The sequence below is a fragment of the Topomyia yanbarensis genome, chromosome 3 (assembly GCF_030247195.1).
Source record: "Topomyia yanbarensis strain Yona2022 chromosome 3, ASM3024719v1, whole genome shotgun sequence".
Classification (NCBI taxonomy): domain Eukaryota; kingdom Metazoa; phylum Arthropoda; class Insecta; order Diptera; family Culicidae; genus Topomyia; species Topomyia yanbarensis.
This window is the reverse complement of record NC_080672.1, coordinates 148,501,015-148,573,103: the sequence shown is the minus strand read 5'-3', so window position 1 is coordinate 148,573,103 and position 72,089 is coordinate 148,501,015. Positions and strand designations below refer to the sequence as shown.

Genomic DNA, 72,089 nt, shown 5'->3' with positions numbered 1-72,089 from the left:
CCATAACGACACGGTAAGCATTGCCCCAGGGGTTAGCATCTATTCTGCAGCTCCTTGTAGTAGGTGCACTTGCTTAGTACTATCTCGCGTTTAAAAGCGGTCCTGGCCGCCCGGAATGTTATCTTACACTCTTTTCTGACTGCCTCAGATCTTGCTCTTTGGACGCGTCTTCTAGCTTTTAGGCAGGAAGCCCGGAAGATGCTGAGCCTTTCCTTCCACCAGTACGCCGGACGCAGGTAGTTCCTCGGTACCATTTCCTCAGTATTGTTACATCGCATGCCCTCACTACTATTGCCGATAGCTCATTTGCGCTCGGAATTGGAATGACGCTGTCAGCATGAAGTGCTTCCACAAAAAGGTCCTTCTCGAAGTCCTTAATTTTCCACTTCCACTCGCCAGTCCTCATTCTCCGCGTTACAGTACAATTCCGCCGACCAATGGTGTAGTGGATCGTCTGGTAGACGCTATGTGTATACTGCTCACTAACTTGCCAATTCATGTTATCCATCAGCGACGCGCTGCAGAATGTTATGTCGATTATGGATTCCCGGCCGTCTTTACGAAACCTTCGTTGCACAGCCTTACATCCAGCTTTGCCAGTGCTTCCAATAGGTTGTAACCTCTTGCGTTAGTCAGCCAGCTACCCCATTTTATGGCCAAAGCGCAGAAATCTCCTCCTATAACAATCGGCGTTCGTCCGACTAACGAGTCGATTAGTGCGTCCAGCGTCTGGTTGTACTGCTCTGGTGTCCATCTTGGGGGAGCGTAGCATCTACAGCCGAATGCGCCGTTGATTCTGGCGATCACGAAGCCTTCGTGTGTGTTATCCAACATCTCTTGGACAGGAATACCGCCCATTACTTGGATTGCAGCCATCCCTGCACTATCCACCACCCAGTTCCCGTTATCGTGAGGAACACGATACGGCTCTGCAATAATTGCAACGTCGCACTTCGTTTATGTTGTTGACTTCCAGAACAGTTGCTGTGTAATATCGCAATGATTCAGATTAAGCTGGGTTATTTCCATCATTTTTGGCTTGCGTTCGCCTTTTTGTACGTAGGGCATTTGAAGCCGCCCGTCGTGTGGTCGTTTCCGTCCTCCGGTTTGCATTTTCTACACAGTGCCGACCTGTCCGGGCCTTTGCAGTTTCTCGATTTATGTCCGAGGTCCAAGCACCTGAAGCATCGCTCCATCTGTTTGGTTACTCGCAGAGTGACTCTCAACGAGCACACAGACCACCCGACTTTTATCTTGCCGGTCTCCGCCAGTTTGTTGGTAACGACCACCGGTAGTCGAATCGACGCCGTTTGAGTTCCTCCGTACGATTTCCAAATTCTGACAGTCGCCGGTACGTTCAGTTTGCACTGCTCTATCAGTGCACCCTTCAGTTCTTTTACGGTCGTTATCTCGTCTAGACCCTTACATTCGACTACTGCTTCCTGCGACAGAGCTCTCACGTTCGCTTCGCTACCCAAAGATTTAGCAACGAGCTCGCGGTACGTCGAGCTCTTGATGGAAGGATCCTTCTTCAGCTCGAAGATCATCTCGCCTTTCTGAGTGCGTCTCGTTTGAACGACGTTCTCTCCCAACTCCTTCAACTCAGGGTTCTCTCGCTTTCTTGAGAAGAGCGGCGTAAGACGTAGTAACGTTCGCTTCGATGATCAGTGAATCGCCCTTGTACCTCTACCGAGAAGGCTTCCTTCTTCCTTTCTTTCTTTTGTTTCCGTTCTCTCCGCTTCGCCTGCTGGCTTCCTGAGATGCGCTAACCACGGTCTTTCCCAACATTCCTCTGGTCGCTAAAGCCCTCCAGCTCGCTCTTCTGCTTTTTCGAGTCCTCTTGCTCGGCGTGTCCCTCACTCTTTTCACCGAGCGAATATTGTGGTGTTTCTTCGCTGTCACCTCAGTTACTGCCGTCACGTGTTCTGCGGCTTCCATCAGAGCGTTTTCGTTTGATTCAGCTCTCATCAAAAGCGCCTTCTGCTCGCGTTCAGCAGCTGTTACGGCCGATTTGATGCTCGTCACTAGCTGCTTCACCTTGTTGTGCACATTGTGCACATCGTTCATGAAATCGTAGAGCTCATCGACCTTTTTCCTCACCTCCGTCAAGTACGGCTTCCCGAGATGTGGGTCATTTTAGTGGGGTTTTTCATTGAAAACCACGGGGCGGTGGAGTGCACTTGTGTTGCATTTTCTAGCAGAAGAGTAGGCCACTAGACGTGTTTCATTCCCACTTCTGCTAGAAAGTGCAAAACCAGTGCAATCCGCTGCCCCGGTGTTTTTCAATGAAAAACCACATAAGTGATGCCGCTACCTGATCTCGAGATAAGCACTTGGTTCGGTAATCCCATCTCACGTTGATTTGTCGTGGCTCACTCTATACCAAGCCGCTGCTGGTACTCGCTGTGGCTACCAGTCAGTGGCGTAACCTTGATCTCTGCAGTTTACCGCTCCTTGCGAACGCAATCGCGTCCTCCTCATTTGTTTTATTTAATATCTGTTGATATTTGTTGGGTCCCAATTCCGGGCCGCTATCTCCACTCGTTGCACATAGTCGCCCCTCGTGATCCCATGATTATCTATACATACTAAAAACTTAGCAGCAGGGAGGTCATGCTAGGGTGGGCACTATCCTTCATGGGGAGTAGTGTTCAGAGCGGGATAGTCGTAAAATCGGGAATGCTTTAACTGAAACCTAGTACCACCACTCGTCATCTAAATGATGACGAGTGTCGAAGGTATCCGAAAACCTGCCAGGGTTTTGTTGGGACGGAGACAGCCGTGCTGTTAGCCCACTCACCATTTCAAGTCGGTGTCATCCTTCCTTACTTAGGGAGTAGAACAGCACGCCTGTCAGCCCAAAGTCGTCGTCCAATTCGCTAATGACTCAATGACGTATGTAGCACGCTACAAGAAGGTCAGAAAAGATCCGGAGCTGAGGAATCTGGGTGAAAACGTGGTTCTGTGCTTCAATAGGCGAGATTCTCTTCGAGTTGTAGGAGGATCCCACGACACGACAGTGGATGAATAGTGAGATGCACTGAAGGCGCAGTACAACCTGGGCGAGGTGCACATGACGATCCGGTTAAAAAGAGGTACGGAGGAACACAAACAGCGATGATCGTCTACCGGTAAACGCTATTGACAAGGTGCTGAAGGTAGGAAAAGTTACGGTTGGATGGTCAATACCCGCCTACCCAGAGCCACTTGGAAATGCGTGGAGACAGGTTATCTTGCGCGAGACTGCACGCTGAGGCCCTAGTGCATACATTGCACTCGAAAGGAGGAAACGCCCATCAAAAGAGTGGCTTCAAATGCCCTGCCTACAAGAGAATGACTACAGGCCAACGATAATGGAGACAACCCAGATAAATCTGAATCATTGACACCGCAGAGCAACTGTTGTGGCAGTCTACGACAAAAACTATGGGTGACATCGCATTGATTGCAGAGTCGTATCAAGTCCCCATCAAGTTTGATTGCAGAGTCGTATCAAGTCCCCACGGTTGCGTCGTAGAACGCTCGTATAAACGGTTCGTGATCGCCAAAATTTCCCGCACCTTCGTGTGCAGCTGTTACGCACCTCCAAGGTGGACAGTGGGGCAGTTCAGCCTAATACTGTAGCAGTTCACCGAGCAGTTGATCGGCCTAGTGCCGGTAGTCATTGCTGGTGGCTTAAATGCCTAGGCTGTGGAGTGGGGAAGTAGAGTAATCAACACAAGAAGATATATCCTGCAGGAAGCGCTAGCGAAGTTAGACAGACGATTGTGAAATGAAGGTTCCTATAGCATATTTCGAAGAGACGGGAGAGAGCCTAGCATCGGCGTCACATTCTGCAGTACTTGACTGACAACGAACATGGACTGGAGAGTATGCGGAAGCCTGTTGTAGACGGCGGCGGGAACGAGAACGTTGATGCGACTGATCTAACAAGGATTGTTATGGCTTATGACGCCACAATGCCGCATAAATTGGAGCCACACAATCGACTCCGCCCAACTCACTGGTGGAATGGGATGCGTAGTGCACTACGCGCTGCTTGTCTGAGAGCCAGAAGGCGGGCTTAGAGAGCAGGATCGGGGTTAGATAGGAGAGGAGCGCAAGGCAGCATTTCGGGAATCTAGCACCGCTTTAAAGGAATATCAAGGCAGATTGTCACAATGTACTGTGTTGAGAAGTGGATGCTAATCCTTGGGGTGACGCTCACCTAGTCGTGTTTGCGAAAATGGAGGGCCCGCCGACGCCGGCTGAAATGTCCCCGAGCAAGCTGAAGATAATCGTTGAGGGTCTCTTCCCGAAGCATGATCCAACTACCTGGCCACCGGTATCGTACGAGGAAGAAAGAGTAAACACGGAGATCGGTAAGCGACTAACGACGCTTGAAGAAATGTCGATACGACTGAAAGCAAAGAAAGTCGCCGGTCCTGGAATACCTAACTTAGCGATGAAATCTGTGATCTTGGCATATCAGGATATGTTCAGGATGGTGCTACAGAAGTGTCTACATAAAATCAATTTCCATGAAATGTAGAAAGTATGGAAACTGGTGTTGCTGTCAAAGCCATTTGGCGATATCGCCTCGTATAGGCCTATATGTTTGCTGGATATGTTCGGACATCTCCTAGAAATAATCATCCTTAACAGACTGACGAAATGCATGAAGGGTGAGCGCGAATTGTCCAAGATGCAGTTTGGATTTCCCAAATGAGTATCGACAATGGATGCAATTCGAATAGTGCTTGAGAGTGCAGAGAAACGAAGAAGAGATCGATGCTGCTCTATGGTCAGGTGTGAAGAATGTGTTCATCAGCGCCACTTGGGATGCCATCCCCCCAACGCTGCACAGAATGATGATCCACGACTATCTATGCCAGATGCTGAAGGGCTACTTCCAGAGCAGAGTGCTGCTGTACGAGACGAACCAAGGGCAGAGATCAACGCGAGTCACAGCGGGCGTTCCTCAGGGCTCCACACTCGGCCCAAACCAATAATCGAAATGGCGACTAAGCGGGTTAAAATACATGCCAGCGAGCGGTAGGCTATTGAAACATTGCTCTAGGCAACCCGCCGCAACTCGCTAATAACCCGCCCTAATAGTGTGGGAACTCTTTGGAACGGGATGTACGATGGTTTCTTGATATTACGGTTGCCCAGGAAAGTAAAAGACAATGATACCAGCAGAGAGATTCGTAGACGCATCGTTGCAGGAAATCGTGCTTACTTTGGCCTCCGCAAGACACTTCGGTCGAACAGAGTTCGTCGTCGTACGAAGTTGACCATCTACAAGACGCTGATTAGACCAGTAGTTTTCTACGGGCACGAGACCTGGACCATGCTCGTGGAGGACCAACGCGCACTTGGTGTCTTCGAACGGAAAGTGCTGCGTACCATCTACGGTGGAGTGCAGATGGAAGACGGCACATGGAGACGGCGAATGAACCATGAGTTGCATCAGCTGTTGGGGGAGCCGCCCATCTGTCATACCGCGAAAATCGGACGACTACGGTGGGCCGGGCACGTAGCCAGAATGTCGGACAATAGCCCGGTGAAAACGGTTCTCAATTGCAATCCGACCGGTACAAGAAGACGTGGCGCGCAGCGAGCACGATGGATCGACCAGGTGAAAGACGATTTGCGGACCCTTCACAGACTGCGTGGCTGGCGACGCGCGGCCATGGACCGAGTGGAATGGAGGAATCTTTTGTATACGGCACAGGCCACTTCGGCCTTAATCTGTTAATAAATAAAAAAGGAAAGTAAAAGCTCTGGGTGATGGGTGAGACACTTCAAGATGTTGAGGTATCGGTAACGGAGACAATAGATGCGATCAAGAACTGGATGAACGGGGTCAAGCTGCAGATAGCTCACCACAAGACGGAAAAGTTTTTGATCAGCAATTGCAAAGCGGCTCAGAGGATGCATTCTGATGTCGGAGTCTGAGAAGCAGCACGAGACACCTGCTAACTAGTGCTTCATCATCGATATTGCTTAGGGTGCTACGCTGGAAACCAAGCGGAATCAAATAAAGCTGAACAGAACTTTCCCGCTGATGGCTGTATGAGTCGCGAGCGCGTACAGCACAATGTCGTCGGAGGCAGCATGTGTTATCGCCATGACGATCCCATTAAAAATGTCTTACTCCACTATCTGGGGCTAGGTGTCATTCTAAAATCTAAACTATCTCCCATGTAACGAAACTATGTATGCTTATAACTCCGATATTACTAGATGGATTTTAATCATTCATACACCAACCGATTCAGTAACATCTAACTTAAGTATTGGTAATAATTCAATATCTCCGCAATAAAAGTAGACCTTTGGAAATTGGTAAAATTGAAAAATTCACGAAAAACGGAGAATTACCATTCGTGAGGCAGATTTCTCAGACAGAGCCGTCAAAAGGAGGCACATTAGTGGCTCAATCAAACAAACAAACACATCAAAGTTGGCATTTGCACACACTCGCACCTAAGTGACTAAACCATATACGGTTAGTTTATAAATAGAGGTGACGCGTACACGTTTGAATCAGTTTTTGTTCTTATGTCGAACGGGTAAGATCATGGCTGCAGCGTCTGGACACTCCAATAAGCGGTAGACGCTATGCATTTTCGGCAGCGGTGGCCGCGTGCGGATTTTTCGGGTACCAGCACGGTGTCACAGAATGATTTGCAAAGTAGGTGGGTGAGGTGGTTTGGATTTAATTCAATACGGCAGGATGCGACATATGTGTGCAGCTTGAGAGTGTTGCGTTTGAAAAAAAATACAGTCGGGTCTCCTACTACGCGGATTCCTACTACGCGGCTTCCTACAACGCGGCTTCCTACTGCGCGGATTCCTACTGCGCGGATTCCTACTGCGCGGTACCCGCGTTTTAGGATACCCATAGCTTATGGGATTTCGACTAATTGGGGATGCGGCCGATTATTTCGTCCGTGTCAACATGTAGCGCCATACATTCTTTGGCAAAGTAGTTGTACTCACTTGGGCCTACAACTTAGTGTAATTGGGTATCCAATTAGTTGAGAACTATGCCGCCAGGGGTGCTATGAAGAAAGAGTAAATAAATCGAAATTCTCGTCGTAAATTCGATTATCATCAAATGGATTCAATGTCAAATATATCAAGACCCTGATTATTTTGAAAGGTGGTGTCTTCGGGAAATTTATAAAACAAGTCCAGAGCTTCTGGATGGTAGAAAGTATAACTCGCAATTACCCCACCAGGCGGCGCTAGTGCTAATGCAAATATTCAACACATGTTAAAATAATTCTATATCTCAACATCGTGATTAGATAGAGTAGTACTGTATTCAGCAAAGTTGCTCGAGAGGTCGAGGACTACCCAACGGTAACAGATTAGTTTGGAATACTCTCACTATACGGCGCTAGATACTTTCAACATATGATAGATTGAATGTAGAGATGAGGTTCGTGTTAGGGAGAGTCTTGCGCAAATTTGTAACAATTGTATATGTTTTCCCTATTTATTGCAAATTTGCGGATTTTTCATTAGTGTGCTAATAAAATACACAGACAAATTTGATAACAATTTTTTTACTGGCAATTTTTTGAATCGATTGGTGAATCATGAAATCCATCAATAATTAACAAAACGTAAGTAAAACTTTGTCTGTTTTCTTACATTTTCCCAATGTTTTTACAATAATACGGATTTTTCAATAGTGTACAGTTGAAATATCAATTTATAGTTGCAACCAATTTTTAAGTTGGACTTCTTTGAATCTATTAGTATTTAAATGACGCAGATCCATCAACAATTAACAGCGTTACAGTTGTTTAAAATTATGCCACATTTCCGTGACGCATTTCGAAATCAGATTTTAGTTTTACACCTAGCCCCAGCCACAGTAGAGTAAAGCATTTTCAATGATAAAATCTGTGGTCACGTCTTCCTTCGAAAGGGAAGTGTAGCCATTGGTCCCCGGTCCATGAGTTGATGGATCGATATCTAGTCCAGATAGTGGAGTCATCTCTCTGGCGTCGGTAAAGAAGAAGTAGAATCCAAATTTTATACTTACTAACAAATATCCTCCTCCCGTGATACTTGTGGAGTGCGCAGTAGTATGTACGGCCTCTAGCAAAAGCAAGTATCGGACTAACAATTCCCTCCCTTTCCTTCCGCGATCTACGTTCGGGCCTGGCCGACGCCGGTATTGATCACGCTTTAGGATTACCAAGAGTTGCACATTGAAAGATGCTTCGCTACTCCCAAGCATAATTATCCACTAATTCACTGAGCACCTTCGGCTAGTCCAGATCGATAACGGAGTAGCAGCTAGGGGTGTCGCACAAGCTCAAGCTGAAAAATGAATTTTTAACATGTCATTGAAGCAAGTGATGTCGAGGATTTCTGTTCAATTCAATTCATTAGAATTGTTAGTACCTTAGAACTTCAAATGGCGGTATCTCAAGAACTACAGGGCCGATTGAAGGAATTTTGAGTTCTTTGGTAAGAGAAGAATAAATATGCTAAACTATAGATGTGAGTTTTTTGTAAAGAAATTTGTTTAGAAATTTAGAAAATTAGAAATCAGAAAATTAGTTTAGTTTCAAGATATATAGGCCTCATCTTGCGCATTTTTGCGCCAAAGCTATTATATCTATTAGACCTGCAACAATTTCGACAATTATCAAATATGAGCTTTTTCCGAAAACTCTAGTTCACTCACAAGAGTGGGTGGCTCTTGAAAAAATGGTTTTCTATTAATATCTATTAATAATTTCTCGCTAATACTTTGTTTTAGAGGTTTTTTGAACTTTTGTAAATACACATTTTTGCAGAAGCAATGAAGTTTCTATCTCTTTTGTTTGCATAGTTACAGGCAATTTTCAAAACAAAAATAGCTGTACTGCGAGAAAACTTATTGAACATGCAAAGTCTTCAAAATGTAATGGTTTTCAGATAAAGCGCGTTGGAGGCACCCAAAAATCATTTTTACATTATAACTTTTTTCTGAGATTTTTGCAATTCTTCAAATGTTCTATGAATCTGTTAAAATTAAGAAATTACAGATATTTGTCGAAGATGTCAATATTTTTTATTTCAAAACTTAAAAGACAGTCAAAATTATTTGCGCATTTTTTAGTTGATCACTTTTGTTGTTGTGTTAGTTATGTTAATTATTAACAGCGCTACAGTTGTTTAAAATTATGCCACGTTTTCGTGACGCAGTTCGAAATCAGATTTTTGTTTTACACCTAGCGTCAGCCCCATATAGTAGAGTAAAGCATTTTCAAAGCTAAAAATATTTTAGAGGAATTGGAAACATTTTTTGGGACAGTTTATTGTGCACCTTTCGAATCTCTATTCCAATTTCTCACATATTCAGATATTTTCAATAGAATTGATTGCTATGATCGCGAGACGTGCTGTGCATGATGTACGTGACTATACCGTAAGTCGCATTGAACTAATTCTTCTCAATTATTTTCGTAGAGCGTGAAAAACCAACAATAATAAAAGGAGACGAACCGGGCCTGACTGGTAAAGTACAGGGCCGGAGCGATCTTTACGGAGCAAGCGCTATTTCATTTACTAGCGTCGAACGTCAGGATGGCGCCTACGTACCAACCGTTGGTCGCTGGGGCAACGAATGGCCAAGTTGACTCGCCGTCTCATGCAACGAAATACCCCTGGTCCAGCAAGTGGGCCACAACCTCGGCCAGTCCACCCGACGATTGACCAGCCCGGAAAGTCACAAACGCAATGTGACGGACACAAAACCGGGCATTGTCCCTGGTGGTAGTACTGACCTCGGATGGACAGTCGACGAGGACAGCTACAACTTGGCCAAGTTTGGTCAGATCAATGGAGCGTGGCCGATTGATTTGCCACTACCGCTACCAAAGTGGTCTGCTAAGCCGGTTGAACCGTATATTGTCGATAAGGTGTGGCAGTATGAAGATTTGATAGGTGTGATTGAAACAAAACTACAGCGGATGTTGGAGGAGACTCATTACAATACAGTGAACAATTTTGTGGATTTTCACAAGGCTTACCGCAGCACTCACAGTGCCAGCCCGGATCTTAGAACACATTTCCAGAACTATATGATACCGATTAATCGCCGCCATCACATGTGCGTCAGTCTAGGAATGGAAATTGTTTCGAGGTATGCATTCAAATCTATTGACTGAAAATATCAATTTCTAAAATTTTGTTATACTTTCCAACAGATTGGCGGAGTATTACCCCCAAATTGCTAAACACTTCTACTTGGTCTCATGTGAGGAGGCAGTAGAGGAGTACGAATCGTACGTTAACCACTGCGAAGAAAAGAACATCGAGCATGCGGGACCAACTTTGGAGAAGGAGCATGCAATGGTGGCCATGAAAGTCGTAGTCGGAGGAAGAGAAGGTGTGTTAATACTCGATCCAGGCTATCATGTGGCACGCGCTGTTACTGTAATGAAAGATCAAAATTACCCGCATACCGGCTGGTTTACGCAATCTGATGAACCACACTGCAAACGAGAGTACTGCTATGAAATAAGCAACCACTGTGTGAACTACATCACCTGGACTGAACGTGTGACACGCGCCGGCAAGCAGCAGTACGAAATGTCAGTAATTTATATGGAACGTCCATACCGAACGGCCATTGATGTTACGGTACGTAGGAATTTGGTATACAATTTCCGTTCGCTACTGTCGCGTGATGCTAAAGGCCGTGTCTGTTCCGGGTTGTACTTCCCGGTCGTACTGAATTCAGCTGATGCGCAAGTGACGCTTTTTTACGACAGTGCCAATGACACACAAGTGAAGCAGAAACTTAAATTCTCATTTTTTAGAGATCCCCAAAAAGTAAGTGTTGTGTACGATAATCTTTGACTTATATATTAATACGTTCTGCTTTTTTTAGATCCCAGAGAACATAATGACTCATCTAAACAATCTGGCACTACAACTGAGAATGGAATTGAGTGAGCTTGTTAGCCTAATGGGTGACCTTGCAGGAGCTGTGCAGGATGTGGAATTTGTGAAGCAAGTGTTAGATATCAATAACAGTATCAACGAAATGTCTGCTGACAACTGAAAAAGTCTAAAACTTTTGCTTTCATGCTATACACCACAAAATTTAGACACAAACACATACAAAACCCTACATGAACACTTTGACATGCACAATACTACCGCAATTCAATAGTTACTTACAGGCTCATAGCAAACGTATTCATTATTTTCCATAGATTACTGAATCGGTTAATGGTGCAACCATTTCCGCACCATGTATCTAACCACATTATATATGAATAGAAAACTATTACAGTTTATTGATATGTCTATAAAACACTAGAAAATGCTAGGCACCTTGCATAAAAAAGAACAGCTAGATTTTCAACACCACACGAGCAACACAGTATCAATTCAAAAAAATAGTATGTATGTAATCAGTTAGAATATCTCGGGATAAAGGGGTATTTCATAAAATTTCTCGCTTGAACTTGTATAGGTTCAAAACACACACCATATTAAAAATTTCATTCTTAAATGGGAAAACATTGAACTAAATTTTAATCATTAAGTTTAACCGATTTGACCCAACAGAAAAAAATATGTCACCTGTATCTTTTTCAATAAACGTATCTATTGACGAAATGTAATGAGTTTGATTGTTTAAAAGATAATCTAAAAATGGTTCTATCACATTCGCCCGTATGTAATTCGCCAGAAAGTCATTTACCCGAATGACGTTCGGCCGAAACCATTCACCAGAATGAACCATTTACTCGAATGCCGTAAACCCGAATAGTTCACTTGCCCGAATGCCATTAACCCGAATACCACAGTCACTCAAACATATATAACTGGCGGGGTCATTACTCCCAGCTCTTATGAGACCTCCCTCTACACTTCTCAGGGAATGCTTGCGATCGTGATCTATTACCAATAACACACTTGTTCGACCTTAAAGTAATAAACCCACTATATTTCCGAATATTGATGTCACCTTTATTCGGTTGTATTCGTTATGCACTTTTCCACCCACTTCCTCATGCTACTCCTACCTAGAGTGCCGATGGTGGCACTACACCTGCTGTTGTTTCGGGGTCTCTTCTACTACTGCTGCTTCGTCCTCGCGCTCAGTGGTGTTCACGGTTTTCGTCGTAGCTCGCGGGCGGCCACGGAATCTAGGTTGGTTGTTAACGACGTCTCGTTGCCCGCAGAAGGACATCAGTAACCCACCCTGCTGCGCTGCTCTGGATGTAGTAACGAATCCAGGCTGTTTGAAGAAGCCGATTGGTAAGGGACCATTCATAAATTACGTAACACAAAAATTGCCCAAAATTGACTCCCCCCTCCCCCCATGTAACAAATTGTCACAAATTTCTCCATCCCCCTCTCCCCTATTACGTAACAAATTCCCAGAAAAAATTTTTTTTCGTCGGTGAAAACATGTTACGTAACGATCTAGCTAACTCCCCCTCCCGCCTATGTCACAACTTGTTGTACCCCCTCCCCCCCTAAAAGCGTTACGTAATTTATGAATGGTCCCTAATGGCGTTGGCTTTGCCTGCGATGGTGGTCAACTATATCGCGCTTTATATGATGGTTGTCGGGTCGCGAAACTCCGGCGGTCTAGCACGTTTCTGGAGGTTTTCTCGGGTAAAACCGAAGAGGCCTGTAGGAACATTTGGGATTGGATTTTAATAATTGTCGTGTATGTGGTCGTTAGGTTCAGGAAATTCTATCTGGGTGCCGTCGGTTAGGTTCGGGAGATTGTATACTATTCCCTCGAAAATCATTCCCCAGAAAGCCATTTCGTGGAATTCCACTCCCAAGATTATAATCCCCCAGAATATACTATTCCCCAGAATGTAGAATTCCCCAGAATGCATCATTTCCTAGAAAGTCATGCCCCAGAAGTTTTAATTTTTTATTGATTTGATTTTTTTCAAACGTACCTACTACTCATTCCCACTTCCATCGAAAGACATTCTTCTCTTTCGATTCGGTCACGTTTGAAATGATTCGCATTGTGTTGAAACTGGAAGTTATTTATTTCGAATTAAAATAAAGAAATTGCTCAAGAAGAACTCTTCTCCAGAAAACCATTAGCTCGAAAGCAACAATTCCTTCAAAACAATATTCCAGAACACCCCCTTTCCCGGAAAAGCCTTATCTAGAATAAACCAATGCACAGAAGTTCACTCCCCAGATATAACCATTTCCTAGACTATGTGAGATGGGGAAAACACCCATATTGCTTTGAATTGAAAAGAATCTTTCAGAATGTTGACCATTTTACTCCACTCGAAGAGTGCACTGCTAGCAACATTAGACAATAGCGGTATTTTTACATTTCTTTTTATAATATAAACATAGGGGAACGAGGGTAGTTTGGACCAGTACCATATTTTGGACCACCTGACGATGATTTGTACATTTTTCTGTTTTTCGCAAATTACAAACGTACATGAATAGAAACGAAAAAAAAGGTAGCGTAATTTTCCATGATACGACATTTTCATAATGTATATTCAAAGTAAAGGTGTTTTATATAAGCATGCACAACCCATCTCACTTTCAGATAGAATATATCGACTCTCGATGAGTACTTGCGCATATAAATTCAATCAACTGTTCCAAACCGCTTACGGACTTGCACCGATAGACTAAATGCATAGAATGCTGAGCTACTGTACGGTGTCAGCCTACCGAAACGCAGCAGGAAGTGAAAATAAAGAAAACGATAATTTCCAATGCACAGCGAAACGGGAATATATCATTGAGTGTTATGTATGGGGTGAGTACCGAGTGGACAAATTAAACCGAAAGCCTAGCGAAAACCGAACTGTGTAAAACACGTTACGTAACGATTTAGCTAGCTCCCCATCCCCCCTATGTCACAACATGTCACAATTTGTCGTACCCCCTCCTCCCCCTAAAAGCGTTACGTAATTTATGAATGGTCCCTTTCGGCGAAGAATATGAATTTCTAGCGGGGTTGGCATGACAATAAATTGCTAGCCTCCTAATCCCTGGTGGGACAAAGAGTGCTCTGATGCATATGAAACCAAACAAGTTGCTTACAAAGAAATTATGAAACGGAAAAGGTGTACACGTGAGAACTTTGAAAATTTTACGATTTTGCAAAACAAATATGACAGCTTACGTCGTGTCAATCTAGTAATTGGAGACGCTTCGTTGATGGCTTATCAAGAGAAACATCAATGAGTACTCTTTGGAAAGCCAGAAGAATGAGGGATTGAAACGTGACTAATGAAAGCGAAGATTTTTTCGAATCGCTGGATATTTAATTTTGCCAAGGCAGTTTGTCCAGATTCTGCTCCTTCGCAGAAAATCATTCACAATCTTACACAAGTAACAATTCCATAGATTCGCCTTTGACAATGATGGAATTTTCAATAGCGGTCCTTTTATGTAACAATAATGCTCCGGGTCCAGACAGAATTAAATTCGACTTGGTGAAGAATCTGCCTGACATTGCCAAAAGACGCTTGTTGCATTTATTCAACAAGTTTCTTGAGCAGAATACCAGCCTCCAACCATAACTTGTTTCGACCGATGACCGATTGCAATGCTATCCTGCATCAGGAAATAGTTGGAAAAAATTATCCTACGACGTCTCGACAACTGGGTTGAGGCGAACGGCATGCTATCAGAAACCCAGTTTGGTTTTCGGAGAGGAAAGGGGACGAATGATTGTCTGGCACTACTTCGTAAGAAATCCAACTCGCTTGCACAAAAAAGAACAAATTGCGTCTGTGTTCTTAGACATAAAAGAAGCATTCGACTCTGCTTCCATTGTTGTTCTCTCGGAGAAACTACATCAACGTGGTCTTTTACTAATATTAAATAATTATTGTCAGAGAAGCACATGCATTTTTCATATGGCGATTTGGAAACATTCAGAATAAGCTACATGGGCCTTCCACAAGGTTCTTCTTTAAGCACCCTTCTCTACAATTTGTATGTGATTAACATTGATACTTGCATTGTCAGCCCATGTACCCTAATGTCGTTTTCGATTGAGAACCTAGAAACTAACCCAGGTTAGTTGCTTCAAACGAACGTTTTTAATGAAACTGAGTTGGGTTCTCGCCAAACAGCGGTGGTGTGAGCGAACCCGAAATATATTTCAGGTTGGAACCCAACCCGGTTTTCAGTTCAGTGGCGCATAACCTAGGTTGGAAACTGGCTTCAAACAAACGGTTTGACAGCAGTTAGGTCCGAAACTGAGTTAGTTTCTGCTTCAAGCGAAAACGACATAAGGGGTCATGCATAAATGACGTAGCATTTTAGGGGGCAGGGGGGTACACCAAATTTGTGACGAAGTGTGACGAGGGGGAGGGTAGGGTCAGAAGTTGTGCGACGTAGCATTAAGTTTAATGTTTTTGGCGGGTATCAAAACCCATTAATTAGAGAAAACAATTTAATGTTCCTCCATTCCTAAGTTGATTTTCACGCGGTTTTTCATTTTGTAAATTTTACTGTTCGCGGAATGGCAGGCTCGCAAAGAAAAGGATAGATTTTTCATGCGGATTTAAATTTCCACATTAGTTAGCTAATATTTCTAACTAGTAGACTTATTTTGGTAGCTGAATTAAATTTTCTTTCGGATTCAATCAAAGAAAATTTAGTAATTTAGTTGAGCTTATGCTTCCTAAAACCGTTGGCAGCTGCAGCTTTGTGAACTTTTCTTCATGCTTTATGACATGTAAAATTCTAAACAAAACTATCCACACTATATTTGTCATGAAATGGGCTTCTTTTGTAGGCAATTTGCTGTTATAATGAAAATGTTGATAAAAGTCGTCAAACATTTAGTAAGGACATATATTTAAAAGAATTGAAAAACATATGTAATTTTTTCATCTCCCGGTCACGTTGCGGGGGGGGGGGGGGTTAGAGATATGCTACGTCATTTACAAGGGGGAGGTTAGAATTTTTGTGACCAAATGCTACGAGGGGGGAGGGAGGGGTCGAAAATCGCCAGAAAAAAGCTACGTCATTTGTGTACGGCCCCTAAGGCAACTTGAAAATGATGGCGTGGTTTCTGTTACAGGACCAAAAGCCATAGATTGCAACAACCATATGCAATTTCATATAAATTTTAGTAGTTTTAAAATAGTTTATATAAGGAAAAACGAACTTAATCCACCTAGTAGTGAGATAAGACATTTCTTACACATATCACTGTTGGATCATATCAAGATTGGCATCACTGTTTGCTACACCCCGGTCGTCAACAAAGCTAGTAGTTTTCTTTTTAATTTATACTTGTTGAACAATCATGATCGTTTTTATTTTTGTACTATTTATTTTTCGTGTTAATCGGTTGTGCAAGAACTTTGAAGTTTCGTGAACTTAACCAGCATCATATCTGATAGCTGCAAGTGCTATTTTTAGTGAAAGTGATAGTTTCGTTTGTTTTTTTTTACCTGACGTTATCACTTTGCACAACGTTACGCTCAATTTGTTGGCAAAAGCGACATCTTCTGGTGGATAGCTGATAGTTGCATGCAAGTTCGCTTCATTTTTGCTGAGTTGATTGCATACACGGTAGGCGTTATTTTCTTCGCTCGAAAGCATGGCTTGTACCAACTGCTCGAAAGTCATAAATGATTCTGAGCGAATCACCTGTCGTGGGTATTGCGGAAATTCGTTTCACATGATATGTGCCAAGTTGGATTATGACGTTCGTGATGTCCTGGGAATCCAGTCACGGAATTTATTCTGGATGTGTAACGGATGTGCTGATTTGTTTTGTAACGATAATTTCCGCAGAATGGCTTCGCGTTGTTGCGACAATGCAATGCCCGACGACAATTCTCTGAAATCATTAAAGGATGACATAGCTGATTTAAAAGATGTCGTTAAAGCTCTCTCGGTTAAAGTCGATACAAAACTGCTATCTCCAACGGTAAATACACCTTGGACAAGGATTGCTGCATATAATCCCGTTCCAAACACTCCTAAGCGCAAGCGTGAAGATGATCAGCTCAAAGCAAAAATCACTAATATTCGTGGAGCAAAAGCTGCGTTTGAAACGATAAAAACAGTATCACCACCTGAGGAGCTGTTATGGGTCTACTTGTCTGCATTTGATCCCAGCACGACAGACGATAAAGTTTCTACACTTGTGAAAGATTATCTGGAAAAGGATATGCAACCAAAAATAGTTCGCCTAGTTCCTAAGGACAAGGATCTCTCATCTCTGAGCTTCATCACCTTCAAAGTTGGCGTTAGCAAATCATGCAGGGATAAGGCTCTGTCCAAAGACTCTTGGCCGGAGAACATCTACTTTCGTGAATTTGTGACCAACTCAAAAATTCAACGGCCTATCATCAGGATTGCTGCGGAGAAGAATCCATCTGGTGGTGGACAGCAGCGCCAAGCTATCCCGGACAAATTCGTCTGTCTAACTTCATGTTCCTCGGTGGGCGACATCGGACTACCGGACGAATCGGCAACTTCTTCTGTGTCAGGTAAAGCCAAGAAGGGTATATGTACTTCCGAAGCACTTCAAGATGCTGCACACCCTCAATGTAAATTTCACTTACAGTCTGCTGTTGAACACAACTCAATCGACTCTACCGCTCCAGCGAACCTTCAATGTCAAAATGATAATTTCGATCGCATCGCATCTGTCCGCTCAGGTAAACATTTGAATAATATATGTCCTTCCGAAGCTACACGTGATACTGCGCACCTTCAAGTATGCCTCCCATTGCAGTCAGCCGCTGGACACAACAGTTATGACGCAGTCATTCCCTCCGTATCGCAGCTTGTTCCCCTTCCTGACAACAGTACATCCTGCTCTCCCCGCGCTATTTGCGGTGATAGCGATCATCGAGCCCGCAATCCTGAAACTTGGAATGCAGCACGACACCTCTCACATGACACTGATGGTTTGCGGATTTACTATCAGAACGCGAGAGGGCTTGAGACGAAAATTGATGACGTGTATTTGGCTGCTGTGGACGGTGATTACGATGTTTGCGTCTTCACCGAAACATGGCTCGATGCGCGTATAACATCAGTGCAGTTTTTCGGCGATGCTTACACCGTATACCGGGCGGACCGAAATAGTGGCAACAGTATTCGCGGACGTGGAGGAGGAGTTTTGATTGCTGTTTCCACCGCATTTGCCTCATGTGAGATTGATGTAGGTAGTTTAACCAGTGTTGAGGCTTTTTGGGTTAGAATTACAACTCCATCGAGGAACTTTTATATTGGTGCTGTCTATATTCCTCCTCAAAAGCGACTCGACTGCAATATCATGCAACTTCACATGGATGATGCTCATTTGGGTGCCGTCATGACACGGATACGCTTACCCAGACCCGATTGCTTCGACAACCAACATCGCCAGTCGTTTGCTACTGGACGGATTTGCTTTCAACGGATTAAGTCAAGTAAGCATGATTCCCAATCACCAGTCACGCTTTCTGGATCTCGTCTTTGTTAGTGAGACTATTATACCTGTATGTTCCGTCAATGAAGTATCCAGCGTGATTGTTCCACTTGACAACTTTCATCCCGCGCTTGAAATCTCAATTGGCACTATTCGATCAGTTCAGTATGTAGAAACTCTTTCTGTCGACCGTCTCAACTTTCGCAAAACTGATTTGGTAAAGCTGCGCAGTTCTCTGTCGCAAATTGATTGGAGTGTACTGCATGCCCAAGTGAGTGTTAATGCTGCAGTTGCCATCTACAAGCGAGTACTACTGAACTGTGTTGAGACCTCAGTGCCTAAATGTCAGTCTCCTAGCAAGCCGCCCTGGTCAAACAGCACTCTTCGAAAGCTAAAACGTACTCGAGCAAAAACCCTACGTGCGTACACAAATCGACGGTGTCCTCTTTCTAAGCGCATGTTCACTTTAGCCAGTAATGAGTATCGTTGTTACAACAAGCTTCTGTACAAACGCTATGTAAACCGCATCCAGAATAATCTACGCCGAAACCCGAAGGGATTTTGGTCATTTGTCAACACAAAGCGAAAAGAAACTGGACTTCCATCAAGGATGCTTTACGACGGCGAAGAAGCTACGACAACTGTGGTGAAATGTACGCTGTTTGCCAGATTCTTCTCGAGTGTTTTTTCAACTGACTCGCCAACTGCAATCGAACTCGAAAATGCCTCTCGCGACGTTCCTGCTTGTGCTGTTGATTTGGATGTGTTTACTGTCTCTGAACAAATGGTTATATCTGCAATTCGGAAAACCAAGTCATCTTATGCACCCGGCCTCAGTGTTATACCTTCAACTGTATTGAAAAAATGTTCGGACTTACTTGTAACACCACTTGCATATATTTTTAACCTATCGCTTCAGCAGCATTGGAAATGCTCAGTAATGTTCCCGGTATTCAAGAAAGGTGACAAACGCAACATAGCGAACTATCGCGGAATCACTTCGCTAGGAGTCGAATCTAAAGTGTTTGAATCAATTATCAACGAGGCGTTATTTTCTGCTTGTCGACACTACATTAGTACATCTCAGCACGGATTTTTCCCAGGACGTTCAGTCGAGACGAATCTCGTCTGCTTTACGTCATTTTGCACAGAACAAATGTCTAAGAAATTGCAGGTGGATACTATTTACACTGATCTAAAGGCAGCTTTTGATAGAGTTAATCATGAGATACTGATAACAAAGCTTGATAAGCTAGGGTGTTCTACTAGATTCTGCCATTGGCTTCGATCCGACCTTGTGCACCGTGAAATCGTTGTTCAAATTGGCGATATTGTTTCAGAATCCTTTTTCAACACTTCCGGAGTTCCTCAAGGTAGTACGCTAGGTCCACTACTTTTTTCATTGTTCGTGAACGATGCGGTTTTCGTTCTAAGCCATGGAGGAAAGCTGTTTTTGCCGACGACTTAAAATTTTTTCTTGTTATACGGAATGAAGCCGATTGCCGTGAGCTACAGCATCTTATTGACACCTTTTATAGCTGGTGTGTAAGAAACATGATGGTCCTTAGCGTTGCAAAATGTTTTGTCATCAGCTATTATCGAACGGGAAATATGCTTACCTTCAACTATAACATCGCAGGAACTCTACTACAACGCGTTGACCACGTGGAGGATCTAGGAGTCATTCTTGATGATAAGCTAACGTATACTCATCACGTCTCAGCGACCATCGACAGAGCCAATCGTTTGCTGGGATTTATTTTCAAAATATCCAACGAATTTAGTGATCCTCTATACTTCAAGGCTCATTATTGCTCATTGGTGCGCCCGCAGTTGGAATTTGCAAACGTCGTTTGGTGTCCGTATCAAGCTACGTGGAGCCTTAGGATCGAAGCAGTCCAGCGTAAATTCATACGATATGCGTTACGTGAATTGCCGTGGAACGATCCATTAAACCTGCCACCGTACGAGGACCGTTGTCGTCTTTTAGGACTTAATACTTTAACACGCCGGAGACATGCAGCGCAAGCTACCTTCGTGTCAAAGATTCTGCTGGCTGAATATGATGATCCGGAACTACTAGCGCAAATCAACCTCTACGCGCCTACCCGTTCTCTTCGCCCTCGAGCCCTGCTGCATTCTGAAATGCGCAGAACTAACTACGCTGCCAATAGTCCAATTTTAGCAATGAGTCGTCGCTTCAACGAGTTTGCTGAAATTTTTGACTTCGTCATGAGCTCTTCGCAGTTTCGTCGTCGTGTATTGTCACTATTTTAATTATGTTTAGTTTACCTTAGTTTAGTATAGTTCATTAAGACAAATTGTCAGTTGGACTTTTTTTTATATAAATACAAATACAAAATACAAATTCATTAGTTTGCAGTTTCTGGTCCTGCAGAAATAAAACCTCGAATAGACTGAATAAATTATAGAAAATCAATGAAACGAACAAAATAAAAATAAAGCATAAGATGAAAAACGAAAGGATTTCAAATTCATTAAATCATTGTACTCATTTAATGAATTTGAAATTTTGAAATTTAACATAAATCAAATTAGGAAAATACACAAATCAAAATAGATTACCTCATTAAATGAAAAATAAGGCAATATTTAAAAATAGTTAAAAATAAATTGAATAAATAAAATTGACTAAAACCAACAAATTGAATGAAATAAATAAGTCGAATGACTGATCATGAAATGAATAAAATTAATGAAATGAACAAAATGAATCAAATTAATCAATTGAATCATATGAATCAAATAAATCAAATTAATCAAATGAATGAAATGAATCAAATGAATGAAATGAATCAAATGAATTAAATGAATCAAATTAATTAAACGAATCAAATGAATCTGTTGATGCCTGAACGTACCGAGAAATACTAATCAGAAACGAACTGTTTCTCAGTCATGGTAGTATTACAAAACGAGCATTTTCGTGGCTGTCAGAAATTTGACGTTTCGTTGTTGTGCTTTATCGAAAATGCTAAATCTGGTAAATGCATAGCTAGTTTTTTATTTTCGGCAACAATTAATAGAAGCGAGTGCATTGTCATGTTGAGATTCTGCTAGATAATATTTATCGTAAATTTTAAAATATGAAAGAAAAACATTTCATTTCGCAATTAAATATTCAGTCAATAGCACGATGTTTTTTGCATGGAAATATATGATCCCTTGCACAATATAATAATAAATCAAAAATAATCGAATCGCAAGCTTTTTGACTTATTAGATTGTCCAAAGTCGTATCAGATAGGTATTACTAATTAAATAATCATTACCGGGGTGGCTTTGATCACTCGACACTTTTTTCGTAGATCGCTTATTAAACCAGAATAGTTTACCGAATCATTTTAATTTGAAATGATTTTTAATCTAAACTTATAAAATACTGATTTGTTATACATTTTGAGTATATTGTTCGGTTTTTGTGTACAAAAACTACAAAAAACCGAAATTTGACTTTACCTGATTTTTACGAAGCTTCGTAAAGTGTCTATTTATTATAAAACAAATAAATCTCAGATTTGAGCAAGAGTAATAAATTACAAGCGAGTTTTTATTTTCCTTTAGATTGGGATATGTTAAATTTAGTTTTAAGAGTTTGTTTATTTTTAATACATTTTTTGTGAAACTAGTTGGCAATTATTCCAAATTATTTTAAGTTAAAATTCGCAACATTTTTTTTATTGTTTAATATTCCAACGTGTTAAAATGGATGACACTTTTAGTACATTGATAAAACACTGAAACAAAACAATTTTAGTAGTTTTGAAGGTTTTCAGAATTTTTTATTCAAGTTGAAAAAAATTATACGAATCTTGGTTACTTGAATTTTACAGTACATTGAAATACTTTGTATAATACTAATTAACATTTATTTAACAATGAGTATCCTTCCAGAATTAGTTTAAACAATCATCAAAGTCACCCCGAAAAACGAAAACGGACTTCAACTTGAAATCATTTTTGAAAAAATGGCTGTAAACGAACAATTTTAGGTAAAACCATCCAATCTTGTTCTCCATACATCAGTACATGGTTTAAAAATATTAAACTTGAAAAAAATGGGTTGCGTCTAAAAATATGTAGATTACTTCGAAAAGTGATCAATGCTAGGGGCAGATCACTTGTGATGCATTTTTAAAAATCAGCGAAATTAAATGCATTTATTTCCATCAAAATAGAAATTCATAATGTATTTTGCGTTGCGTGCAATGTTTTTGCGTTGCGTGCAATCTTGTTTGCGTTCCGTGTAAGACGTCAAAACCCTACAGAAAAACTAGCCCTACATTTAACAAAACGTCGAACAAAGTGGATCAGCGTAGGACGTTTGTTAAACAAACTTTTCTGCGAGGTAGTGCCAAGCTGATGCAAAAATGGAAATTAAATGCATTTTTTCTAATTTGATGCAAATTTGTTATACATTCTTAGAGTGATCTACCCCTAGGATCAATGTTACCCCGGTTTACGGTACAGTGTTTAGTAGTTTCCGGCATCTACTCTAAAAACAAATATATTGAGGGGGCAAAAAGAATTTCCTTAGCAGATGGCATTTTTATTGACGTCAGATATCTATTGCTGGCAACTAGTCGCTAAACCCGTATCAAAAATATAATTTCGAAAGATATTCGCCCTCTAGGATTTTAATATTATACTGCTGCAGAGCGTAATTTCCTCTCCCTTCGTAGTAGCAATCGCACAAGTGTTTATTATAGTATATTAAGAGTAATTATAGTTTGTTTGTAGCTATTGTAAAGGTTATATTGATTTGTATACGCTAAATCGTTTTAAGTGTTGGATACGTTGTACATAAAAAACGTATTGACTCCAACAATACGTATGTTGAACTATTTTTCATAACTAGCTCATCGGGATAATGCTGGATATCAATATTTTTTAAGCTCTTTTAATTTTCTTAATTTTTGGAACGAGTTTGACGAGTGGGTTTTGAAATAATCTTTTTAACGTTGTTTTGGGATACAATAAATATAGTGACATCCGTGTAGTATTTTTTCCAAAAATTGCATTTGCTGGACAGACTTAGCGAGACACAGTGCAATTAGAACCGCTGGCCGAATCAGAAACGAACTGTTTCTCAGTCATGGTAGCAGTGTTGTCACAATTAAATCTGAACCGGGAGTTAAAAAATCTTTTCTATATATACTCTGCTATAGAAAAAAAAAACTGTACCGGATTCTGTACCCAAATAATGACAAGGTTGTTTTGAAAAAAAAAAAAACATTTTTCTTATACATATTTTTCATTCGGGGAAATCAAACCAAACATTCTGACGCGATTGTTTAATTTGAGCTGGAATTCCGCAAGAACCCAGTTAGAATTCCGGATGAGTTTGACTGGGCAATGTCAATATCAGCTCCAGCTCAAATTATCGCTGCCACTTTGTTTGCAACCAAAGGTGGCCAACAGAGTGGCAGCGAGAAGTTGAGATGGGGCTGATAATATCAATAGGATGCGAGAAACCTGCTTGCAGGAATTCAATTAGAGCAGGTCAGAGTAAATGTATGCACTCTGAGAAGATTCGCTCGGCTTTCACTTAGACATCATCCCTTTGATTTGCTGGAAGCAGGTTTCTCGCCTCTCGCATTCTAATGTGAGCTTCAGTTCAAGCTCAATCAGTACCAGCTCCACTTCAAATTGTTGCCATTACTGCTGCCTAACTCAACGTCTACCTGCTGTTTACTGGGATGCATCGCAGGGCTAAATTATTTTACCTTGCTGTCATGTAAAAAAATCTGTACCAATTTGTACTTTTTTACAAAAATATGTAATCTGTACCGTACAGAATCTGTACCAAAAATGCTTCAAAAATCTGTACCTTTTTAGATAAATCTGTACTTGTGGCATCACTGCACCCAATCTTTCTGTTTGTGATATCCTTGCTTTACGAGATCTTACATACATTAACCATATTTATCATTTCCTAAAAACAATAAATGTTCAAATATAATTGTCCCCGCTATATTCCTTGCTATTCACAAACGAATTACAATTCCTTGTATTTAGTTAAGCTAGATAAAATAATATAAATAAAATAAAATAAGCAAAGGCTGCAGAAAAACTGTCAAAAGGGTTAACAATGAAATTGAAGAAAACAGAGTATACATAAAAATGTTTCAAATGATGATTATTCTGAGTGTTAGAATTAGGAAGTGATTTGCTATTATAACGTTATAGTCTTAAGAACTTTTGTAACATGATATGTAAAAAAGAAACCCCGGCGTAAAAACACTTTTGCAAATGCCGTGTCAAATAAACGTTTCATGAGAAAACAATATATGGAATGAAAGCTATTTGAACAGTAAAAATGGAGTAACCAGCTTCCTGCTGCTAATATTTCGTGAACATTAGGCGGGTTTTCTCCCCACCTATTGTGGCTACCTCTTACTAGAATGGCTTGCATTGCGACTGACTTATACGATATCGTCATTGGAAGGAGACTCTTAAACGCTTCCGTGGTATAGGTTAATAAAACTGCTTTCCTACCATCCAATTCCTTTATGGGCCTTCATACAGTTACTCGTGATTATGGTCAGTGGGTAATGTTTAAATAAACTATAGTGGACGGATTGCCCAGTGTTATGGTCGGTTGACCTGTTACAATGGGTGATGGAAACACGCATACCATCATCATTGGCGGTATTTTTCATTATGATCAAGAGACTTCGAGACAGGAAATCAGATCAAATTGAAATTTAGTAGCTACTAATGAGAACATTTGAGTGACAAGAAAAAAACTATCCCCCGGGCAGTCCCGTGTCGTTTCCTTACCTTGTCCCATCACTGAATCAGGAGTGTTTGCTCCAATTCCCTCTAAGAAAAAAACGTCCAACGAGAGTCCTTCATTGGTCCAATTTGTTGGGCGACGGTCCAACAAACGTCCAAAAAATCGTCCAACGAACGTTCAATGAAGGGCCTGCAAAAGGCGATTTTGCAACACTTTTTTGGACGTCGAGCAGTGTGACAGCTCGATCATTTCGTTCAACAAATTGGACCAATAAGGGTCCACCGTTGGACGGTTTTTTGTATGGAGCGATGGACGTTTGTTCGACCACCGCTTTTGGAAATTTGAGGTTATGATATTTTGTTTACTCCATTTAAATAACATACGAATGTAAACACAATTTTAAATTATTTTATTTTTAGCAATACTACGAACTAATTTTATTAGTTTTACATTATTGGATATGAATGGTGATTAGGTACAACGGGACTATAACCCGTGGCATGAATGTTTCCGGAGCCAGAGTCCAGAACAACTTCCACCAGCTGTCCATACCTTCGCTGCTACCTCCACCAATTCCGGAATCCATCCGACCAATACCGTCGCCAGGTTTCAAACTGCCCCGATCACTAGAGTTATTCATACTACTGTTGTGCATTGGCAGCAGCCCGGATCCTGGCAGCTGATGCCTCGAAGCATTCCGTATAATTCCACCAAGCTGATCCACCGAATGGAGTGAATGTTCTAAGGTGATCCTGTTATTTGTACTACTGTCGCCACCAATTCGCTCGTCCGGTTTGTTCTCGCCGACGTTACTTCCGTTTCGCAGGAGTTGGCCATTTAAATTTTGTTCATCTTCCTACAGTTCAGATTGTCCAATATTATGGTTACATGGTGGGCCTGTCCTAGCTGAGGAAATATTCGTTGATGCACACGTTGGGTTTTCCAGTTGTCAGGCAGGTCACGATAATAATTGTTTCAAGTTTACTTTGATCTCCATTTTCGAAATACCTAATTCCAAAAATGAAAAAGAAAAATCACAGGTTAGGTATGTGTGTGATTATATTATATTCTGCAAGTGTAGTTTGAGTGTAATGTTTGAATGTTCGAGTGCAATCTGTGTAAGTGTGTTTAAGTGCACCTAGTCGAAATGTCACAATGTTTTAATGTGCAGGTGTAGTGAAGACCGGGGCAAATCGATATGAAATTCGTCTTTTAGACTGATGGGGTTTTTCATTGAAAAACCCCGGGGCGGTGGATTGCACTGGGGTTGCATTTTCTAGCAGAAGAGCAGGCCACAAGACGTGTTTTATTCCCACTTCTGCTAGAAAGTGCAAAACCAGTGCAATCCACCGCCCCAGTGTTTTCAATGAAAAACGACATGAGTGTGCAAGTGCAATATACATGTAGGAGGGTCTGAATGTTCATGTGCAATCTGTGTTCAAATGAATGTGAATATATTTGTGTATGCAAGGGCTTGAGTGTAACAATGAGTGGGTGTCAAGTTCAGTCTATGTGTGAGTGTATTTAAGCAAATAAATGCAATTTGAGTGAGGTAATGGTTGAGTATCAAGTACAGTGTGTGTGAGTGTGCTTGAGTTTGCAAGTGCAGTCTGAGTGAGTAAGTACAGTTTGAGTGAGTTAAGGCTCAAGTTACTTTCTTTGAGCATGTATAAGAATTGAACGCTTGGTAGTATGCGTAGGAAAAATTGTATACAGCTTTGCCACCGATTTATTCATTTAAAGCATTTATTAAACTCTAAAAGAAGAAAATCAGTCGATTGAGGATTGATGCATACGGTTTGAGATCCAGGAAGCTTCACCACCGCACGAAATACGCCATGTACAACACACTGATTAGACCGGTGGTTCTCTACGGGCACGAAACGTGGACAATGCTCGAGAAGGATCTGCAAACACTCGAAGTCTTCGAAAGAAGGGTGTTGAGAACGATCTTCGGTGGTGTACAGGAGGATGGCGTGTGGAGGAGAAGGATGAACCACGAACTTGCGCGACTTTATGGTGAGCCAAGTATCCGGAAAGTAGCTCAAGCTGGAAGGGTACGGTGAGCGGGGCATGTTGTGAGGATGCCGGACAACAACCCCACCAAGTTGGTTTTCACCTCCAACCCGGCAGGTACAAGACTGAGAGGAGCGCAGCGTTCCCGGTGGCTGAACCAAGTGGAGCAGAACCTGGCAAGTATCGGGAACCTGAGAGGTTGAAGACAAGCAGCAACTGACCGAGTGACGTGGCGGAATATTATGGGACAGGTTAAATCATGATAATATGATGTATAATCAGGAAATATAAATGTAATATATAAATATACGGATTGATTACATAGAATGGCATGTTGCTGTTGTTTTTGCTGTAGGCGGATTAACTGTACGGCAAGCAGGAAAACTCCCAATATTTATACGATCTGAAAGGTAAGAGGTGTAAAATGTAACATAGCAAACTGACTCGTTATTTCATAATAAACGCTTCGTACTAATTTTACAGCAGTGTTGCTTCCGCCCAGCTAACGACTCTACATACCCATGTCTGAAATAAAAAATAAAAAAAGCAATTTTTAGCACAGTAGTATCAGTAGTAGTATCCAGGTTGTCGAGATTAATGTACATCAATTATTTTCCTATATTTTAACACCTCAAAGTATGCCTATCTTTCACTGAGGAAATTATTTTAGTTATGCAGAATCTTATTTGGAATTCTTGGAGTTATTTTTAGGTTAAACTTTCCCATTAACGTGGAAGTAAAATTACAGTTCAAAATCGCAATGAATCTGCTTGCAATATGTTGAAGCTGAGTCTCAATATTGAAAAGTTTGATGTTTTAGATCTATTTATTTTTGATAGTTGCCTACGATTTAGTGGGTAGGGGAATTATGGTTAAAACCGACACCTTAAGCTTAACACTTTTTCTAAGTTGCCACAAAACCAATAAAATTATAATTTTTAAGCAGAATTCTTCATCAGAAAATTCTTAACAAGACTTAATTTTTTCAGCGCTTCAAAAAATTAATTTCATTAAAAAATATTGGTTGTAAAACTTGGAAAACAAAGTGACTTTTTGTAAGCACTGCGGGTAAAACCGACACCCCATAGGGGTAAGATCGACACCCCCTTTAATTTATTTTCTCTCCACTTTATTAAAATCTTTATCTTTATTAAACATGAGATATATGCGTGATTAATAAAATGTGAGTATGTATGATGCAAATATGTGCTTTTTATTGCTTCATCATGTAGTGAGGGGAAGAAAGTTCGAAAGCGTAGTACTATAAATAAGAGTATTTTATGCTATAGGATTATTTATAGATATGAGTATTTCCAAATAATCCTTGCGCACATCATTGTAACCTCCAGTGTCATTTTATTTCATAAGAGAAGATTTTCAGGTGTTCTACGTTCTGCTAATTGGATTCATTCACTTATAAGTGACACACACACTTCTTAGTAAAACTATCTTTTTCAGATTTGATTTTTCGGACTCTGATCATCAACGATCTATTGGAGTATACATAAGATCATTGTCTCATTGTGATAAAATTCGTCTATGACAAACCAAGAGAACACTATAAATTCGGTTTGATGACCTTTTTGCAGAAATAGCAAAAGCTTCGTTAGAATCAGATAAGCAAAAATTCCAATTTTTGATTTTTAAAGAGACTTACAAGAAATAAACACAATAAAAGTATTTCTGTGTATTTCTGCTAATACTATAGTGTTCTAATAGGCTAATTGAAGTGTCACAAAGATCCCCAGTATTTTGAAATGAATCGCAACTATACACAACCATCTTAACAGGGTGTCGGTTTTACCCTAACCATAGGGTGTCGGTTTTACCCCAACAGCGCACATTTTTTTATAAAAGCTATTAAAAATATTGAATTTTTCAAACTCGTCTTCAATGCACCTAGTTGATCATAGGACAGGCCAATAATAATAGGTACTGAAAAATGGGGTGATTTGAAAAGCTTTCGTTCGGTTAAAACCTTAAAATCTACCAACGAAATTTTACATCCAGACGAGTATGAACGCTGCTGTAGAATGTTTTGTTAATTTTTATGACATTCGGCGCACTAACGTAAATCCAATTTTTCTTCAAATGCTCTAAATAAACGTACCAATAATATTGTATCATTATGAAATGAATAAAAATTTGATTTCTAGGAAAAGTTGTGGGGTGTCGGTTTTACCCACAGTGTCGGTTTTTCCCACAATTCCCCTATCATTATTTGCTCATTGCAGTCCTCAATATGGAGCTACTCGTTTTGAATATATTTTCTGGACAGACCAGCTTATTTCCGCTAGATAGATTCGCTAAAAATGCCAATTAGCTAATAAGATAATTGATTAATTGAAATAATAGATTAGTTTAAGGTATAGCAGAGAGCATGGGGTTGTACTTGGTTTTAAAATTTTGTTACTGTTAAATGACCTTCAATAAATCACGTTTTAATGAAACAGGGTGTATAGTAACTTTTAACATATGGGAGCAGGAGAGTAAGCTAGAACGTGGGTAGATAGTTGTGATAGATTAAAATTCATTCGCGAATTATATTGTAGGCTCTTGAAAAAAGCTACATTTTTAATGTCACCGTGGTCGTGTCCTGTACGCAACCCTTTAATTTGTTTCTTTTTTGACAGGTTAGTGGTGGTAAACAATTTTCAGAAAGGGGTACGTGATAAGAAACCATAATCGGAAAAAGGTACATGAAGCGACAAAAAATGAATACAACTGTCCTAAAATAAGCATGTTTCTATTACCTTCAGTTCTTTCGTTTCGTTTCTTCCTCGCTTTCTCCGTTTCATTCAAATTTTTTAAAGCGCGGGCAAATGTTGACGTTGCTGTTTTCCTATCTGAAGCATATTTCTCTTGGGCTACATCTGCAAATGAATTTTTAAAGTGTTAAAAAAAAGATATCAACAAAATAACAAACAGTTCGTAAAGTGCATATCTGATTATTCTGAAGTAATTGCAATTAGTCTGATTGGATTCCGATGGAGCAGTGCTGCCATAGACAGTTTACGTTGACGACGGAAAATGATTTTTTCATATATATTCGTTATGTTGCAATGTTATTGAAAACTGATAAAACTCATTAATTTAGACTGTCTTTGGCTACATTTTCTACACTATTGGACTATCTAAGTAACAATTGAGGTTTTATCGTACTTTTATAGTCGCTCATAAAATTTAGATTTCACTTGTAGCGTGCTATAAAACTTCAATTGTTACTTGGGTATTGCAAATATTTTAGGAGAATTGTAGTGAGCATTGGAAGATAAAAATTGAGCAGCTTCTAGCACTGCGAGGGAAGCACCTATCTTTATGGAAAAAGGATTTACGTGTTTCTTGATCCCACCGTTTTCAAGGAAATTAGTTTTGAAACTCTATATGCACTGGAAAAAAGTTGGGCATGAAAGGGTTAAAAAAAAGTCGATATGGAAGTAAAGTTTGGACTATGCACGCATGCACGTCAGAGGTAGCGTGATATCAAGAGCTGCAATTTCAGTTCTCAGTCGCGTTGGAAATTTGAATAAGCGCAATTGAAAGTATGAAATTCAAATAGATTAAAAAAAATCGATTTTTTCGGCCCAGCACTTTAGGAAAATTCAGTTTTTCCTACACAATGTATGGATTGGCGATCTTAGATATGTTATTAAGAGAGCATTAGTAATAATTGTCCGTCTATTTTATGGGCCATTTTTCCGCTTTTCCATTGATTTGGTTTAGCCTTTGAGATTTCTAGCACTGATGTTGTCCTATGCTGATTTGAGCGTTTTTCTGAGTCCTGAGTCCCATATGGTATGTGTTATCAAAAAATCGAGAAACATCAAGTTCTAAATGTTCTCAATCGATATAATATACGAAGAGAGTGAGTTATAAGAAATGTCTCATCACACTGTTAGGTGGATTAAAAGCATTTTTCCTTATCTACTGCAGTTTTGTTTGCAATTTCAATTTCTAATTTTGGAATTTACACTCTAAAATGGCCGTTCGATTCAGTGATACTTCCAAAGAATCATCCTTTCAGACGTGGTTCGTGTTTGGTTAAATGGCTATCTAAAGAAAAAACTGCCTATTTGGCATAAGGAGTCTGGCCATATTGTATCCTACACAAGTGAGTGTGTAATGCGGCTCGTATGAGAATGGCCTCCTGGGCCCATTTTCCTTAAAAAATTATGCTGAAACCAACGTCAACCTCTTTGGATAGTAATATTGAGACATAGTAAATGACCGATTGCTTCCAAATGTTTTTACAGATTTGGAAAACATTTGGTTTAAACAAGGTAGGGCACCAATTTATACGGTCATTGCAACCATCGATTTATTGAAGATATACCGAAAAACGGTAGTCGATTGGCTGCTCGTTGTTGCATTTTGACGTTCTTGGAATTTTTTATGTTGCTACGTTAAGTCTTTCGTCTGCGCTGATAAATTGCAAACTGCTAATCAGTCACAGGCCAATATTGAATGTGTTATTCATGAAATTTCTCCACTTGTTCTCGAAAAAGCCGTGTGGTATCCGGCAGGCTGAAATCTCTCGAAGTATTTCAGCAAAGAATTGACACATTGGGTTTCTATTTCCATGTCGTAAGAGGCGACTAACAACAGATGTAACTGTGGTCCACTAGGAGGTTGATAACAGTCTATTATCTTTCTCCGAACAAATCCAGCCTAGAGGCCGTGTGGCATCCAGCGGGTTGAAGTTTCTCAACCAAGAATTAATCAACTGGGCTCCTACTCCCATGTCGTAAGAGGCGACTTAAAACAGGAGTCCTCAAGTCAAGGTGTTTCTTCGTGCCAAGGACTGAATGGCTGGCATGATAAAAAAATGTCAGTAGCATACGGAGTGTCGTGGGTCTCACCCTTGCTGTGTAATCGAATCTCTGACACAGTGGACGTTAATTTCTTCGTAAATATTGAGATTTAAATGCTGATCATGTCCTTAATACCCTTTTCGTGGTTCGCTATAGGCGATTATAAGCCAACGTGTTTGGTATCTTCGTAGTTGCTGAACAATAAGTGCGGATGATGAAATGTGTAGTGTTATGATTGAGTATGGTTAGAGTAGCACAAATTAATCTTCAGCATAAACGTATAGCAACTATGAATCTATCCCGCATTGTACAGGAAGGAAAAGCTTGGTTCAAGAACCGTACTTCCATAAAGGAAACTTCTATGTTGGAAAGCTACTTAACCTCATCTTCGTAGCTTTCAACCAAAAAGGGTATGAGAAACACGTGAAATGCATCGTGCATGTATACTTACGAATAGTGCTATTGATGCATGTCTTATATCCGACCTCACAACTCGCGATATTTGTGCTGTCACGGTAAATAAGACTATTTAAAAACATAAACAAGAAATACGTCTATTGTTCGGCATATTTGCCGCATAATGAACCATCACCTTCTGTTGATTTCAAAAGGGTTGTATCATACTGTAGCAGAAATGGGTTTTCCCTCATAATCGGCAGTGGTGCAAATGCCCATCACATAATTTGGGGCAGCTCAGATATCAATTTGAGAGGCACCGAATTTGTGGAATAATTAAGTAGTACAAATCTGTACATTCTTAATGCAGGAAACTGCCCAACAATTTGCACGAGCTAGCAGAGAAGAGGTGTTAGATGTAATTGCTTTGCTCCAGACATCTTCATCTATAGAAAAGTATATGCAAATTCAACATACCAAGTAAGATTTGAACTACACACATATCAGAGGCTTTTTGTGGTTGCACGGAGGTATGTGCGTTATGTGCTGAGTGTCCGGTCCACGTAGTGTAGTTGGATTTGGCGAATAATTGTTCGGTATAATTTCTGCAGAAATCATATAAAGTTGCGAAATGCTCCCGCTCGAATCTTTTTCGTACTGCAGCCTTTCCTTGAGGAGTTTTGGAAAAATTCTCCAAAACTACAAGCTCATCGTAACTTAAGATCGGAATTTTTACATCCTCTGTTGTTGCAGATGTCAGTTTGCTAAGTTGAGTGATTATATTTTTTATATCTCCCATGATAGTGTTTTGCTGTCGTTTGTTAGAAGCGTGATACATATTAGATGTATGGACCATTTTTTCTGAAAACATAATTTTGAAATATGTCTTGTTAGAATTGCAAACTAAATGTTAAAGTATCAAAAATTATCAACTTACCGAGTTTTATGAGGCGCTCAGTGTCATTACTAGGTACTACATCTGAAACGATATGAAAATCGTTATATTATTGATCTCTGCTCTCATTCTTATATTAGTTATCAAAATTTAAGTGATTCCTACGCATAAACGATGATTTGTCAACATTTCGAACCCCATCCCTACGTAAAACTAGGACTGGGACCCAAAGTGATTACAAATACCAAGCCACCAACTTTCCTGCAACTTTTTCTTTGACATGAAGGCGATATTGCAAATCTTTTGAAAGTTACATGAAAGCAACCAAAATATGATTCAACTATATAGTTTAATCATCAGACCCTATGGTTAAATAATATTTTGGTTACTTTCATGTAGCTTTCAAATGGTTTACAATATCGCCTTGATGTCAAAGGAAAAGTTGTAGGAAAGTTTAGGGGCCTTTTGAAAAACCTATTATTGTTGATGGAGAAATGCGAATAACTTATGAAAAGGTCTTAATAAAACAAAATAATTGTGTTGTTAAAACAAAAGTTAAAATATCTCGAGAACTACTACATTTCAGAAAATTTTTGTTATGAGCATTTAAAAAGGCTTTTAGAATCATATTCAAAAAGAAAATTGTATTTTTGACTGCAAATAGTATGAATTATAAAAATGTCAAAAGTTATTGTTAAGAAAACTTTTTTATTGAAAGCTTCTCCATGCTCTAAATACACTAAAAAATTTGCTTTTACGTCTTTAAAATGATAAACACTAGATTTTTGACATTTTATGATGGGGTAACGCGAATAACTTTTGAAAAGAGCATAATTACAGGAATTAATTGTTTGGTAATTGTCTAGTTTAGAGACTTTATGTTTAGAGGTCTATTTTTAATGCGGTTTTTTGCTAAAATGGTGTATTTTAATCTCAATAAACAGAATCCGAGAGCGGAAATGTAAAATTTATTACCAAAGTTTGATAAATTGTAAAAATAAGTTGTGCTTAATAACGCTCATAACAATGACATACTGCCATAGCAAGTAAGCTTATGGAGCGGAGCTGGTGTGATGCGGCTTTGCCGCATAGTCGAGGCCAAGGATCCGAAGCGGCGCAAAGCCGCTGAGGATCCGCCGGACGAGACGATGACTAGCTCCGGCGGAATAGTAAGCAAACCTGTGATCCCTTCGTTTGCCCGGTTTACTCAAACATAGGGGCTATACCCGAGCAAACGGAAAGTCCATAATACCCCCATGCTCATGGGGCTTGACATGGGTGTTTGAAATGGGTTCAACCCATGAAAACACCACGACTGAGCGGTAGCGAAGTCGGACAGTGCGCCAAAAAGCGATGTGGCGTAGCCACATTCGTCAACCTTTTTGTTATTTGAGACAAATGTACCATGTTCGTACAAAAATTTCATTATCTCGTCTTTGCCCATTACAAATAGTTTATCTGCAGTAACTTGGCACCCGCTACACGCACTTGGATCGTCCGACATTTTTCGCGATTTAAACCAAATATGGTTAAACATAACCTCACATTTATACAAAATAACAAAATGGTTGACGAATGTGGCTACGCCACATCGATTTTTGGCGCACTGTCCGCACGGCTTTAAACTAGCTATAGCCCCTATGTTTGAGTAAACCGGGCAAACGAAGGGATCACAGGTTTGCTTACTATTCCGCTGGAGTTAGTCATTGCCTCGTCCGGCGGATCCTCAGCGGCTTTGCGCCGCTTCGGATCCTTGGCCTCGACTATGCGGCAAAGACGCATCACACCAGCTCCGCTCCATAAGCTTACTTGCTCTGGCAGTATGTCATTGTTATGAGCGTTATTAAGCACAACTTATTTTTTCAATTTTCAATCAAACTTTGGTAATAAATTTTACATTTCCGCTCTCGGATTCGGTTTATTGAGGTTAAAATACACAATTTTAGCAAAAAACCGCATTAAAAATGGACCTCTAAACATAAAGTCTCTAAACTAGACAATTACCAATTGTTTTTGATGGAGCAAAATTCCAAATATCTCGAAAACTATCGGATTTTGGAAGATTTTTGTTAAATACATTTTGATTTTAAATGATTCTTAGAATTATATTCTGTGATAAAATTACAATTTTGTATGTCAATTAGTATGAAATTTTAAAACATGTATGAAGTAATTGTTAGAAAAACTTTTTTTACCGATAAGTTCTCCATCATGCAATCACATTCAAAATGTTTCTTTTCTCTTTAGGTTTTCGTAGACAAAATAGAAAAATTTAAAAAAATGAGTTTTTTCGCAATTTAAATTTTTAACATAAATTTTTGTTTTTTTGAAAAATGACACATTTTTTTCAGTGTATATTTTTTTGGATAGAAGTATTTATACCCTGTAACTCGTTCTCAGATAGTTTTGCTGTATAAAATACAGTGAACGAACAAAAAAAATTTGAAATTTTTACACGTAGAAACGTTTATGCCCTTTTGAAAAATTGCTCTTGTATCAAAATATTCCAATTGCCAGAGAATATCATGGAGATTCATACACCGAACACACCTGCAAAGTTTCGTTCGAATCTACGATGGTCATATTTTGCGGTCGGCCGGTTTCTCATGGAATCCCTCACTGGAGTGTTCCATTGACACTGTGCCAGTGCAAAACACCAGGGCAGTATCAGTGCCATCAATCGAAAATCCAGCAAAATATCAAGTTTCATCGGTGGTGGAGTCTCGTGGAAAGTGGCAAAATTTCTATCGAAAATCATATTCTACTAGGTTTATTCTATGAAAAAAGAACTTTCTTCCACAAATTGGAGAAAAGTCTTTGAACTGTTGATTGGTATGTCGAAATCAGATGAGAAGATCGGATCGGAAATCCGTATGCCAATACTCTTTACACTTTCTTGCTGCAGAGTTTGGCGTCGAAGGGTGCGAAAGATCATATGTTCGGAGTGTTGAAAGCACTGGCAAAATATGTTGACCGAGCAACAAGTTCAGGCCTGTATCTGCACCTGTGGAAAGCGGAACCCAGGACGTATCCGTTTTTTTTACGAAATTCTCAAGTATACTAGCCGGCGGTCAAAAGGGGATCCTTGGGAGACGATTTTGGCGAGAATCTACACCACTAGGGAATTATGCTTGATAAAGAAGGTGAAAAATATTCAAATTCAAATTTTACTCGTGATATTCTCATACATATTTCTGCTTCCTTTTTCAGACCACATCATGGCGCATATCTGGTTAATATATTCTCAAAGATACTCAGTTACCCGGAAGACGCAAATAGCGATGCTGCCGATTGCAACCTGGAAAGTGCTCGGATTCAAATTTACTCCCAAAAAAGACCACTCATTATTTGTAGTTTGCGCAAAATTTTCTCAAACGTGCTTTCCATCCAGTTAAACTTCATCGAACAGGAGAAGCTGGTTAACGAAATCGTCAGGAAACTATGGCATTTTGTTACCGATTTCGATGATCGTGAAGTGATCGTAGCTGCACTGAACACCTTGAAATCGCTTGTACCAGAAATTTTGAATATTTTTCAAATCCTGGATGTTTTCGACAAGGTATCGTTCTTCCCACCGAAGTTGACACACTTGATGCAAAGCCAATCCCAGGTGAATTTTGGGTTAACTTAATGCAATACGTCAATCACAGTCACATTGAAGAAGCAGGGGATCTTGTTGCGTATCATATTCACAATGAGATGCTACCTTGCCGAGGTGCTATCTATCTGCCTCCAGTAGATCGACCGGAGCCTTCAACATTGCGGTGTCTACCGAAGCATACCGGCCGCAGTCGTGAATTGTTTGATCAATGATACCTTTGTAAAACAATAGAAAATTAGTTTAACCGTTTCGCTGTTGATGCTTAATGCTGATTTCGGTTTTAGATCAGAGTCGCCCTAGGTTCGCTCTAATATTTACAAAATCCATACAAAAGTGACAGCTCAGAGCGAACCTAGAGCGACTCGATTCTAAAAACGAAATCAGCATAAATGATGCCATTTTTAGACTGCCATGATATAAATTATTTCTTTTCCACAGATTTTCCAAAAATACATTAAAATACTTTGCGTGCTACCACCAAAATATGTTAGCCCTATGCTCAAACCGAGCACAAGGGTCGACAAACGGAACATACTCAAACTGGAAAGTCATTCAATTAAAATTTTCTATCCATAAGCACAGCCAGGCAGCTACTGATATGCATAGGCTTTAATGACGTACTAAATGCAGTGTCCCATCTCGACGTAGAAAACGAGAGAGTGCAGAGATATTTGCTACATTCCTTAACTTTGCTACATCTCTAAACAACCACAAATCATCGAATAACTGGATCATCAAACTTTTTGGCTACATCCAGACCGAATTGACCGAAAAACAGCTTTCACCCCTGGTAGAGGATTTATTCATGATTTATGCCTTCATGCTTGTTGTTACCGGATTGTTCGGGCATGCATCGATAGTCAGTACCGATGCGTTTTTTCGCCGAGTCTTGTAATGTTGTTTAATCAAAATTTATTGACGGATATTGGGAATAAGTTAGGTTACAAGAAAAAGTAGAATGTTAAACCTCAGTTGACTTTCTTCTGTTTCAGATCTACGAATAAACTAATTGAATAGTTGATTAATTACATACCTTTAAGAAAAACGACAAATAATTCCTTTTTCCACAAATACACTTTCCTATCAACCTGGCAGACAATGCTTTTTGTATGATTGGGATTTTTTCCGTTGTTCTCCAAATTACGCGGCACAATCCGCTTTCTGGCCGACACACTTTTGTTATGAAAAGAAAAAAGAACACAAAATGAAAAGGCGCTAAGATACTGCCCGAATCTGCTTGAGGTGCTCGAATTTATGCTCGAATCATCAGTTTCGAGCACCGCAAGCAGTTTCGAGCGTCACCGTTACTTATGGCTTTGTCCAATTAACGCAAAAAGGCGGTAACGCTTTGAGCCGATTTCTGAGAGGGAAATTTGTATAGGCTTTTTCGATAATTTACACGGAGAAAGAAATCCAGCTTGCTTGGGGGAGGTTATTAAACTTTTAATGAAGTGGTGCCAGTGTCAGTTTTGAAAGGGGCTCAACAGCACATGGTGGTGAATTAGTAGTCGATTGTCACGAACTTATTGTTTTGTGAATAGTAAATAGTATGTTTGAAAGACTTTTAGTACATGATAATAGTCATCTTTTACCTAGATAATTTTACATGTTCTACATGTCACCACATAGAGGGCGCCAACACTAACTTTTCAAAGGAAAAATAGAAATAATGCGCAACTATAATATTTTAGTCAAACAATGACTCATATCATATACTCTAATAGTTCCAAACATACTATTCAGAACACAACAATTATTTCGCAAAAAATAAGGTTCGTAGGAATCGAGTACTGCTTCACAACCATGTGTTTTTTGGCCCTATGCAAAACTCAGATGTCACTTCATTAAAAGCCTAATAACTTCTTCTAAAGAAGTTGGATCGATTTGTAGGCAATAAAATTATTCTTATTTTCAGTTTGTCATAAACTTATGCTTACAGCTCGTTTTAGCGGAGAAAACGTAGCTTAGTGCATTTTTTCCATGTAAATTGTCGAAAAATCATACTTTATGGTTTGCTAGCTACTCTTACGACTTTATTCAAATTCGGAGCAGACTTCTAGTGGGACTAGAAATGGACTCAGCGAAAGGGGGAAGCGATTGAGTTTTCAAAAATTCGTTTTTCTCTGGACAGTTCAGACGAGATTGCACCTGTCGTTTGGGCCAAAACACCAGAAAATCGGTCCAATACTCTTCAAGCAACCGATGTGGACAAATTATATCTAGGTTTTCTATGTGAACGTACTCAATTCGTCACTCCGCAACTGGATGTCGGATCAAAATGAAAATCTATAGTAGACGATGACAATAGTTTACCCTTCATTTGGGGTCTAGTTTGTGAAAATCGGTTCAGCAATCTCCGAGAAACCAATGAAATAGAACCCCTCTGGAAAATATTGAATAATTTTTTTTTATTTTATTTCCATATAGTAATACAAAACAGATTGGAATATTTTAGACATTTAATTCTGAATATTTCTATAAAAGTCAATGGTCTTCCTATGAACTTCTGCTGCTTGTTGAACATCTGCCGCTTTCGTAGCTCCTGCTTTGTTTGCCAACTTGGTTCTAGACTTTTCCACTGCTAAATAGCTGACGCTATTGCTTTCGTCATCTTCATCAACAAGCCCAACATGCTTCAAATCTGCCAAACAAACAATCAATTCATAACTACCACGGTTATCCTTTCTAGCAGTTCGGCCTTTGATTTGTGTCTCTTCTTTCACATCCAATGAAAAGAAAGTCTGAATTACATGAATTCCTCCGTTCCTCTCTACCGAAACGCTGGATTTGTAATCCACACCACGTCCCATATCACGAGTTGCTAAGGTAATAGTCCTTGCTATACCAGCATCGTTGATGTGGCGTTCCAGATCATCATCTGTCGTATTGGCGGTTAACACATAGATGCGATCGAACAGGAAAGAATACTCTTGAGAAAACTTGTTCAGTTTACAATCATTTTCGAAAAAAACTATTACAGATCGTTTTGCTGAAATCATACAATGCGCCCTTGAGAGGATTTGGTTCATCCATTCGATATTGGTTGGTAGACACACAAAATTTTTCGTTTTGTCAAACTTGAGATTTGAAGATCCGAAGAACGAAGGCATGACTGAAGTTTCAAGGATCTCATAATGTTCTTCCACTGCTTTCTTTTCGTACTTGTTGAGAGTTGTCAATGTACCAGTTACACCCAATATTAGCGGAAAATTATCAGGTAGTTTAGCGAAGGATATTCCACCAATTTGCAAATTCAAATAACCATAATTGTTTATGCGACCAATAGTGCGAGTGTAATTGGTATATTTTAATCTGAAATAGTTGAATATGTTGTAGTAACCAAGATAGGTGTCCGTTGTATATTCGCCCAAATCGGTTCTAATGGTTATCATTCCATACTCATTCATTGCAAAACGATTTATATAACTATCATCTTCTGTTCCACGGTAAACAGCCATTGCAGTTGAAATCATTTGATCCAGATGGTGCAAGTACAGCTTTTTATTCGTATATAATTGTTCCATCAGCTCATCACCGTAAGGCATCAGAAGTGTATAGGTGTCCGTCCTATTTATAAACTCTTTGAGCTGATGAATTTCAGGATGATCCATATAGTTTTCGTATTCCTTTATCTTGCGTCGAATAAAACCAGGATCCCAATGCCCTTGTGTAGCAAGATCCCAAATTTTGATTTGTATCAGTGCCAATCCAGGAATCATAGGAAATACGCCATGGCTGTACGTGTTGCCATAAAATTTTTCAGTGAAAAACACGTCTACTTCATCTATGAGCAGCACGGATTTGCTCAAGTCGACTGCATTTGGTTGATACTTAGTAGATGGTCTACTTTTTGACAGTCCCAAACACCGAAGAATATAGTTTCTTGCATTTCGTGTGGATCTACTAAGTTGTTCATGCGCCACATCTCCAAATGTATCGTAGGATATCATGTTATCAACAGAGAAGCGTTCATACAGTCCATTGAAATCATCAGCATCTCTACTAGCCAAATAACGACTATAACACATTATCTGAACGGAATGACCAAACAAGGCAAGTACCGCTGCGGTTAATCCTAGGATCAACGATTTGCCTTGACCAGTCAGTACCTGAGCAAGATGTTTTTCGACGCCTAACTCATCATCATCTGCACTCAATAATCTTAAAATGCAGAGAATTTGAATGCAATGAGGCTTCAAATATTGTCCGGTACTGGCAACATCTTTTGATGTTTCGATGGCCCACACAGCTCCTAGTCCAGCGATTATTCTTGGTAGTGTATGTTGCCTAAAGTCGCCTGTCCATTTGGATGTTAACATTGGTTTCACTGTCTTTTGCACATCACTAACAATATGATTAATTTTTTCCTCCCGTGAGCACCCAACGAGTGTTCCCATATACTCTTCAAACTGTTGTGTATATCTATTGTACTCGGCTTTTAGAAATGTTTCATCGAAGTTATCATTATCTTGCTGGCAAAGCTTCAGAGCGGTTTCTATGTCTATTGCGTTCAGGTTGCGAATGTACCAAAAGGATTCTTTTATCAGTAGTACTCTCTTGCTAAAGTCCGCAAATGATATACTTTCGTTGATCACAGTAGAGAAAGGTTTTGTGCTTTCCTTTACAAACCTATCGAAACAGATATAGTCGGGTTGTTCCTTTAAGTACATCAGAGAGCTCCTTATTGATGCTATAAGAAGAACTACAGAGTTTAACTGAGTCGATTCTGTTAGAGTTTCTTCACTATTCCATTTGTTCTTGACGGTGAGGTTGTTGATAAAATTAAGGAAGATTTTTATAACTTTGATCAGATAATGTGTTGGCACCTTCTCATCATCACACAATACCTCATATAATTGTGTGAATTTTTTGAAATTCGTGACTTGATAGCATCGCATTTCATTGTCCTTCCATTTGTTGTCTACAGGCTCGACTACTTTACTCAACGTGAAGACTTCTATGTTGACAGACGTTGGTAGCCTAACAAACCATTCGAATTGGAAATCATTAAGATCAATCAATAGCTCATCGTAAACTCGACAGAAACTGATGAGTTCAGTGGATTTCACTTTCTTTTCCAGTGCTACACTGACGCATTGCAATAGCTGTGTTTGAATTTCATTAACGTCTTCCTTGAAATATGCTCCTGGTAGCTTGTTAGAAATACTGGAAATAACTTCTTTGCGTTGTTTCCAATAAGCAGTGAACACCTCAATTAAATCGCGGAATTCGCTAAAGGTCATTCTATTTTCGAGGATTGCTAAATTAATGAAACTAACTTGTTTCTGTAAAATGTCGCTGTCCAAACTGCTTTCTTTGTGTACATAAGGCCCTGTCTGGGCAACAAACCGAAGTGTGTTGTGAGTAATCATACGAAGGGATTCTAAAGATTCCATTCTGAAATCATCTGACGATACAAAGTTCATGTAGAATGTAAACAGACACTTGAACACGTTTGTGTTATCTGGATCGTTTTCAAACATATGTACTATTGTATGATCCAGAAGACAAATCCAGACGTGTATTTCATCTGGCATGCATGCAACACTTTCCTCATTGATCCAAATGTTCTTGAACACTTTGTTAGTTTGTTTAATAGTTTTCTGTAACTCCATAGACGATTCAAAATTTTGAAACAGTTTGAAATCATACTTAAAACGTTTGGTGACTGTTGGTTTTCCAGGTTCAAAGTGGTTGGTCATATTGAGAAGCAATTTCAATTGATGCGATAGGCATACTTCCAATGTAGATTGAGGAATCCAGTTCGATAAATCAGTTAACTTCCATTCGTTGAGACTATATGTCAGAAGAGGATCTTGTTTTGCGAGTAGTTTTACCTCCTCTGCAACTTCGAATAGACTTTTACAAAGGAAGAAATAAATTTGACTTGTCGTCGGAATCACATCCCGTAAATGATCCTCGTCAATTCTTCTTACTTTTTCTAAAAATCTTGTAGACAAAACGGGTTGAACAGATTTGAACATATTGTTGTCTAATGCATTGTCCATATCGGAAAACAGCTTCAAATCAAACGAGGTCACGTACATAATTTGTTTGTCGTTTAGTTTTGTAAGACTGGCTTTCATTACAGCGGGACAAATTTCAAGTAGCTTTTTTTTGTGGAATGCTACACCTTTTCTTACTGCATCTCTGATAATGTCGAATAATTTTGATGGATCTGAACGTTTAAAAATGGTAGTAAAAGCACTGAGAAATTTGTTTCTCGCGTTCAATTTTTTTTCCGTTTCAACATGCATAAGTATTGCTGATTTGAGTCGATCAGAAACAAATCCATTGGCATTGATTGCTTCCAATAAATTCCGATTATTACAATTTTTCGGAATTTGTAGAATTGTTTGTAATTGAAAGAGATCTTCTGCATGCTGAAGCTCTTGTAGTGTTCCGTTACTTATTTCTTGCAGACACGATTGCAAAATATTTTCAGCCACCTTACTCTCCTGAAGTTGATCATCCAGCAATACTTTCTCTATTTTAAGATTTCTTAACAAAATCTTTTTTGCGTCGCGAAAATTGGTCGAATTATCCAGTTCATTCACTTGATCTATTGATACTCTGGCTACATAATGATTCTTTGATGTTAGCAAACAGCTTTCACTGTGCAATTTGAATTTCGATTCGCCTGAGCAAAATTTTCCTGAGTATAATAGGACACCATCGCTCGCATTGTGAAATGATTTGCGTTTGATATACTGTATTTTATCTAGACTGAACAACTTGCCTGTCTCTAATAAACTTCCTGTTGTTGGTGATTGTATCTGCGAATTTGGTCGATCTGATGTAGATGTGTCACGTGTTTGTAGGACATCATCCTTCCACATCGGACGTTGAAAGTTAAAGTCCACCGGATCACTCTGCTCATTGTTTACTGTTTTGCGAGGGGCGAAAAAGCTATTCAGAGGTTTATGGTTTAACTTGAACTCGTCCTTCCATGGAGGGGATTGTAATACTCTGAAGTTGAGTGGATCATTATCGCGTTCATTTGGTGTGCTGTTTTCTTCTGTTTCTACAGTATTCGTTGGAACTACAACGAGACTTTGTACGTCTTCATCTGTTGAGTTGGTGGGTTCGTTTAGGCAAAAGTCAACCATATTTGAAACTAGTAATTCCACAGATGGAGGGTTAGTTATTGATTCGTCTCCATCAATCAATCGATTACCATCTGTATCGGATGTAGTATCTGATCCATTGCCTGCAAAATCTAACTTATCACACCCCGACGCAGTTGCTTCACAATCAATCAGAAAATTATTTCCGCCGTCGATATTATCAAGGTCATTTGCAGCATACGTTTCACAATAGCCTATGCATAGCCATTCAGGTTCCTCTTCATGATCATCTTCGGAAACCTGATGCGTATTTTCCAAACTAAATGCATTATCTTCCTCGTAACTGTTGGAACATTCGTCATCGGATGTAATGTCGTTATCATTGTGAAACCTCATTATGATTTTTTAGAGAAACGATCTGGAATAATTATAAAACCTTAGTTACTTTAATGAATATCATGATATTAAATATATTTATAGAAATAGAGCATATAATAATTAATCGCTTTGGTATCTTGTGTATGCTGTATTTTCACACAGGGAACTTACACTAATTCCGTAAGGCTTTTTTAGAACTTTTCAACCTCCCACTCCCCCCAGATAAGAGTTCGTAAGATTTTGGTGAACTCCCCCTCCCCCCTACATAAGATCTTATCATGATTTGTGTAATTAAAAAATCATATTGTTAATTCATTAAATTATACGATGGCGAAAACGATACTTATAGAACTATTAAACAAATTCTGGACAAGATTTAACTAGAATCATCTGCAGTAATTTTATTTGCATCCTAATCTCGCCCAGTAGAAATTTCAGATTATTTTTTTGTAGATATTCAGCAACTTTGATTTGGTCAACATAATTTGCTTCGCTATATTCCACTTTCTTTGAGTCTATTTCCTAGTGATGTAGAACTCAAAAGAATTTATAACCTCTTCTGGTGTGAATTTATTGCAACTATAAGGGTATCAACACTTCTTAACTTGTAAGACAGATTGTGACTCCAGTTCTTGATCAGAAAAATGTACCGCCAAGAGTCAAGAAATTGCTGTAACTGCTCCAAAACCATCGACAATTAAGCAACTCCTCACGTTGGCAATAATCAACAAAATTCCATAACTAATTTTACTATCATATTCTGTTGCTGCAAAACACTTCAATTCGAGGTCCGCCTTTCCTTGACCATGATGTACAATATGTGCTTATATTGTTTGATATGCAAAATGTGCATGGCACAAATAAGAAATAGTTTCTTTTCTTATAAAAAGAATATTTTTCTTATTGATTTCATTTTTCATGCATGTTTTATGATATTACGTAAGAAGGGAGGAACCCTCCCTCCCCTCAGATAAGAATTTGTAAGCTCCCCCATATGCCATTACGTAATTAGTGTATGGCCCCACAAGTCTTCATGAACATATTTAGAGCATGGCTGGCTTGAGTAAAACCCGTGAAGGGGGAGGGGGTTTCCGGAACATGTTGAAGTTAGTTTTTAATCATTTGGCGCCATCTATCAGAATGACTTAACTTAAACATTGTAGCATGTGAGTTTGCATTGGGATCAATTAAAATATTTAGGCTCTTGTGTGAGCGTTGGATTAACGAGACGGGTAGAATTCTCGTGTCAAAATGTTTTCGGTAGTTTGAAGGTACCTATGGCTATGTAGCTACTTATGTTTTATTGACACACAAGTTTAATATTTCGGATCTGAAAACATGCGTTTGTATTCCCAAAGCACCGACTCAACTGGGAGCACGCCTCCTGAAAGTCGGGGGCTAGTTGGACATTTTTGTGGTTAACCCTCAAAAAGGCAAGGAACGGGTCTCAGAGGCCCGGCTAGTTACAGTTCTCTAGTTTCAATGAACTTGTAATTTGGAATACAAGTGATCGAGCGTTTTCGGGCTTTCGATACTCTCACTGATAAAATGACAAAAGCTTTCGATTTTATTGGAACTTAGGAGCGATGTTTCATGAAGTCACAATTTTAGCTTGCCTTTTTGAGGGTTAAGGAGAATGAGTCGGTGGAGCATGAAGAAGGAGCTGTAGATTTTAGACAATGTTAGCGTAAAGATGCACCGATTTGAATTTTTAAGGTGATAGTGGCTAGTACAACTAGCACGTTTCCTAGCGGTGTGCAAATGGTTTAGGGACAAACTGTCGAAAAACAAAGATGGATTGGACAAAAAGGCGAATGACAAATGGTCGAAAGACAAAAGGTCGAAAGGCGAAAAGGACAAAAGGTCGAAGAGACAAAAGGTCTAAATGGACAAAAGGTCAAAATAGACAAAAGGTCGAAAGAGACAAAAGGTCGAAAGGGACAAAACATCGAAAGGGACAAAACGTCGAAATGGACAAAGCATCGAAAAGATGCAGTATTTCTTAACATAGTGTTTTAATTAGAATCATTACTGAATGTAAAAACCAAGACGATCCATTACTGTTGTTTCATTATTAACCATGTATTTCTATTTGCTTAGTTCGTTACTGTGTTGTATTTAAATGGAGTAGACCATTCCTGTTTATTTTTGCCTTCTCTGACTACAATTGACAGTGTATTGTTCTGTTTTCATGGTGATTTGGGGCCTTTGAATTAGTTCGGAAATCTGTGATAACTGCTTTGTTGCCGTCTGTTATCTATCATTCGTCAGCCGTTTCATACGCAGCTATACTCTCTTCAAGTAGTATCTCCTCAACTTTGAAACTTGCGCCGGTTTTGGCAGTTTTTAAATTTAAAAATAATCTGAATAAAGCTATATTTTTAAATCTTCTGAAAATCGATTTTAACTTATATGTTAATGTTAAACAAATAATGAATTCTACCATGAACTTGAATTTTGCTATAAAATTTTTAAATCATGAAATACAATAATTTGAATTTGATGTTTTTCCTTCTTTATAACATGAGCTGTTCTTTATATGATGATTGATCTGCCAATTATATTCCTTTCTCAGTGATGATTTGCGATTTGCGGTTCAACACATTGTATTTTGATCGCCTGTCACAATTAATTATAGTACTGAAATATTCAATAGTGCCAGGCACAAAATATGTTCGATGAAACTAAGACGGAACTGCTTCAAAGTTGATTGCATAGCCAGCGTAATGCGGTGTAACCGCATAACCGAGGCCAAGGAACCAAAGTGGCGCAAAGCCGCTGAGGATCCGCTGGACAAGGTGGCCACCGACCCGCCGTAGGAAGCGGCGGCCCCTCTCAAGCAAACCTGTGATCCACTCGTTTGTCCGGCTTACTCAACCATTGGGTCGATAAATTAGTTTAGGTCCGACTGAGCGGAGCGACGTCGGACAGCACACGAAGTAAAGCGATGCGGCCTAGCCACATTAGGCGGCAGTTTTGATATATTTATTAATTTTACTCTTCTGCTTTAAAAATGATGGCTGTGATTGGTATACGACATTTTTATTCTATATATAATATTGCTAAACGATTTTTGTTTCACTATAATATACAGAGAAACATATAATTCTAAATATAATATAAACTATTTTCCTAAGAATAAATTATATTTTCAAAACTACAAATTCACGTTGTTTGAACTTTAGCCTGCAAGATATAGCTACGGATCTATCTGCTTTAGCGTTTTCCAGTTCACTGAACAAGCGGTTTAAGCGCCACCTCTTACGAGGACCACTTGTTTCGTTCAAGGTTGCCCAACCAGAAACCCAACCCCAAGGCTATAAGTATTTCTAAATTTTGGGGAAAACGAAACGGCTGCCGCAAAAGCAGAAGAGTCCTCCGTCTCACGGGATGACACCAAGTAATAATCAAAAGATCGCAACTAAACTACTGGTTATCATCACAGGCAGAGTCCCCAATAACTACCAATAATAAGTCAGCTTCCGAAACCAAAGTGGCTGTTAGGCTGTTCACTTCACACCTTTCACACCGCTGCTTGCACCAAATTTGATGAAAGCTATTCGACGACGACGCGGCTGTTTTGCGCTGCCTTGCGCGAAAGTGTTGTTGAGGTCCTATCTTGGAGTTCGGCAACTGCTGGTAGTGTCGGATCTCCGTAGAGCGTACTAGAAACAAAATACGGATGCAACGATCCGGCTGACGGCGTTTAGCGGTGCCGCTTTACGCACGTGGCGGTGCGTCTTTGTCCGCACTTCGTATCGCCTGTAAGTCCACAAGCCGCGCTATAGCAAACAGAAAACGACATGGAGAGAAAACGTCCTTTGGTTTGTACGCAAGTAGAACATTTGCTCTAGCCGCCCGGTATTCATACTTCATCATAGGAGATGGAAGAAGTGAACAGCCTATATTTACAACAGGGAACTGGAATTTCTGAATTGGAAGCTATTTGACCTCTGATACACGCAATTGCTACAGAACATTTCCAATCCTTTAAAGTTTTATCTATGAATATATTGGCTATGATATTTGATTTTTAGTTCCTGGAAGGGTACTTAAAAAAAATGTAAGGTTAAAAATTTGGTTTCGACTTTAAATTTATCCGACCTTTCGTCTTTCGACTTTTTGTCCTTTCGACCTTTTGCTTTTCGACCTTTTGTCTTTCGACCTTTTGTCCTTTCGACTTTTTGTATTTTCGACCTTTTGTCCTTTCGACCTTTTGTATTTTCGACCATTTGTCTTACGACCTTTTGTCTTTCGACCTTTTGCCTTTCGACCTTTTGTCATAGATTCGTGCAAAGTGCGCTCTTCACCCTACTAAGCGTAAATGCGATGGGTTCGAGTCGTACATGCGATGTAGACTAGGGCATCGCAATTTTTTTTATTCTCAATGGCACAATGCCAAAGTAAGCTCAGATGCCAAATTTCACATCATTTGGACAATTCTAGACTCCACTTCGCTTCAAATTTTTGAAATTGGGGTATTTGGGGAAAATATAGAGGAAAATACATTAAATGCTATAACTTTTGAAATAGCAATCAGAAAATTACAATTTATACCTCTTTTTAAAGGAAATAACCTTAGTATTTGAATATGGATTTATTTCTAGAAAAATACTGGAAAGTGGGGTACTGGGTCATTTTGGGCTGAAAATCCCCTTTTTTCGATAATGTTTCTACTCCGTGATGCGAATTATACATATTTTGCAGTTTTATAATGTAAAAAAATCTCAGAAACCGAACGGAAGCTTTTTGATCTTAGTCCGAATACGAGAAGTTGGGGTTATAGGGCCTTTTGTGTTTCATATTAAATTTTATCATTTTCTCGTGCATATATTTTCATTATTCTTCACTCAATTTTAAAAAAAAAATGTGTCTTGTTGAACGTGGAAAATCCTTGGGAACAAAATAAAAACAGATTTGTTACCGGTAAAATTCAGAAGGATCAAATTATCTGATATATAGTCTCGATTTTACATTTTTATCAAAAAATCTCACATATTAAGGTGAAGATATGTGGAAGCCACGTTGCTAGGCACCGACTCGCTTGTTTACATTGAGAAAAACTGAAATTTGAAGTGAAAATTCAAACGCACAAATGAGAGTTTCCGAACATTTTCCTTTGGTCATCTGCATATTGGCAGAAAATTTGAAGTTTTGTTAGTAAACGATTAAAGTTTCGCGAGTGTTTTTGCAGTAGTGTGTGAATAAAGTGCATTTGAAAAAGTGCAATGAAAAGGAGAAGAAGAAAAATAAGAGTGTTTCAAAAAGAAACCCCAAGTGAAGAGGGATGATATTTTCGCACAAAATAGGAGCTACGGATGGCATTCCATCAAAAACTCGGATTGATTGTATAGGAAAATGTTCTAGCTTCCTTAAGTAGCAGCTTCGTGACACACCAGCAAGGTTAGTGTGTTGAAAAACGTATTTTTATATTTGCTCATGTCAGATAGGGTAAAGTGCCTATTTTCACCATACTAAGCAAGGTGCCTAACTAATTCATTAATTTCTCGCCCTATAATCAATGGAATGCGTAAAAATTGACATCAACAACTTTGCTTCATTGTTAAGAACCAATATAATAACACAAAAGCGCTGAAAACAGTAAAATTCTCGTGTTTGAGCGCAACGAAAACTCGAATCGAGTGCCTCTATTGTTGCGCTACCATTTGGCTCAATGCGTTGAACAAAGATGGCAGACACTGCTCTAACCAACGGCTTCAAATGGATAGGGCGATAATAGAAACATGGCGCAAATGGGCTCATCACCCTACATGGTTAGGCAAGGAAGAGGGGTGTGTGCGGCGTAGCAGTTATGTTGTGGCTCGCATGTATAATGTCCTTAACTCAATTTAACAACAAAATTCTTATTTAATTCACTACTTTTAGTGTAAAATACGCTTACGGATCACATGAGAAACGTCTCATTCCTGGAAAAATAGGGTAAGTTGAGTAATAAGGACATTTAATGAAAAAATGTGATTTGTAGAGGTAATGCTAAAAATTTGATGTTTCTGAATTTTACCGCTAACGAATGTATTTTTGTTGCATTCCTAAAATTTTTCTCGTTCAACAAGTTACATTTTATGAAAATTGATTGAAGAATAATAGAGATATATGCATAAGAAAATTATAAAATTTAACATGAGTGACAAAAGGCCCTATAACCCCAACTTCTCGTATTCAGACAAAGGTTAAAAAGGTTCCGTTCGACTTTTGAGATTTTTTCACGTTATAAAAACTGAATCACGGAGCAGAAAAAATATTAATAATAGGGGATTTAGGGGCCAAAATGACCCAGTACCCTACTTTCCAGTATTTTCTTGAAACAGGAATAACTCCATTCAATTCTATGGTTAATTCCTTTAAAAAGGTATAAATTGTGAATTTCTGATTGCTACTTCAAAAGTTATAGCATTTAATATATGTTTTCTCCATATTTTCCCATAGTACCAATTTCAAAAATTTCAAGCGAGGTGGGCGGGAGTCTAGAATTGTCCAAATGATGTTAAATTTGGCATCTGAACTTACTTTGACAGTTGTCACACTATGAGAAGGAGGGCCTTTGCGCATTCATGGATTGAGTTCGAATTTTAATGTGGTGTGGATACGTGCATATGCTGCTTGGGAGTGAGTTTGCGTTGTGAATAATTGAATATGTGAATTAAATTGAATGTATTTGTTAAGGAGGACAATTTGTATACATACACTATGCGTCTATCTGCATAGTGTATACACTGCCGATACCCGTATAACAGTTCCATATGCATTTTCAACAGTTTTAAGTTAACATCAGGGTTAGGTCTTATTGTTTTTGTACTATCAAATAACGCACTGAAAATTATTGATTTATTCATGATATGTACATAAAACACCAACTAATGTCAGTCCCATATGAAAAGCACCCACATACATATGAATATTGGATGAAAGAAGAAGACAATACTTATCTGTTATATTTGTATTACAATTTTTTTCGACTTTCCTGATCAAATGCACATCAGTGAAACTGATTTAGGGGTGGTAGGGCATACTGTAGTTTTAAATCGCACACAGCTCCCCTTTTTCATTTTCATTTTACAGCATTTGGTGGGGCAATGAGACCGCAAGTCAGTCCAAGGCCGATGAGAGGTTATGGCAGAATGGTCCACGTAGACCACAAAAACGCCATGGGAGGAGATCAGGGTGTGGGTTGGAATAGGGTTAATGAATTGATGTATGCTTGACGAATAATTGCACTGCAGAATGTGATGAAAAGGTGCAGTGAACAGTACTACCACAGATAACAGACGTTTAGGCTCGATTCGAAACGTGTGTAAATACCCGCTACTGAAATTCCGAATAAATCAGATAAACGTTTGTAGGTGGCGCAGTGATCAACTCAATGCACTTGGAGTGCAGTTGCGTTGTGTTTCCCCGGAACGTCGCAACTGCAGTGTTGCTGTTTATTGCAATAACTTTAAAAATACCTTTTTTAACATTTTTTCCCAAATTTGTGTAATGAAAAAGATACATTATACGGTGAGATACGGAAAAGTTGCTGCAACAGTATTACAAAACAAGATGTCCGCTATCCAAATAATCCAAGTAACATTATCCAAATCCAAATAACAAACTCATTCGATCTTGTCCGATCCGCAAATTCCAAGCGATTTGAAATAATGGTAATAATGGTTATTAAATGAGAAAAAAATATTTTTTTATTACATGCATCGATAAAACTGATTTTCGTGATTACAACAATGTTTTTTTTCCAACTCAGGAAACGTGAAAATAAAATTTAAATTTAAAATAAAGAAATATGTTGACAGTCATGATTTGACACTATCAGAAGCATTTGACATATCGAATTTCACTACAAATGATGCCCTGTCAGAAAATATGAATACATGTTTTCCTGGTTTTCCCGCAGGGTTATTTTTATTTGACATAAACACCAACGACACGACCTGAAACTTCATGAAATCTTTTGAAGAGAAAGTGTGCGAGTAATTTACCGCCAGTTACCAGTTCATTGAGTCGCCCCTCGATACGACCAAAAAATATTTTTTTCAGCAACACTTTTTGTTTATTTTATTTTCTGTTGCTGTATAGCAACCATTTTATGTTTACAGGTAGCGTTCTTTCGTTCGATGTGGAAGGAAAGACAAGCTTTGAAATCCCGCTGAATCGTTTCCCAGTGTAATGCCGGAAAGAAACAAACAAAACAAACAAAATAAACACCATCAAATGTATATAGTTTTTTTCATTTTGGGGGTGGTCTTGATAGGCCATATGTAAACAACTGCAGTTTTCCTATGTATGGTTTTCTATGTTTACATAAGATGTATTTTAAAAAACCTGTAAACCTGTGATCATCTCGTTCACCCGGTTTACCCAAACATACCCAGTTAAACTCACTCCGGAACCGGTTCGGATTTCTTAATGAAGTCATTATGGATTCCAAATCAAATGCAACAACCGATTCCGACTCAGAATCGGTTGTTGCATTTGATTTGGAATCCATACTGACTCCATTCAGGATTCCGAATCAAATTCCGAATGGTTTGACCGGGTAGGGGCTTCAACCAGTTTAAAGCCGACTGAGTGGCAGCGAAGTAGGACAGTATGACAAAAAGTAATGTGGCGTAAACACATTAGCCAGCTCTCGTTTCACTAATGTGGCTACGCCACATCGCTTTCTGCTGCAGGGTTACCAAAAATACAGAATAATCTGTATTTATACAGATTTTTCAGCCATTTTCAGACCAAGAATCTGTATGTGCAGATATACAGATTTTTGCGTGTATGTACAGATATACAGATTTTTGAGAAATGATGTTACAAAAACTATTTTTAGAAATATTTTTTACAGTTTCAGTAATACTTCCTCTTTGTCTCTCTTAGCTTAGCCCTCTATATTAGGCTGTGCACGCTGACGAAATCGACTTAAAAATGACTTTTACTGTGAGCCGTGTTTACAAACATTGCTTCACCCGGCTCATAGTAAGTCATTATTTATGTCTACTTCGTCTGCGTGCACAGCCTAATCAAAATATATCTTCACATTCGAGAGTGGTCGCTCATTCTGAAAGGTAAAGGTTTGTAGTACACTCAGGTTAGCACCCAGCAAACGCCTGGCTGAAGCCTACTTCCAGAAACGCTCTGTGACTTTGTTAAGTCTTAATTCTTTGTCCGAAAATATGACAGCTACATTGGTTGACTTAATGTATATAACATTATATATCAACAAAAGTAATTAAATGAAGAAGAAAATTATTTTTCCATTTTGCACATCGGTAAAGTTCAAGTTTCTGGATGTAAAATATCAGAACGATTTGTAGTGTTTTTTACGAAAATGTAAACAGGTCCTTGCTTGACTGATTTAAACAACAGGAATTAATATCTTCGATAGATAATCCAGCAAAAGGTTAAACGACTCAACTGATTCGATACAGATATCGACACAGATTTTTCGAAGAGTAAACACAGATGAAAAGATTTTTTAGGATAAAAATACAGATTTAATTTTGGCAACCCTGTTCTGCTGTACTGTCCGACATCGCTACCGCTCAGTCGTCTTTAAACTAGCTATAAAGCGGACCCTACACGTGCAGAAATATTATCAATAAATCGTTTATTGATCAATATATTGTTCGTGTAAGGGCATCTTGAAAATATTGATCATGTAGAAATCAAATGGGATTGACATATTGAAGCAGTCTTGACAATATTTTTATTGACAATATTGTCGTCCCGTGTAGGGTCCGCTTAAGGCTACTGTGCACCTCGGCAATTTGATCACGGGATTTAGTTCCCTAGCCATTTCAAATGGGAGATGGATTTTCAATTTTCCGTGATGGAAATAGTCTACACGGAAAAATTAATATTCCGGTAGTATAAACCCAATTCTGGAAAATGTCACAGGTTTTTAAAATTCTCCATATAAAAAATCCGGACGGAAACAATTCAACATGAATGGTTTCCGTCGGGAAGAATGGTTATTTTAATACTTTTAAAAATCTGTGATGTTCTGAAACAACTGGTATTTTTTAGAAACAGCAGAAGTATTATTTTGACAGTTTGAAGATACCGGCTGAAAATTTTACAGTAGCCTTAAACCGGGCAAATGGGATCACAGGTTTGCTTGCACTTCCGGCGACAGGTTCATCAATAGCTCGTCCGGCGGTTCCTTGGTCTCGGGTATGCAACAAAGCTGCATCACACTTGCTCCGCTGTATACGTTAACTTGTTAGAGTACTATGTCTTTCTTATGTGTGTCATTAAACACAACTTACTTTTCAGTTTATCAAACTTTGGTAAAAACAATTACATTTCCGCTCTCCGATTCTGTTTACTTGAGCTAAAATACACATTTTAGCGCAAAAGCGCATTAAAAATTGACCTTTATCACTTAAGTCTCTAAACTAGACAGTAACCAAATACTAGGTTCGGAAACGTGTATCTTCATGAATAAGGGCTTTCCTTTCTCTTCTCCCTTTTTCACCACTGGATAAACAATAGCATTCACGCGGATCACCTCAAAATTACTGGCATTCGATATGGAAATTCGTTTCTTTATCTGGTAGGTGGATAGATGCTGAATTGTGATAAAACCTAATTATTGTCCATTTTCGTTGCACATTGAGGCATAACAGACATAGCAGCAGTTGGCCAAGATTCCCCAGTTAAGGCTACCGTATGACTCGGGAATTTGATCACGGGATTTTGTTCCCCAGCCATTTCAAATGGGACGTGACGAATGAAACCTTATTTAATGTCACGTAAATACAAACAAGCAAAAAAATCAAATAGGAGATGGATTTTCGATTTTCCGTGACGGAAAAAGTCTACAAGAAAAAATCAACATTCCCGAAGTGCAAACCCAATTCTGGAAAATGTCATGGGTTTCTAAAATTTTCCAAACCAGAAATCCGGGCGGAAACAATTCAACATGATTTACACTTCTAATAATTAGGGGAGAGTGAGGACACTTGATCCTTGGAGATATTTGTTTCCCTGGCCATATTTTCTAATCTATACGCATACAGTTATCACAATATAAAAAGAAAATGAAGTATTTGGTCATTTATGATGTTTAAAAAACAAATCTGATGTATTACATTTGGTTTGGAAAAGTTATGATATTTTGAAAATATGTGTTTAAATCCATCTCGAAGATGCCACAATTTTTTTTAACGGTTGTATGAGATCGTCGAACTAATTATTTATGAATAATTTCAAGTACTTTCTAAGGGCTTTTGCCTAGAAAAACACCTTTTTCGAATAAAAAGTTTTACAACACGTACAAAAAAATTAAATTTTGTTCACCTCATACAACAGGTATCTTTGATCTCTGTAACACTGGGTATTCTTGATCCCTATCATTAGTTCTCTCAAACACTTTCGAAATGTATAGAAAATGAAAAAAAACATCATTTTCCCAACGTACCTGGCACTATTAATTGATCAAAAATGTTATTTTCCGTGAACAAATGATGGTATACACTACTGAAGGCTGAAAAAGCCATCAGTTAAACAGCACTGATTTATCGCACATACTTGTCTTGACTTTCTACTTGTCTAAGTTTGTATTGAATCTAAAAAGCTAGTATTATTAATTAATTTGTCAGGATAGGTGTTTAGCTGAACCTTCGTGTCTATAGATCATAGTGTGCTTTGTTTCTTTAGCCCTAGTAGGCGGGGGATCAAGTTACCACACGTTTTCACAAAAACCTCGTTCTGGCATGATTTTCAAAACTATTCATCTTGCTGATAGGACATAGTATTCGGATTAATATATTATTCATAGCTCTTACAATTCGAATTGACTAAAAGTTATGAGAATAACACAAAGGTGAGTTCAAGCGTACCCACTCTCCCCTAAACTGTAAGGTACGTTAATTTGAAAGATTTATTTTAAATTGTTTTTTATGAATCTATAAAATAAGTAAATAACGCTGAATTCTCATCGAAAATTAAATGTGATTCATTTTGTATATGGATTGAAATGAGTTAAGGTATTAATACAATTTCAGCTATTTTGTTGTCGTTATTAAAATTGATTCGCTTTACTTACCCGTTTGTTTGCTGCCCTGACGAAACAGATCCTCAATTAAGCTAGATAATAAAAATAAACAGTAAACAAATTTTGTGAACCTTTTTCTAGAAACCAAAAGCACTATACTTACGTATCAACCACCGAAACTCAAAATCAGTTAAACTGTTTGTAGCTATGCAGATAAACTAGGAATTAGAGAATATATACCGAGAGTCGCCACATTTTGTTCCGAAAATATACATATAACAAATGGATAGGTAAGCAATTTTTACTTGTCATTAATGTATTGACTAACCCATGTGCAGTTGTGTTAGTGCGAGAGTGAGGTTAAATCGGGTGGAATTTTTGCCAAATGAGTTAAATCAGATGGCGAATTGTAAACATCGCGTTATATGTATAGTGTCTATACACATTACAACTGTGTTGGTGTCCTAGACGTCAAATAAGTCAATTGGTATCATAAGCAGAGAGTACTTTTATTACTGGATTAGTGTGTTCCACGGTTTGTTTTCCTCCACCTGGCATAGATTGAATTAACATGACACAAATACTACATCACCAGCTGGTGAAAAAAAACAAAGCCAAAGACGGTAATAGCAAATAGCTAACCAAACATATCAAATGGCGCTAAGTGCAAATGACACTCTTTTTGTTTACTTTCTCTTTTGCTAATAACTCGGCATTTTATACGTTTATTCCCTAACTCTTAGCATAAGATGCTTGTCAAAATCAATCTTTCGATACATCCTGAAACAATATTGTAAAGTTCTCGACAAACATATGATTACGGCCTAAAAGCCAACTGTCAAAATCCAATTTGAATGGAAATTCCAGACAAACCGTTACTAGTCAAACACAGTTCACAACAGTTTATGAAAGAGAAAACTTTTCTCTTTCATTTACTACCAACATCTGTGATTGGCGTGTAACGGTTTGTCCAGATTTTCCATTCAAAGTGGATTTTGACAGTTGGCTTTTAGGCCGTAATCATATGTTTGTCGAGAGTTTTATGATGCCGCCGTGAATCGAAAGAGAAAATAGAGGCGTTTATTTACACTTAGGACCACTTGACATGTTTGTCTAGATGGAATTGTTTTCAAACAACAAACTGCACTAGTGTTCGTGAGACCGGTCAATAAGAACTCAATTCGTGATCTAACGCTGGATGTCGACCGCCAGACGGCACGAGAGTGCAATGATGTTTTTTTTCATCTGTCAAAACATATTGGAAAGTAAATTTTGAATTTTATAAATTCAATCAATCCTACCTCTGAAAAATATCCAGATAGTAAATTTCATGTTACATTACTAAAAATTGGTTCTTCCGTGTTCTGTATATACCAAAATAAAATTTAGGGGTTTAAATTTCGATAGAAAAAACGATAGTGGGCGAAAATCACTGGATTAAAGAGTGGAGTAGTGTTGGCAATCGAAGTTATCCAAAGCAAATCTACCTATTGAACACTCAAAACGTCTACCTATCGGATACGAAGAATAACAATGCTCGAATGCGTGGGGAGTATCGTTATTATGTGATTATAATTATGAGAAAAAATTCAATGATGTAATATTAACATTATTTAAAACCAGGAATTTTTCGCTTAACGACAATTATTGAAAAATATGTGTTCACTGATATTCAAATTTGGTACTATTTCAAACACCGGAACAGCTCTGGGTAGTGTTAATAATCTTCTACCGACAGTGGAAATATGAAGGTATTTCTCATATTTAAAGTGCAGCTAAAATTTTGACATTTTTGTGTATGCATTCCACTTATACATATGTACTTATTCAAATTTATCTTAAGCTGCAATTACGACTGTTTTTGTCACACCCCAATCAGACGGCAAGCGGTAAAAATCAATGCATTTCGTTCTTAGTTGCGGATCAGTTGAGAACCGGAAAAAGATTAAATTCTTTATACGATGTTATTTATCGTACTGATTTTTACAAAATAATAGTAAACACTTAATTTTAAATTTTTAAATGCACAAAGTTAACTTTTAACTGAAGCGTTCGGGTGAAGTCATTTGAAATTTAACTAAAAATAAAAGGTTGCCAAAATTTAAAAAAGACCAATGATTGGTCCAATGTTGCCAATCCTCTTTACGCAACTCTACTATTAAAAACTCTGGGATACAAAATCCAAAGGCCTTAACCCATTCATGCCCATGTTGTTTGTGGACAACAACGTTTTTAAATAGCTATAACTTTTGATTAAGATAAGATTTGCTACCAAAAACAAGTAAGGCTAATAAATGTGACTATTGCCTTTCATTTGAGTATTAACAGTTACAAGGATCAGCTCTAGAACTGAAGTTATTGCAATTAGTCTGATTGGATTCCGACGGAGCAGTGCTGCCAGGGACAGTTTACGTTGATGACGGAAAATGAATTTTTCATATATCTTCGTTATGTTGCAATACTATTGAAAACTGATAAATCTTATCAATTTAGACTGTCTTCCGCTACGTTTTCCACACAATTAGACCATTGTAAATATTCTAGGAGAATTGTATTGAGCATTGGAAGGTGAAAATTGAGCAGTATCTAGCACTGTGAGGGAAGTACCTATCTTTATGAAAAATAGCTTTTCGTGTTTCCTAGCGCCACTGTTATCAAGGAAAAATAGTTTTGAAATCCTACATGCTCTAGAAAAAAGTTGGGCATGAAAAGGTTAATATAAAGGTACGCAAAGAGTGTGCAGATAGTGAAGCCAAAACAGTCTACCCATCGAGCAAAATTAGAATCCAGCTTTGCTGCAGAGTTAACAGATATAGATTCCAATTGTGCTCGATAGGTAGGCTTTTTTTACTTCACTCTTTGCGCAACTGTTCTCTATAAACTGTGACAAAATCGATAGATACGCAGTAAAAATGTAATATGTCTTAACGAAAACTGCAGGCACGGGGAAGAAAGTTGATTTTCATTAAATTTCTGTCTTATTTTTTGGAGCCGTACACGAATGACGTAGTTTTTTCGGCGATTTTCGACCATCCCTCCTCCCTCGTACCATTTCGTCACAAAATTCCAACATTCCCCTTGTAAATAATGTAGTATTTCCCTCTCTCTTGCGCAACGCGACCGGGAGATGAAAAAACCGGTTTTAATCCACCTAGCGGTGCAATTGTGCCTTTCTCAATCATGAACACGAGAATTTTTTAGTTGCTTATATTTATAAAAATCTTTCAAATGTATACATCACAATTTTATTATACATGACTTGACAACTTTAAGTTGTTTGACGACTGTTGTTAATTATTTAGTTAATATATTAGTCAAAAAAAATTTGAGTTCCGGCTTATATGGGAATTTCATATGTGACCGGACGGTTAAGACTATATTTCCGGAACCATATAAGCGAAATTTTATAGACATCTTTGGGGATATTTTAGCTATCATTTGGGACTAAGTTTGTGAAAATCGGCCCAAACATTTCCGGGAAACTGATATGAGTTCGTTAATTTTGAAAGAAGGCTGCTTTTCCCGGGCACTTCCGGAACAGACTATGGTGGTCAATGTAGTCAACGAAAGTTTGGTTGGCCGTCGGTGACCTAGAACTGCAAATTTAAGTTGTTTGAGAGACATTTTAGCGAAGTTTTCACCTTTTTTGCTTTCATCGGAGTATCGGTTTAAATCACAATTTGCTATGTGATCGCACGCCACAACCCGTAACTCCGGAACCGGAAGTCGGATCGGGATAAAATTTAATAGCCATTTACGGGGACGCAACGTCTTTCATTTGAGACTAAGTTTGGTTGAATCGGTCTAGCCATCTCCGAGAAACCGATGTGACTGTTATTCTGAATTTGGATACTTCCGCCGGGGCTTCCAGAACCGATGATGGTGGCCAATGTGGCCAAAGAAACATTGAATGGATGTTAGTGTCATAGTACTACAAATCGAAGCAGTTGTGGTCAGGGATGCCAAGTATATTTCCGAGAAGTCTGGAAAATTTTTCGAAAAAGTCTGGATTTGTCTGGATGGCCAAATTTTTTTTTGAGTAAGCTTCATTTTACATCTATGAGCTGTATTTTTTGCAATTTACTAATGAGCGACCGAAAATAAGTCGCAAGAATAGAATATGCTTCGCAAAACCCGTTCCAAATTCATTAGAATATAAAAATCGGAAATAAACTTCAAGCGTAAAAATCGGACGGAAATTCTTCAGCATACACACAGAAAAAAAATGTTGGTAAAAATAAGAGTTTTTCACTCTTAGCAAAAAAGAACCAACGCATACTCTTAGTTTGAAAATAAAACTTTTATTTTGAATACTATTCTTCATTAGCTTAAAAGGAAAACTTTTATTTTGATTATTATTCTTGATTAATTTAAAAGTTTTACTTTCAACCTGATAGTAGGCGTTAGTTGTTTTTTGCTAAGAGCGGAACACTCTTACTTTTACCAATATTTTTTTTCTGTGTAAGAATCGCTTAAAAAATGTTCACCCGCAAAACTCGGTAAGAATGAACCTCCAGTATAAAAACCGGTTAAAAATAAATAAATAGGTCGCAGGAGCATCCGTATATCGTGATTTTCAAGATTAAACGTCGACTAACAAAAACTTATTTGTAAGAATCGGACATATTTTGTTCCAGTTTTATACTGAACTTTTTTTTTATCCGACTCTTGCAGAGGAAAGTCTTCGATTTTTATACTTGAAGTTTTATATCCGGTTTTTATATTTCTAATATATTTGAAACGGGTTTTACGAAGCATGTTCTGTCCTTGTGACTTTTATTTTCGGTCGCTCTAATGAACGTTAAAAATATATCTCGGCTTTCTGAAAATTCAATAGTAGCGCCGCCAATCTGACCAATTTTAAGGCTTAATTTACAGCATAAAGCATATGAATTAAATTTGAGTCTCTGAGCTTTCAGCACAGACTAACAGACATAACAATATGAGGGTATTCCCTAAAAAAACATCGATCCGACAATTTTCCCAGAACACTAGCTCCACCTTTTATTCACAGTCCCAAACACTCATTTACTGGTGGGTTACCCCTCAGGTTTGCGAACAATTTTTCACTAGTGGCCTATCCCCCATATGATAGTTCATATGTCAGTGGCGCCATAATTTCAAATGTGGCCACAGTCCCAACTACAAATATATTTAAAATGACCGTTAAAGGGGGCGAAGCTTTGTTTTTGAGTGTTATGTCTGTTAGACTGTGCTTGAAGTATCTTGCATTACTGAACTTGAAGCTGATTAAAACTCAACAAAATTTATTCACATTTAGCCTAAAAAACTTTGGTACGTTGTGTTTCCAGTATTTCTAAAAAGTTTTGTTTTAGAAATCGTATGTCAAAAAGCAGTTCAAAAATCAACTATGCATTCTTGTAACTCATTTTATTTTCGAAATTGTCTTGATAAATCTGGATAAATTATAAAATTCTGGATCAGACAAACATAAATCTGTATGTCTGGATGACACTTAAAAATCTGGATGAATCCAGATAAATCTGGAAGGTTGGCACCCCTGGTTGTGGTCATATTTTGGAAAAATTTTCACCATTTTACATTCATTGCAGAATTTATTAAAATCGACATTTTCTGTGTGATCGTACTTTCATTTGAGACTAAGTTTGACGGTTCAGCCATCTCTGAGAAAAATGACTGACATTTTTGGTCACATACACACACAGACGCACATACACACATACACACACACCCATACATACATACGCACAGACATGTGCCGAACTCGAGGAAACTGAATCGAATGGTATATGTCACTTGGCCCTTCGGGCCTCCGTTAAAAAGTCGGTTTTCAGAGCAATTGCAATAGCTTTCTATTGAGAAAGGCAAAAAGGTGCGAGATAGGCAAAGTCCCAAAAAGTCGATATTTATAAAAAAAATTTCGTGCTAACATAAAATCTCGACGTTTCATGCATTTTAAAGATGTTTGGCATCAAAAATACGAATTCGATTTCTGAAATTTCATGGGGTCCCCCCATCAAAAAAAATTTGAATTCCGGTTTATATGGGAATTTCATATGTGACCGGACGGTTCAGTCTACATTTCCGGAACCATATAAGCGATCCGTGCGAAATTTTATAACCATCTATGGAGATAATATAGCTATCATTTGGGACAAAGTTTGTGAATATCGGTCCAACCATTTCCGAGAAACTGATATGAGTTTGCTAATTTTGAAAGATGGTTGCTTTTCCCGGACACTTCCGGAATGGTGATCAATGCAGTCAACGAAAGTTTGTTTGGCCATCGGTGACCTAGAACTGCAAATTTAAGTTGTTTGAGAGACATTTTAGCGAAGTTTTCACCTTTTTTGCTTTCATTGGAGTATCGGTTTGAATCACAATTTGTTATGTGATCGCACGCCACAACCCGTAACTCCGGAACCGGAAGTCGGATCGGGATAAAATTTAATAGCCATTTACGGGGAAGCAACGTCTTTCATTTGAGACTAAGTTTGGTTGATTCGGTCTAGCCATCTCCGAGAAACCGATGTGACTGTTATTCTGAATTTGGATACTTCCGCCGGGGCTTCCGGAACCGATGATGGTGGCCAATGTAACCAAAGAGACTTTGAATGGCTGTTAGTGACCTAGTACTACAAATCGAAGCAGTTGTGGTCACATTTTGGAAAAATTTTCACTATTATACATTCATTGCAGAATTTATTAAAATCGACATTTTCTGCGTGATCGTACTCATCACACTGTAATTCCGAAACCGGAAGTCGCATCCATTAGAAATTCAATAGCAGCCTATGGGAATGTTGCACCTTTCATTTGGGACTTTGGGAAGTTTGTGAAAATCGGTTCAGCCATCTCTGAGAAAAGTGAGTGAGATTGTGTTCGCGTACATACACACACAGACACACATACATACACACAGACATTTGCCGAAACTTGTCGAGCTGAATCGAATAGCATATGTCGCTCGGCCCTCCGGGCCTCCGTTAAAAAGTCGGTTTTCACAACAATCGCAAAACCTTTCTATTGAGATAGGCAAAAAGGTGCGAAATTGGCAAAGTCCCAAAAAGTCGATTTTCATAAAAAAAAAATTTTGTGATAACATAAAATCTCGACGTTTCAAGCATTTTAAATATGTTTGGCATCAAAAATACGAATTCGATTTCTGAAATTTCATGGGGTCCCCCCATTGAAATAAATTTTGAGTTTCGGCTTATATGGGAATTATGGGGACGGTTCAGTCTATATTTCCGGAACCATATAAGCGATCCGTGCGGATAATATAGCTATCATTTGCGACTAAGTTTGTGAAAATCGGCCCAACCATTTCCGGGAAACTGATATGAGTTTGCTTGTTTTGATAGATGGCCGCTTTTCCCCGACACTTCCGGAACCGTCTATGGTGGTCAATGTAGTCAACGAAAGTTTGTTTGGCCATCGGCGACCTACAAACTTAATTTTTTTTTTGCCGAAATCATCAAAACAAAATGCCGATAATCAAACAGCCGACTGTTCAGCAATAGTCTCGGTAAATGAAAACTCAAATCTAAATAACTCAAATCATCGCCAACATCGATGAACTGAGATCACGATATAAAGAACTTTCTGCCGCTCTCGAGTCTCTCTCCTCCTTTAACGACAGGGTTATGCTGTCTTTGCAGCCGTCAGTTTCACTGGATGTCCAAAAATTAAGAAAGTATTGATATGTTAACTTACTCAATAATTGGAGAATACGACTCTTCATTGACTCCTCCTTGATTTCCAAGTGCTGTATAACACAGTCCATCGTTGAACTGTTAATTTTTAAACACACTTTCAAGAACACTTACGTCACGTGTGAAACGAAAAAAAAATAAAGGGTTGTGTACAGGACACGACCACGGTGACATTAAAAATGCAACTTTTTTCAAGAGCGTGCACATGAATTTTATCTATCACACATATCGACTGACGTTCATGCTCACTCTCCTGTTTTCATATGTTACAATTTGCTATACACCCTCTCCATTGAAACATATTTTATTGAAGGTCATTTAACGGTAATCTATTATTACAATTAATCAAGTATCTCACTAGGTGATTGGCATTATTTGGCTGATCCATCTAGTAAAAATAGGCTGGTCTGTCCAGAAAATATATTCAAAAGAAAAGTTCCTTGTAGAGAACTGTGATGAGGAAGCCCACACCCGCCAACGGAAATATACAAATTCTCCATGGAATATGAAATTTCATTTTCCATTTAAATTTTCAATAATGTACTAATGAACTTAAGTAAACAATCTTAAGGTTAAGTATTTCTTGATCGATTAGTGGTTGAACAAATGAAATTATTTGATAAATTACATTGTTATACAACGTTCGCACTACCAGTTAAAACGAGTTTTTCTTCTATCTTGGTGACATTTTTCTTGTTGCTAATTATTATAACGTGTTATAACTCTGTAGTGTAAACATTGTATTATTAAACCAATTCTGCAGCGATTTATGTTATATGTGGTAATAGGACTGACATAATTATATCTTCAGTACAACGGTTTGTTTCATAATTTAAAGCAGATTTATTTTAAAATTTAAATTGGTATACCCAACCGTTCTATTTGTTGTATACTTTAAAACGCGATTATAACTGTGTTTTAAATACATAGGGCAAGACAGATACTCTGACTGCATAAACTGGGAAAACAATTTTAGGTCCAGTAACGCTTAAGACATGGCTTGAATTTTAATCGAAAAAGAACACCCGCTTAAACTGCTGCTGGGACGGTAAGTTCTGTTTTAAAATTTTCCGTTGTGTGCAGTACGAAACAAAAGTGTTTGAAATTAGAAAACAAAAAGTTCTGCTGGGAATGTGATTGTTTCCGATGCAATTAACCTCAAGTTTTTTACGCGGGGGATACAGGCCGCGTAAATGAAAACCGCGTAAATTTCAAAAAACGCGTAAATGAAAACCGCGTAAATTTCAAAGTCCGCGTAAAAACCTGAGTGTACTCTCCTATATAAAATACAACGCTGCTGAACAGTGCAATAACTACAGCAGCACGTTGTCAGATGTCTTACTGATATAAAACATATAACCGAAATATATTTTGACGTTTGAGGTAAATAATCATTGTTGATTGTGTTACATACTCGTTTTTAATCAGTGTTTTTTCTGTGTTTCAAACCCGTTCCACTACGTTAAACCACTGAGAACTGACATACAAGTAAAGTTTTCAACTTGTGTAAGAAATAAAACCGTCGCTTTGAAATGACAACATCAAGTGGCAACTTGCCACTAGTCAGCGCTTCGATCGCCCAGCAATCGCTATACGGGACTTGTGTGCAAACTTGGATACAATGGTGATTCACGCATGCGAACCTGTACGCGATGGTGATTTTCAACGTATTTTCCTTTAAATGTTTATACAGGTTTTTCGGGAAGGTTTGTTCTAGCTTATATGTCTGTTCTCTGTGGTTAAACGTTTCTACAATAATATTCAACCTGTGCCACGTCCGTAACATCTGGAGTATACCTGACCCGAGCATTAGCTCCAACGATTTCTACAAATAATAATTTCCGGCATTCCTACGTAAGTCGAACAATGGATACTGCCTCGATTTGTTTTGCTTGCACTGGTGAATTGGTTAAAGCAGAGGAAATTGTTTGCAGTGGATTTTGCAGATCTTTATTTCATTTGAAATGCGTAAAACAATCCGCTGCAATACGTGATTCAATCACTAATTGCTCTAACCTTTTCTGGATGTGCAACGCCTGTACAAAAATGATGTCAAATGCTTGTTTTCGCCAAACGATTCGGTCAACCAACAATGCCATGGATGCCGTTAATACCGAACACAACAAGGCATTGATAGAGCTCAGAAGCGAGATGGAGCGAAATAGTGCAAAAATAAACAAAATTTTGCAGCACATCCCTGCAGTGCTCAACGAGCGAGCCGGCCGTAAAGACAGCACTTTCAGCAGCTCCCGAAAACGTCCCCGGTTAGACTGAGATTCTGATCAGTCCGCTCCAATTGTATCTGAAGGCACTAAACACTTGGATTCCAACGTAATAATACCACTAGCAACACGAAAATCAAATGAAGAAATGTTCTGGCTCTACCTATCCGGTTTTGACCCGAAAGCAACAGAGGAAGACATACAAAGTTTAGTGCAGCAAAACCTCAACACCAGCGAGACTATTGACGTCCGTAAGTTAGTTCTCAAGGGCAAAAATCTTGAAGAACTTACCTTTGTGTCGTTCAAAGTCGGAGTTGGATTACAGCTGAAAACCGTCTCCCTGCTAAAATGCACCTGGCAGAAGGGAATAATATTCCGTGAATTTAATTTCCACACGCGATCTTCATTTCGTTTTCATTCATCACAGCAGGATTGAATACACAACATCACCTCGGACAACCCCGCTCACTGTATGTATCTCACCCATTGATAGCACTATCCAGACGTTAGACACTGAGTTGAAATCATATAACACTATTTCCCATAATACGACCGTAACCGTAAACAACCTAACTGATAACTCACTCACACTTTTCTATCAGAATGTCTGCGGTCTTAGGACCAGGGGTGCCAACCTTCCAGATTTATCTGGATTCATCCAGATTTTTAAGTGTCATCCAGACATACAGATTTATGTTTGTCTGATCCAGAATTTTATAATTTATCCAGATTTATCAAGACAATTTCGAAAATAAAATGAGTTACAAGAATGCATAGTTGATTTTTGAACTGCTTTTTGACATACGATTTCTAAAACAAAACTTTTTAGAAATACTGGAAACACAACGTACCAAAGTTTTTTAGGCTAAATGTGAATAAATTTTGTTGAGTTTTAATCAGCTTCAAGTTCAGTAATGCAAGATACTTCAAGCACAGTCTAACAGACATAACACTCAAAAACAAAGCTTCGCCCCCTTTAACGGTCATTTTAAATATATTTGTAGTTGGGACTGTGGCCACATTTGAAATTATGGCGCCACTGACATATGAACTATCATATGGGGGATAGGCCACTAGTGAAAAATTGTTCGCAAACCTGAGGGGTAACCCACCAGTAAATGAGTGTTTGGGACTGTGAATAAAAGGTGGAGCTAGTGTTCTGGGAAAATTGTCGGATCGATGTTTTTTTAGGGAATACCCTCATATTGTTATGTCTGTTAGTCTGTGCTGAAAGCTCAGAGACTCAAATTTAATTCATATGCTTTATGCTGTAAATTAAGCCTTAAAATTGGTCAGATTGGCGGCGCTACTATTGAATTTTCAGAAAGCCGAGATATATTTTTAACGTTCATTAGAGCGACCGAAAATAAAAGTCACAAGGACAGAACATGCTTCGTAAAACCCGTTTCAAATATATTAGAAATATAAAAACCGGATATAAAACTTCAAGTATAAAAATCGAAGACTTTCCTCTGCAAGAGTCGGATAAAAAAAAAGTTCAGTATAAAACTGGAACAAAATATGTCCGATTCTTACAAATAAGTTTTTGTTAGTCGACGTTTAATCTTGAAAATCACGATATACGGATGCTCCTGCGACCTATTTATTTATTTTTAACCGGTTTTTATACTGGAGGTTCATTCTTACCGAGTTTTGCGGGTGAACATTTTTTAAGCGATTCTTACACAGAAAAAAAAATATTGGTAAAAGTAAGAGTGTTCCGCTCTTAGCAAAAAACAACTAACGCCTACTATCAGGTTGAAAGTAAAACTTTTAAATTAATCAAGAATAATAATCAAAATAAAAGTTTTCCTTTTAAGCTAATGAAGAATAGTATTCAAAATAAAAGTTTTATTTTCAAACTAAGAGTATGCGTTGGTTCTTTTTTGCTAAGAGTGAAAAACTCTTATTTTTACCAACATTTTTTTTCTGTGTGTATGCTGAAGAATTTCCGTCCGATTTTTACGCTTGAAGTTTATTTCCGATTTTTATATTCTAATGAATTTGGAACGGGTTTTGCGAAGCATATTCTATTCTTGCGACTTATTTTCGGTCGCTCATTAGTAAATTGCAAAAAATACAGCTCATAGATGTAAAATGAAGCTTACTCAAAAAAAAATTTGGCCATCCAGACAAATCCAGACTTTTTCGAAAATTTTTCCAGACTTCTCGGAAATATACTTGGCATCCCTGCTTAGGACAAAGACTACTCAATTGTTCGCGGCGTTATCTGCTTCTGACTATGACGTAGTAGTGGTAGTAGTACTAACTGAAACATGGCTTAAAGATGGTATTCTCCATGCAGAGCTGAGCGATGAGTATGCGATATACCGATGCGTTCGAAATAGCTCCACTAGCCGTGCCCTTCGTGGTGGTGGTGTAATGATATGTGTCAAAAAGGGAATTCGAAGTAATATCGTAACTGTCGATGGTGCAGACCATCTGGAACAGGTAGCCGCTCGTATATACTACGAGGCAACGTATCTCTTCGTCTGTGCGATTTACCTACCACCGAATTCGGAACTCGCTTTGTATGAACAGCATGCTGCCTGTGTTAATCAACTGTATGATCAAATTGATCCCAACGATAGGGTGGTGGTTTTAGGCGATTACAATTTACCGTTACTACGTTGGAGCTACGATGACGAAGTTGGAGGTTTTATTCCAATTATTGCCTCTACGGAACACGAAATTTTGTTAGTTGAAACCAGGGATGCCAAGTATTTTTCCAAGAAGTCTGGAAAAATTTTGGAAAAAGTCTGGATTTGTCTGGATGGCCAAAATTTTTTTTTGAGTAAGCTTCATTTTACATCTATGAGCTGTATTGTTGGCAATTTACTAATAATCGACCGAAAATAAAAGTCGCAAGGATAGAATATGCTTCGTAAAACGTTCCGTTCCAAATTCATTAGAATATAAAAATTGGAAATAAACTTCAAGCGTAAAAATCGGACGGAGATTCTTCAGCATAAGAATCGCTTAAAAAATGTTCACCAGCAAAACTCGGTAAGAATGAGCCTCCAGTATAAAAACCTGTTAAAATAAATAAATCGTTCGCAGGAACTACGGATGCTCGTGATTTTCAAGATTAAAAGTTGGCTAACAAAAACTTCTTTGTAAGAATCGGACATATTTTCTTCCGGTTTTTATACTGAAGGTTTTTTTTATCCGACTCTTGCAGAGGAAAGTCCCAGTCCGATTTTTATGCTTGAAGTTTATATCCGGTTTTTATATTCTAATATATTTGAAACGGGTTTTACGAAGCATGTTTTGTCCTTGCGACTTTTATTTTCGGTCGCTCTAATAAAACGTTAACAATATATCTCAGTTTTCTGAAAATTCATTAGTTGCGCCGCCAATCTTACCAATTTAATTGTTTAATTTAGGGCATAAAGCATATGAATTAAATTAGAGTCTCTGAGCTTTCAGTATCTTGCATTACTGAACTCGAAGCTGATTAAAACTCAACAAAATTTATTCACATTTAGCGAAAAAAAAACTTTGGTCCAGTATTTCTAAAAAGTTTTGTTTTAGAAATCGTAGGTTAAAAAGTAGTTCAAAAATCAACCATGCATTCTTGTAGCCCATTTTATTTTCGAAATTGTCATGATAAATCTGGACAAATTTTCAGAATTCTGGATCAGACAAACATAAATGTGTATGTCTGGACGACACTTAAAAATCTGGATGAATCCAGATAAATCTGGAAGGTTGGCACCCCTGGAAACCATGATCGCTTCTGGTTTACAACAAGTGAACTATTTGACGAACGCGCATGGAAGGATGCTTGATCTAGTGTTTATTAGTAACACAAGCGGGTGTGAAATATTGGAACCACCAGTGCCATTAATGAAATTGGATCGTCATCACAATCCACTTGTATTGAAAATCGACTTTGTGCTCGCCGTGGCTGTGAATGACGATGGCGATTTATTTTACGATTTCAATTTATGCGATCATGGTGAATTGAATGCGGAAATTTCACGTGTCAATTGGGCTGAGATATTAGCGACGGGCAGTTCGGATGAATCTGTGAACAGTTTTTATCCCGAACTAGATTCAATTTTCGAACAACTTGTGCCTAGGAGGAAACATATGCGCCGCCCGAATAACAAACGACCTTGGTGGACTGGAGAGCTACGGAATCTTCGGAATAGACTGAGAAAAGCTCGAAAACGTTTCTTCAGAACAAGAAGCGAAACCGACAAATTGTTCGTGCGGGATTTGAAACGCGAATTTGAACTTATGAACGCCGCTCACTTTCGCTCGTATGTCTCCCGAATTGAGTGCAGCATGAAGGATGACCCTAAGCAATTTTGGTCTTACCTGCGGAACAAAACGTCCTCTGGAGGAATCCCTGCAAGCGTCAACTATCGAGACAGGACATCAACGACACCTGCAGAATCAGTAGAATTGAGTAGTTTGCCGATGTTTACGTTGCATTTGCCTGCAACATCATTCTCCGAACAAGAGGTATATATCAAGGTACGCGGTATTGATAGTTCGAAAGGACCGGGGTCGGACGGACTTAAACCATCGCTTATCAAGGAATGCTCTTCATCGCTTCTACCGGCATCTATACTTTTCAATCGTTCCCTCGCTGAAAATAGTTTTCCCACTAAGTGGAAAGAGGCTGTGATTAGCCATATCCACAAAACCGGTAATGTACACGATGTCAAAAATTACAGAGGGATTTCAATTCTAAGCTGCCTCCCAAAAATCTTCGAGAGCATGCTGTTAGATGTTATCTATCAAGCCGTAAAACACATCATCAGTTCCGATCAGCATGGTTTTGTGAGAAAACGCTCTACAACTACTAACCTCATGAGCTATGTGTCGTCGCTGATTGACAAGATGGAAAAACGACAACAGATCGATGCGGTGTATGTTGATTTTTCGAAAGCTTTCGATCGTGTTCCTCATCAAATTGCTATAGAAAAACTAAGGCGCAATGGATTTCCGGACTGGGTGACAAATTGGATCTCATCGTACCTTTCAAATCGCAGTGCTTCTGTGCGACTTGGAACTACACTCTTAGATCCATTCCATCTTACATCGGGCGTTCCTCAAGGAAGTCATCTTGGACCTCTTCTTTTTGTACTCTTCGTGAACGACCTCTGTGAATTGCCGTCATCTAAAGTCATGTTTGCAGATGATTTGAAAATGTATCGTGTTATAACAACTGTGGTGGACAGTTGCGCATTGCAAATGGACCTCGAAAGGGTTACGGATTGGTGTGACAGAAACGGCATGAGTGTGGACATTCAGAAATGCAGCATAATTTCGCACGAGTTCGATCGCCCATTGTTTTCGAATACCTGATGTGTTCTGCTCCTGTACAACGAGTCGCATCAGTCAAAGATCTAGGTATCACTCTCGACTGTAAACTACGATTCACCGCACATGTTTCTTCTGTCATAGCTAAATCCTATGCTGTACTCGGACTCATCAAGCGCAACACTCGTGATTTCAATGATGTTTACTGTCTTAAATCTCTATACATCGCACTGGTACGCAGTTTTCTGGAATACGGAGTTACCATTTGGGCCCCGTATCATATCGTCCACATTAATCGTCTCGAACGGATACAGAAGAATTTCATCAGTTTTGCCCTTCGTCGGCTGCCCTGGCAAAATCGATTACTGCTACCTTCATACGAAGATCGCTGCGCTCTCACAAATCTCCCTACGTGGCGAAATAGGCGAATTTTTCTGCAACGACTCTTCATCTTCGACTTGCTTACTGACAACATAGATTCCCCTGCGCTGCTAGCAAAGCTTGATTTCAACGTTCCGGGAAGGTCTTTCCGGAGAAATGATTTTTTTCCGGCGCT

At 38.7% G+C, this 72,089-nt stretch overlaps 3 protein-coding genes and 1 pseudogene across 5 annotated transcripts; 2 read left to right on the top strand and 2 right to left on the bottom strand.

The window, feature by feature from the left end:
- Positions 1 to 9,635: 9,635 nt before the first annotated feature.
- LOC131694161 (uncharacterized) lies at positions 9,636 to 11,625 on the top strand. Its single transcript, XM_058982635.1, has 3 exons — positions 9,636 to 10,138; positions 10,203 to 10,830; positions 10,889 to 11,625. The coding sequence occupies exons 1-3, from the start codon at positions 9,966 to 9,968 to the stop codon at positions 11,060 to 11,062; spliced, it is 975 nt and encodes a 324-aa protein (XP_058838618.1). The 5' UTR covers positions 9,636 to 9,965; the 3' UTR covers positions 11,063 to 11,625.
- Positions 11,626 to 25,561: 13,936 nt separating this feature from the next.
- Positions 25,562 to 33,606, bottom strand: LOC131688842 (uncharacterized). 3 transcript variants are annotated; one of them, XR_009305313.1, is made up of 7 exons: positions 33,453 to 33,601; positions 33,330 to 33,371; positions 32,870 to 33,253; positions 29,939 to 30,058; positions 27,658 to 27,710; positions 27,507 to 27,588; positions 25,562 to 26,177 (listed from the first exon to the last, which is right to left on the bottom strand). XR_009305313.1 is itself a non-coding variant. In XM_058973402.1 (6 exons), exons 1-5 carry the CDS (start codon positions 33,454 to 33,456, stop codon positions 27,697 to 27,699), a joined length of 564 nt encoding a protein of 187 aa, XP_058829385.1. In that variant the 5' UTR covers positions 33,457 to 33,601; the 3' UTR covers positions 25,562 to 27,588; positions 27,658 to 27,696. The 3 variants fall into 3 exon arrangements, 2 of the variants coding, with proteins under 2 accessions (XP_058829385.1, XP_058829384.1); XM_058973402.1 differs by having other exon boundaries at positions 25,562 to 27,588; XM_058973401.1 differs by lacking the exons at positions 27,507 to 27,588; positions 27,658 to 27,710 and having other exon boundaries at positions 33,453 to 33,606.
- A 2,647-nt stretch (positions 33,607 to 36,253) lies between these two features.
- LOC131687309 (uncharacterized) lies at positions 36,254 to 37,976 on the top strand (annotated as a pseudogene).
- Positions 37,977 to 39,279: 1,303 nt separating this feature from the next.
- On the bottom strand, positions 39,280 to 56,671 carry LOC131689225 (uncharacterized). Its single transcript, XM_058974169.1, has 3 exons — positions 56,501 to 56,671; positions 56,389 to 56,429; positions 39,280 to 44,373 (listed from the first exon to the last, which is right to left on the bottom strand). The coding sequence occupies exon 3, from the start codon at positions 44,349 to 44,351 to the stop codon at positions 39,348 to 39,350; it is 5,004 nt and encodes a 1,667-aa protein (XP_058830152.1). The 5' UTR covers positions 44,352 to 44,373; positions 56,389 to 56,429; positions 56,501 to 56,671; the 3' UTR covers positions 39,280 to 39,347.
- Positions 56,672 to 72,089: the final 15,418 nt, after the last annotated feature.

Coding starts and splice junctions, on each gene's coding strand:
- LOC131694161 (XM_058982635.1), top strand. CDS start 9,966: ATGTTGGAGGAGACTCATTACAATACAGTGAACAATTTTGTGGATTTT. Junction 10,139..10,202: donor GGAATGGAAATTGTTTCGAG/GTATGCATTCAA, acceptor ACTTTCCAACAG/ATTGGCGGAGTATTACCCCC. Junction 10,831..10,888: donor TTTTTAGAGATCCCCAAAAA/GTAAGTGTTGTG, acceptor TGCTTTTTTTAG/ATCCCAGAGAACATAATGAC.
- LOC131688842 (XM_058973401.1), bottom strand. Junction 33,254..33,329: donor TGAGCGCCTCATAAAACTCG/GTAAGTTGATAA, acceptor TTATGTTTTCAG/AAAAAATGGTCCATACATCT. Junction 30,059..32,869: donor TGTAGTTCAAATCTTACTTG/GTATGTTGAATT, acceptor ATTCATTTGCAG/ATGTAGCCCAAGAGAAATAT.
- LOC131689225 (XM_058974169.1), bottom strand. CDS start 44,351: ATGAGGTTTCACAATGATAACGACATTACATCCGATGACGAATGTTCC.